The sequence below is a fragment of the Vidua macroura genome, chromosome 1 (genome assembly GCF_024509145.1).
Source record: "Vidua macroura isolate BioBank_ID:100142 chromosome 1, ASM2450914v1, whole genome shotgun sequence".
NCBI lineage: Eukaryota > Metazoa > Chordata > Aves > Passeriformes > Viduidae > Vidua > Vidua macroura.
In genome coordinates, this window is record NC_071571.1 from 96,431,163 (window position 1) to 96,502,924 (window position 71,762).

The following is a 71,762-nucleotide window of genomic DNA, read 5'->3' on the forward strand; positions in this document are numbered from 1 at the left end:
AAAAATACGTGGTTTTTGTAGCAAGAATGAGTTGCCTTTAATACTGGTACCTAATTTTCATACACATAAAGCATTTTTGTAAACTTTTTATTAGAAGTTGATATCCTAGATGAAATCAAGGCAAACAGTGAGGTTGCTGACATTTGCAGAAGACAGATTCTGATGTCTGTTCCACATTGTGTATGTCCTAGAGAAGGTACAGAACAGCACTGTTGCTGTGCAGTTCCCTTCAGGTTTCTGCAGGAAATCTCTCTTGCAGCCTTGGAAAGTAGTTATTTTACAGCATTGCCATGGCCTTTGCTATTGCAGCTTATGATCTACTGATTAATTTTAAATTAGTGGAATTTTAAAGCAAGAAGCTCTTTCCCTGTTAAACGTGGCAGTTAATAATATGGTATGTGATGACAAATTTTGTAAGGGTAATTTTGGGTGAAAGATAATTTGCTTGCATTCAGAGGTTGTTTAACAACTTTCCCTCTGATGATAAAAAATATTTTTTTCTTTACATTCTAATTAAATAATTTCCAGTGACTTTCTACTGTATCTTGTGCATAAGAATCCTCCAGTGTTTCTCTGCCCTTGTTTATTAGTTTCTTCAGGAAAAAGGTGATCCTGTTTTACATCTCTGGAAAGTCCCTAACTGTTGTTTACAAACAATCTGCAAATATTTCATTTACAACATACTTCCCTTTCATTTATTTTCATTTACCATTTGTTTGATATTGGCAGTGCTGGCTGTGAGTGTGGGATGTGTTAGCTTCAGATTACTTTCATAAGAGTAGTCTGTCTCTCCCATGACTTCTCAGGTCCAAAAGCAGTTTCCAATATCAGGATACAGTGGAAGCTGAAAGGGTGGGGGTGTACACACTGGATTTCCATAACAAACCTTCTGTAGTGCAAGCATAGCAAAAGGTCTCTGGGTTTAAAATTCTTGGCAACCTGTGCAGCTAAATACACACTGAGAACAGCTGCTCAGGAGAGACTGAGTAATTGCTGTGGCTGGTGCCTGCAAAGCAGAGAAGTGGGGTATGGAGATGAGTATGATAAGTGGTGTGTGCGTGGGCAAGTCCCACGCATTTCCAGATTTTGTTGTGGGGCTACGTATCCCGGTGAGTGCAAAGATGTGCTGGGTAGCTTTGTGTCAGATATGTTTATCTGACACAGTTCTGTTGCACTGCCCTTGTGCTGCCCTGTGGGTGCTTTACCTATAAATATGAGTTTAGCAAATGGAGGTCTAGGCACTGAGGTCAAAGGCAGTATGAACAAGAGAGCAAAAGTCAGCAATGAAGCTATGACAGGTTGTAGCAGTGGCGATTTGAATCATGGACATTCAGGCAGTCTGGCCCATGAATTTACGAAACATTGTAGGTTGTCCTCCCTGCACTGTGCAAAAGTGACAGGTCCCATACAGAGTCAGCATGGGCTTTTGGGCAAAGCTGGAGCAAAGCTGTTGAGCACAGTTTCTGTGCATGCTGATTACTTCTTGAACAGAGCTTTTGTCTATACAGTATGAAGTGTTTGTGGGCTGAGGGAGCATGATAGCTGGCCTGAGCCAGAACATGCTGCTTCAAATATCTCAGCTAGTGAAGACACCTCCCCAGTACCATGCTGTAAAGATACATCCTTAGTTTTTCATGCTGCCACAATAATCCTGGAGGTATATGCTTTCAGCACATATGTGTCTTGTCTTCTTTCTAACCCCATTTGAGTGTACAGAAGTGGGGCTGACTAGTTTCAGTACCTGTTTGTTGCAACTTTCTGCACACACGTGTTTCAGTGAAACAGCAATTTACATTTGCCAAACACTCTGCTCCTGTGCTCTAGTAGCAAAGCTAAGCAATTCTTACAAGTGTTTAGTCATAAAGGGGTAGGGTATTCCCAGGTACTACTTTGGAAAATAGACATAAGACATCAGCCACAATTGCAAATAAAATATTGAAATGTATGGTATAAAACTAATCAGATGCCTGTTCAGTAATTGGTAGTGCAGAGTTTTAATTTTTCATAACTGCCAGGCAGAAGTTGAGGTGAAAAAGTTAATCTGAGTGAGCCCCTTAGTAATGAACCCCATTATAATTTTCTTTTTTATAATGCTGTCACCTAATAAGCTTCAATCTCTGTGTACTTATACAATGCCTATCTAGATACTCAGAGGGTGAGAGGAGATTGAATTTAATCTTTTTCTGGTAGCCTCCAAGGATCCTGGAGCCAGCAGCAGAACAGGAGCAGCAGGAGACCAAAACCTTCACTTTCCTTCACACTCCCTTTTCCCTCTGCCTTGCAGAGGTACACAGCATCACAAATAAGGGCAAGTGATTGCTGGCTGTGTGTCTTCATTGTGAAAACAATAGCAGTAAAATTTTTGGGTGAAAAAAAGAATTGTGAAAAAAAGAAAATACTCCAGATTAAGTAAATATTTACTAATTGAAAAGATGGATGAGTATTTCAGGAAATTAGCAGGGGACTGTACAAGAGCTAAAAGCTACTGTGATTTCCTTTAACAGTCTTAATATTTTCTCCTTACTGGCTAAGAATTGCATTAAGAACTATTGCATAGCTTGTGTATATTCAGTATATGGTCATTTAAACTAGTATACACTTTCTCTTGAATTTTGTGATGATACACTAAAATATTTTGCAGCTACACTAGAAAAAAAGTGCGTGTCTTGAACTAATAGGCTACTCCTGCATTACTGGCACAATGGAGAAAGATTAAAAGTTGTTAATTCTCAATAGTTACTATGGTTTCATGTGTATGTTCTTTATGGTTATTGTGCAATGTAACACAATTTTATTATTATGCTTGCGGTACACAACATGCACTGCATAGCCAATGTAGCTATCGTAAATTCTGCGTTATTCAGGATCAGTGCCTGCAGGCTGACCTGTCAGGATGAATTCCAGGCAAGTCAGCAGTTAAATATCTGGGAACATCCATCCAGTCAGCAGTAGTTCAGTTAAGTCAGTAGGACTTTTGCCATGACCTACTGATTCTGTGGTAATGACCATAGGCTCTGAAAGACAGTTTGTCAGTTCTCAGAAACCACGAGGCATATCCAACCCAACAGCTCATTCCTCTGCCTGCTGTAGCCCATTCATTGCTATATTAATCTAACAAAAATTTGTGTTGAATCTGTTTCCTGCTCACACACAAAGACTTTGAGTTATTTGGCTTCAGCCAGAGTTAATATTATCCTCTTAGGGGCTATGTGAGTTTGGTATGAGTCATAGTTTGTTGACATATGACACTGGAAAGAAAATCACTAAATGTCTAGCCAAATTTGCTGGTTATCAGGGAAAGCTGGTAAACTTGTGAGCATTGTTTGGAAGTTGTCTTCCCATTTTATAGTATGTCACTGTAGCTATGTAAAAAGTGATGCATGTTGTACACAAAAGCACTATAAAAACTTATACCTGCTTTTTGTAAAGATCAGCTGAACAAGTTAGGTTATGAATAGAGAAAATAAATTGATATTGTTTTGGAAAAAAAAAAAAACAAAAACCAAAGAAACTGCATTTCCAGCTACTTTTCATCTATTTTTCATTCAGGGTAAAATGTCTGTCATTGCAACACTGCAATGTAGTGGGAAGCATTAGATAACCACAAAACAGTTTTGAAGCAAAGTCATAATTCACAGGACTGATTTTTATGTGGTGATCAATCCCCCTCAAAATGGAGCATCAGCAGATCTGAGGCAGCAGACATCACTGTGTAGGGTTGATATGATCCCTTCTGCTGTCATTAAATTCAAGCCTTCTTCTGAATGTTATAAATTCTAAAAAAAAAAAAAAAAACAAAGGGAAGAGCTTTTTCCATTTCCAGAGAAGTGAGCTTAGGTTTTCTGTACTTCTACATGAAGTAAGAAGCCTTGCTTTACTTTTTTTAAGAATTACTATACAATTTCTATTGTCCTACTGGTCCTTCAAGACACCCATGTTCCATGGCCAACACAAGTGACTAGGAACTCTCAGTGGAACTACAATAGGGAAGATTAAACAATTAAATTATACTTTCAGTTATAAATAAGCCTCATCTTGTCTACCAAGTGTTCTTAAAGAAAAAAGAAAGACTTAAAGTATCTAATATAGTTTTCCCACTTTATTTTCTTGTCTACTCCTTGAATTTGATTAGAAATAGGTAATAAACTTTTCTTTCCCTTTAGTTTATAGGCTTTTCCTTGCAGTGCTACTTTTTTTTAAACAGACGCACATAAATCTTCAATTTCTAGAGTCAAGTGATTTATACAAGATTCTCAGTTTATGAGTTTGTAGGCTTTGTGACTGTGATGAAAATCAGAACATATTGGCATGTAATTCAAAGCCTAAATAGATCAATAAGGGAAAGGATTAGAAATGTTTTTAAAGAGCCTTACACTATGATTAGTGAATAGGCAGTGTTTGGTTGTGATATAACAAAACAACCACTTCATAAAATATGTGGTTGATAAAGCTCCATTTTCTTAAAAGTATAACGTTTTTTCAAAGTCTTAAATTCTGGGGTTGTAAAATCTACAAATGTCCTTTGAAATGTAACATTTATTCCTTATGAAGAATCTTCCTTTTTGGAGTTTTCATTGAAAATGAAGACAAGAAGAGTTCTTATATGCATCATGTCTCAAAGAGTCATCAGGGACCCAAGGAAGACAGAAAGACATATAGGGACACAAGGGTTTTTGGAATAGGTAGGGTTGGACCTAAGAATTCTAACACTTTCAAAGTCTCAGGAGAGCAGATAATGAGAGATCCATTTGCATTTATTAAAAAAGTTACTGAATTGCTGGTCTTCTAGAGTAGATGGAAAATAGAAACGTTAAGAAGTTTTATATTTCACAGTTCTTCACTAAGTTCTGAAGTGGTAATCAGAGGTAATAACTTTAAAAATAATAATAATGTAAATATTAATAATTTTAATAGCTACTAAGAATATTATTTACAGAAGCCTGAAAATAAGTTTCACAGGCCATGGAAGTTCAGGTAGTAGCAGAAACACAAATAGTTGTTATCACTGAAATAATTAATAAATATATATTTTTACATATGAGTGATCACATCAGGTGCTGAGTATTGCCAATGGTTACCCAGGCAGGGAAGGCTGGCTCTTACCAGTTCTGTATGGAAGTAGTAACAGGGCAAGTAGTAACAGAGCAGAAGACAGAGAAAAGTGGGAAAACCAGTTACTCAGGGTGAGTGTTAGTCTATTTCAAATTTACACTGAGAATGTTCACAGCCTTCAGCATTGGTGGATGAAGAATTCATTAAGACATACAGCACACAACTGCTGCTGCTCATGAAGGATGAATGCTGAATATGGCAGGACCTGTTTCTAGTAAAGCAATTAATTGTATTTTTTGTTGACCACTCAATTGCAGACTGGCATCAGGAGGACCAAAAAGACAGAACCTGGCAAATATATATAACTCTAATTCTTTACTCTCAAGTAAATTCTCTCTAATATCTGTATTAGTACATCTTGACCTAGCTTGAGTGGGGACCTTGGACATGGTGACCTCCAGAGGTCCCTTCCAACCTTAACTGTCATCTCAGAGCCTTTCCCTTCAGTGACAAGGGTCAGGAACTTCTACTCCCAGTGAAGCCCTTGGAAGAGCTGAGCTGCTCCATTGGTATTCAGGAGCTCATCAGAGCTCCCCCACTGTAGTGTGGGGCTGCCTATTTTCCAGTCTCCATCTTTAGTAGACTGGCCCCATATCACACATGGACCCTGAGGTTCAAACCCACTTCCAGCACTTCTAGCTCCTCTACTCAGCTGTGCAGGGCTGTGTAGAATCCTTGGTGCCTACCCTGGGACCACCACGAAGAGTGCCAGGGATTTCAGTAGCACCAGATTTTCAGTTGCCCAGATTTTCTGACCACCTCCTGAAAGCATGTGCCCTGTGCTAATCCAGACGGTGTCTGGGGAAGAGCACGGTGCTTTGGGGGCTTGGAGGCTCCATCTCTCCTCTCAGGTCCCTCCCGACAACTCACCACAGTTTTCCCCAGGCATCTAGCCCCAGGCAGCTTGAAAGCTGGGGAGTTGCTGAGGAGAACCATGCGGGCTTCCCCCACAGCTCTCTGGACTTTTCTCTGCTCCTCTTTTCTCAGCGCCAAAAAAGCTCCAGCAATCTGCATGATTCTCTTGGCAGGACTTGGCATTGGGCACCATTGAGCCAGACCTGCAGGAGCAAGGAAGAGCAAGCGGCATGAGCCGGCTGCCACAGGCAGGCCTGGAGGAGCCCATCCATGCCCCCTCTCCCTGGAAGATGTCAAGGACTCAGCCTGTGGGCCCTTCTGCTTCCATGGGTTCTGCACTGCCTGCATCCAGCACTGGGCCAGAGAGAGTGCGATGTGCCCTCTCTGCAGGCAGCTGTTCCAGCTGCTCCTGTGCTCGGTGCCAGCAGACAGCCACTATAAAGTGGTCCTGATAGGACCACTGCCACAGCACCAGGCACAGAGGGGAGGCCCAGTGCCCAGCTGAAAGCTGCATTGGCAGAGTGCTGCGGTCAGCTTGGTGTTTTGCTGGCTCTTGCCCTTAATAAACATTCAGATGCTTTCCAAGGGTTGGTTTTTTTTTTTGATTTTCGACACCAGAGACCCACCCACTCTAGGCAATGCTTTCCAACACTGTGTGGCAGTGAGCTGCCCCAGGCTGGGTGTTTTGCAAACTGAGAACAAGCATTAGGTGCAGGGAGGTTGCTCTTCTGTCCACCACCAGTAGACACATACTGGGGGAGAACACAGTGCATAGCTCTGTCTGAACTTACCTGGCTCCTTGAATTCCTTAAAGGTGTCATTTCCATAACTGCACCCAAAAAGATATAACATTCCATTGGGTTCTTCACATCTTTGCTCAACTCCACTTCAGGGAATGGACTATTTTGTATCTTGCAGTATTTTTATGTTGTGTCTAATAGCTGTGGACACAGAATGCCACAGAGCTAAAACAGACACTAAGACAAGAATCAGGTTTACTCAGATATCCTAGAAATACTATGCCATTTTAATTCTATCCCTAGAATCACTCTGAAATGAATGTGTAGTCCAAACCAGTCACAGTATAGCCCCTCTTTCTGCCACTGCTTACCATAAGTCATAAGATGACTATAATGCTTTTTACAGCTTGAAGGAATGACCCAAAGCCACATTTAATAATTTTGTTGGGACAGACCAGGAGAGACAAAGAGCATGTCTCCAGCATCTTACTGCAACTGGCTCTTCTCTGATGTCATTTCCTGACACTTGTTTTATAGCTGTTCAGCACTTTTATTGCCTTCCAATTCACAGAAAAGCTGTGAATGCAACCCTGTTGCTTGCTATAAATGCTGTAGGAAAGGGTGAGATGCTGGAGAAAGGCTATTTACAAAGCTCCAGGGAATCTCCTGCTGCCCAGCAGGACATCCTCATGGGTATGACCCAGCAGCATGGGGCATGGTCACCCTGGGGTGCTTGGGCTTGAGTGCCCCAAGGCATTTGGTGGCTTCCCTGTCCCAGGTGCTGGGGAATAACCACAGGCAGGAGGCTTTGACCTTGGTCTGTGCAAAGCAGACAAGTGCAATCATAACTTTTTTATTTATTGGAAAGGTTTGCCTGGATTTTCATGGGAATAAAAATGCAGATTTCTGCTCCACAAACTGTCTGCAGGAAAATTCAAATCCCTACTTCAAATCTGAGGCTGCTGGAGCTGGTAGAAGGTCTTGGTACTTTACATCAGGCAGAAGAAAAGCAGTGACACATTTTTTCTTCAGCTTTGACCACAGAAATGGCAAACTATCTTGACTGAAGCTTTTGGAGTGTGGGGGAAAATCAACTGATAACAGATGCTCATTGTGTAAAATTTATTTCCAAGTTGTTAAAGAACTGTAAGCACAACTTTTTCAGCTTTTATAGCTGGTGCAATCATTTTGTATTCATCAAACAATAATTGCTAATTCTGTGTGCCTTCTGTTCTCTCTGTTTGCTTTTTGTTCTGTTCAAATTTCTGACAACACACAATGCCATCGAATTTGAAGTGCAGCAGCTGGAGACAAAGAGAGTGTCATTAATGGAATAATTTTCATGCAAATACCATGTTCAGAAGTGAATTGGGAAGTTCACTTACCTGAAAGATGGAAAACTGCTTGGCAAACAAATGTCTTCAGCAGGCCAGTACATTTGAGGTAGACATATCTCACTGCTCACAATAGTTTGACTTCCTCATCTGTCATTCATGAGAAGAGATGGACTACACTGAAGAAAACATTAAATCAAAGTGACTGAAGTCCATAACTCCTACTCATGGGCAGCCCACAGATTCTTCTCCAGGCTCCTCTTTCACGATACTCCAGTCCCCAGGGGCTGCTGTTGTATTGCTTCTGGCACTGCCAGCAATGCTATGTGTGAAGGAAGATGGGAAGAAAGAAGAAGTAGTTTCTACCAGCCCAGGGTGGCTGCCTACTTGGCTGGCTGTGCTTGCCAGGACTGTGACTTTTGATGGACCACAGCTGTAAAGGGCTTTTTCATCCAGTGCCAACATCTCTGAGATACCTGCTGGCTCACTTACAGAGCTAATGTTTTACACAGAGAAGCCAGAGCCTACCAAAATCAACTTCATGGACTGGGGATATAAATATTATGACTGGAAAATGCCATGATGCTTGAGTCCTCCCCATGGCTTTTTTGACTAAGCTACCTGTCCTACACTGTGGCTGGTCTGGATCTGATACTGGAGGATCTCAGAGGGGTTTTAGAGATAATGATTGGTGTCTGAGAAGGTCTGGACAGCCAGGGAATTACAGACAACTAAAAACAGTTCCTCTGCTGAATAGGAGCTAATCTGTTTACACTGGGCAAGTTTGCATAGAAATGAGTAGCTCCTGAAAAGGTAAATATCATATACAGTTACTCTTATATAACATATTTTCCATGCAAACTCCAGGTGCAATTATTGTAAAATTCAAATTTTAACAGAAGCATCAAAAATATGGGCCATATGAGCACACAGTTGCATGTGTTCATGCAGTTGCCTCTACTGAGTAGCAATGTCTGTGGAAATATTTGTAGAATCCATTAACTGGGACAAAAATTAATATATATTTGTTTAGCATTGCAGACTATCATGACATCCTTCTCAGTAATGCATTTGGAGTTTGGCTTCTCAGGGCTGCACTGGAAATGCAGCCCAAACAAATTAAAGATGTGAATCAAAAAGTCAATAATTAAACTACATTAAAAAGTATTACATGGACATTCCTAGACAGAATTTCAGTTTCCTTAATTCAATTTGCTTTAGTTCTCCTTGAAAATTAAATAAATTAAATTAAGGTCACTTTAGGACTTTTTTTTTTTTTTTTTTTTAAATTCTGAATGAGAATATCCAGATAAAAGTGTAAATAAATTAAACTAATGCACCTTAAAAGACTAATTCATATGCATTTTCATGAGGTAGCCTCCAGAAACCTTACCTGATTCACATGTGGAGTTCAGGGAAAATTTTTAAAGGCTGACACCTGTGGCTCCTTTCTTATCATTTACTTTTCTCTCTGTGTTGTTGCCCGCAGTCAGCAGATATTAAATGAGTGTCCATTTCTCCAGTCACTGCCTTAATTAAAACTGCCATCATTTTCCACTGAGGTACCAATTTTGGGAAAGTAAGTGTGTGATAGAAGGGTGGATACCTAGAAGGGTGTGATAGAAGGGTGGATACCTAGAAGGGACAATATGAAATATCATGGGTTTTTGCTTCCCTCAAAGACAAAAAAATTAGGGGTTATTTTATATTTGCAGCCAAATTACACTAGAGTTATTGCTTAGGCAAAGAAATGAAGGAACAAAATGCCAAAGAGGTCTCCCCAGCAATAAAAGTGTTTTCCAGTTGGTGAATAAAGTAGAGAGGGAAGCAAAGGCTTAAGAGGGGATGGAGCTTCAGTATCCAACATGGCATTGAGCAGCTTAGCCACTGGACTGTCCCAAGAAACATGGGGAAGATGGTGATGTGTCACCCAGAATTTTGTGACCACGTCTTAGGGAGCACCTCCTGGGTCTTCCTCATACAGTGCTGATGGGAAGCACCAAGCCAAGCACCAAGCACACAGAACTCTAGATTGTTTTCAGGGATCAATATGTGAGAATTTTGCAAAACAGGTCATGTCATGGTGGGATTTGCAGCTTCTGGGTCACAAGATAAAGAGATCAGCCTAGAAGAAGGTTTTGCAGGGGGTGACTGTAAGGTAATTTTGCGATTAAGCTTATTCTTGGGTAGCTGATCCTGGATACATCCCATGCAAGTGAGGGCATGCTGGGGAACACACAAAAAGGGAAAATTGAAAAATGAATTAAAAAAAAAAAAAATCTACATGCTTTGCATTCATTTTCTTTGACGTATGGGGGTATGGGTTTGTCTTTGACACCGGTGTACGTCAGTTACCCATAGTCACCTTACCCAAAAGTCTGTTACTTTTACCATTTTTCTTACCAAAAAATGGACTTCTTCTTGGATTATGGAAGAAAATATTTATATTTTGGACTATGAAGCTACAGACTACCATTGTCAATTCTGTTTGTTTTTCAGTGAGACATCAAAACTCTCTCTTTAACAGCTATTTATCATGAAGTGTAGAGAAGAGGTTGAAATTTGTTGACTATTAATGTGAAATGAAATCATCATGTTCATATCAAACACTCACAAGTTCATTTTTAAACATTAAAATACACTATATTCAGCATAAAATACAGTTAACATTAGAAACTTCAGATTTCATGACTTGGAAACAAAGGCGATGGCCCCTGAAATTGTGACAGCACAGAGCCATAGCTATAGGGCCATAAACGAAGTGCTACAGGGAGCACTAGTCTGTGGGATGATTTCTGAAAACTGATGGGCTGCAAAAATTGCTGAGGACAGAGAATGTTATCTTGTTGAAAAAGGTCTAGTAGTTAAAACAGATAGGGAAATAACCACCTTTCTTTGCACTTTCCTTTTTGTTCCAAGGCTTTCAAGCCAAATGTTCTGGCAGTGCAAAGCTGCCATTCTCTGGTGTCTAGGAAGGTGGTGCTAAACTACAAATTATGGAAAAAGCTGCGGGACCTGCACGCCCTGCAGCTAAAGGACTTACTGATGGTTGTTGCCGTTTCTTAAAATCCCAAAAGACTGTAGAAGGAATGCTGTAGGAAGTAAAAAAAAAAGGCGAATAGGCTTAGGATACTATTATTTATCATCTCCTGATGAAGTTCCCAGTTCAGTGTTAGGAAAGCTCAATCCTTTCTGCAGCATCTCCTACTTTTATTATGTGAAAATCAAGATCTGCTCTCAACTTTGTGACTTTTAGGCCGTTTATATTGTAGAGCAATGCATGTGCTCCCACTCACAGCACACGCTGTTTGCATCATAAGAAAGCTGCATCCAGCTCAGAGAAATATATTGTATTCTTCATATGCATAAAGAATTTCATACTGTCCCCAAGTAATGGGCTTTGTTCTGCTATGCATAAAATTCTTTGGTTTGCTGTTTTTCAACCTGAGTTTAAAAGTGAGCTTCTGCTTCTGGTCATGTTCTTTTTCAAGTCTGAAGACTTTTTCACTAAAACTAGAGATTAATTGCAGTGCCAGCATGTAGGATGTCCAGGAATACCAGGCTTGGGCTACTGGACACTTTGACCCTTCATTATCAGTGCTAATATTAGTTTCCTATGAAACTTTCTATACAGTAATGGACTTTTTTGAGGAGCAGACTGAGAGAAAGGTTAATAGTGTTTGTTTCCTTAATGTTGTGACATAGTATCAAACAATTTATTTACTCATCACCTTAATAGACAGAAGTGATGCGATCTTCTTCCTGGAAAAATGGTTTCAAGTACTGACTTGAAATGTGTTTAAAAATCAAGGATTTGTGAAAATAGTTTTCTGGTTTCCTCAAACTCATTGCTTTGTTCTGAGGGCTCCTGCTTACCTGCCAAGGCTGTCTGCAATTTCAGTTCCTTACCTGATTCTCACAACATTTGGAACAGGTGATTATTATAGCAGAGAAAAGACAAAAATACTCACTCCTGGTCCACAGAAGAGAAGGGTGATAGAATCTATCATAGAATCAGTATTTTTTGAGTGCCAGCTCTGTACTCATTACCTATTTGTGTGATGAAAAAAATATCTATATCATTACTAACATGTTCTTCTTTCTACTAAGTAAATTATTTCAGCGTGAAAGTGTGATTTGCATATAACCCTCTATGAAGCTGTGGTAATGTAATGTACAGGCAGTTCCAAAAATGACTTATTTCTCGTCTTTAAAATCTTAGTGAGATCTGCACAGAGTTGCTGCAGAAAGCATGGCCTGAGGGACATGTGTGGTACGCAGAGGTCTAAAAGACCAGCCTGCAGTTGGCCTCCAGCAAAGAGCCTCCTATTCCCTGAGAAGAGATGAATTAGAGACAAGAACCATCCCTGAGGCTCCAAGACTGAGAAGAATGTATTTTTAGAAAGTCATCAGATGTCTGCCACTTGAAAGCTGGAGACTCCCACAAGCAGGACACCAGCTGGCACAGCAGCAGAACCCTTTATAAAAGTCATCACAATGACCTCAACAGGGATATGTATGTGCTGGCTGCTCCTGAACTCTGTGGCAAGGGATAGCAATGTAACCACATCCAAATGGGCACACAGCAGAGTATTGAATGCTCTCACACAACAAGATTGCTCACTGGTTACAGCTTTGCCTGGTAATATTCACAGAAGTCTGCTAAATCTAAAAGCATTGATTTCAGTCCACTTCAATTTTCATAGAAGTCTGCTAAATCTAAAAGCATTGATTTCAGTCCATGGAATACATATTGTTTTCTTGATGTTTCATTTTTTAGAGTGTTAGTTTTCCCTTGATTTTGTGTATGCATTGATATTTATGTTGTGGTGGATAGTTATTTTGGAGACATTATGCAGGAACACCTTGTTTAGGAAGCATGGAGCTTGTCCTCCGTGAAAAGGAAGTCCCTATGTCACATCCCTTGTGTGAGTAGCACAGCATGATGGCTATACCCTGTGGGTAGATGGGGCTGACTGTGACATTGATGGTTGCTTTAGGATTAATACTTTCCACATGAAAAATGGATGTTTTCACAAAAGCACAAAAGCCATGTTCACATACTTCCACTTCTAATTCCATCCCAAATGCTGACAACCACCAGCAAAGCAGGACTATTTTACTGGCCTTTACCATTATAATGCAGGATAGCTTATCAAGAAGGAACTGCCATCATGATTGACTCAGTACAGAAGAGATTAGAATTGACTGGTTCTAATCCTGGCACAAGTCACATCCTTTTGCTTATCTGATTTCTTCATAATTCACCTTGAAGTACTTGCCAATGAGAGATGTCTGGAGCTTTCTTAGTTGTCAGTCATGGAAGGTTTGGATGGAGTGCTGGGTATCAGTTAAAAATGAAGGTGTCAATCAGACTCACCACCCAGAATTCAAGACTTGTTTGTTCCATGTGGCTTACAAGGGTCACAGTGCTCTCAGGAACATCCCTGGAGACCAGCTCTGCAACATGACTTGGACAGTAATGGGAGGTGTCTGTTTTGGAATGGCCCTAGAAGCTGGTTTATTTTGATATTACCTGAAAAGCTTTCAAGATGAAGTCAAGAACACAAATATATACATATATGTAGATAGGCATTATTTTGTCTACATGATATATATTCTATAACATATATGCTCCACATTATGTATTTATAGTGGTTTTTAGGGCTATATATGTATAAGGACAATGAAGCTGGTGAAGGGTCTAGAAAATGTCTTATGATGAGAAGCTGAGAGAGATTAGCTTTTATTCTGCTAAATTAAGCATAGGTAAAGAAAAGACATGCATTCACAGAAGTTAAGCACAGTATTTTAAAGGAAAAGAGAAATATATGCAAAGGCTGGCAGGACTCCCCACAAAAAAAGGTGTTAAAAAAGAAATTCAAGGAAAATAAGGTGAAAAAAAAATTAGCACAGCAGGACATTTTTCATGGATGTTTTCAGGGAAAAATAGTTGTGGCTTATTATTAGGCTTTTATGCCCAAGGCAGTTGATAGAAAGCTGCTGTTTTAAATCTTGAGAAGTCTCGGTTATTTCCTTTCCACCACCATTATCCCTACACCAGTGTCAGACCCCTGAATGTAGTGGCTTTGCAGCCACAGAGAGGAGGGGAGGGCATCTGTACCTCACCAGGTATCACACCAAAAAGCAACTGCTGACATTTTGCAAACCTGCACTCCAACACTGGGATTTGTCTCCATTTTATTGAAACACAGGATAATACATGGCCCCACACAGTGTACAAAATAGCAAGTCACTTCCAGCTCCTCTATGGAGGTTGTAGCACTAATGAAGCAAATCACATCTCAGGGAATATAGCCATGATTTAGTATGTGTATAACTGTAATAAAATGTTGTTATGGCTGAGATTATGTTTTTAATGGAAAAAAAGAATTAGGATTGAAATTGAAAAACAACTCAGTTCCCATAAAAGGTAAAAATGTACATGGATAAAAGGTTAAAAGATTTAATTGTGGGCAGTAATAGAAGACAGCAACTCATGCTGGAGAAGATAATTGTGATTCTGATAAAGGGGAATTGTAATTAAATAGAGGTTGGCTAAACACGATTATCCTGCAAAGGTTTCCCAGCACAGTACTGGGAGGTTTTAAGATGTGGAGGCAGATGCCTGTACGTGATCTGGAATTAGAGACACCACTGCTGCCAGCCTTGCTGGGTGCTCACCACTGCGGCACGCTGCCCACGCTGCTGCTCTGGTCAGCAAAAGGCAGTAAATTGAGCTCATTTTGAAGTTTAGTTCACCTGCAACACTAACTGGCAAGTGATCTTCCTGTCTTGCTCACAACCCCCAAGATTTCTCATTTCTGCTGGTCCTCATTCCCACCCCCATCCTGCTGTGGGGGGAGCAGCTCTGGGTGCTGGCCAAGGTTGATCTGCCGCAGGATGGCTGTGGGCTGGAGCAGGTGAGGGCAGCCCTCCCATACTATGCTTTTTGCAGAACTGATAGAATTTGTTTACATGGATATTAAAATGAAATGCAGTAGATTGATACTGAACCCTGAGAGGCAAACAGAGGCTTTCCACACTGAACTGTTTTACTGAAATGGGTATCTGTGCTCAATATTTTTATTTGCTGAGTTACAAATGTTCCACAATAACCTATACGAAATGAAGGGAATCAAATATTCCTCCCAGGACAACCAGAAGAATTCCAAAAAGATTTTTTGTTTTTGCTTCCTTTAAATTGTGAAACATTTTTCTATATTTTCAACTTTTAACTATATATCATTAAAAATATAAATATACTGAATTTGAATACGGGATGGTATTAAGTCACATTTTTCTATAATTCCTATAGATTATTTTACATAACACATACAGAATAAAAAACCCTGAGAATTTACTAAGAAAAACTATCAAATACTTCTGCTATTCAATTATTTATAGCACTGTTTGGAATCACTGTATATCATAATGATATACATTCCCAGATGCCTAAGGAAAATTTCCACCAGAGCTCTATTATTCCGTATTAAGAGCAAGTGAACATCTCTCTAGGAACTAAACAATTTTTTTTCTCTCAATAAAAGAGAGGGAAGATCTTTTTGCTTTCAAATTTTTGTTTTTCCAGTGCCAACTGTATTCCAGATCTTCAAGCATACTTTACAATCCCATATACAGAGACCTGTTATGATCCCTTACTGACACCTTTAAGCTTGCTCCTTCAAACTTTTTTCCCCTTAAATTTTCTCCCCAATCTCTACACTTGCCTCATGTACTTCTGTCAGTTTAAAAGCTGCAGGGAATCCTAAAAGCGGGCTTGGAGTCAAAACGTGTCGTCAATGTTTTTTGGGCATATCTACAACACTTTTAGGTTGCTGACTATATACATTTTGGAATAATCCCACAAGTATTAGGGTGGATAGCATCCATTGTGATAATGAATGAGACTGAGAGCAAAGTGAATTGAAATCACTTGTGGAAAGTCCCAGCACATTTTCTTTGGCTTTTTATCTCTGCAGCTGGCATGTGATACAGTAATTATCTTACTCACATTACTGTCTTCTGTGGTTGTTAAGTGAGTTTATTAAAGTTTCTTGTACCAGATGTGCATTTATTTGCAACCATTTCTAAGATCATGACTCTATTGCCTAAATCAGTTGTTGTAACTTGAATTCCGTGCAGAAAATATTTAGGTAAGGTTATTTTTAAACTCAGTCATGTACAACACCTTTGCTTCCCTGCATACAACTAGTTCTTTGCAAGAGCTTCTGTTTATTGAAGCTTATTGAAAGAGTAATCGTTTCTCTTTTGTTATAAAGTTTCCACTGAGTTAATTTCCTGGAGGGATATTTCTGTCACTGTACAGCAAGTATACAAAGGACCTAGAATCAAACACAGGTCATAGAGATGACACAGTAATATTCCCACAAAACACCTCTAAGGATATTGGCTGCCTATGGTGCATATACAGGTTTTGGCATCCACAAAAATTAATGTAGATATGGGAAAGTTAAGACCAAGTTGTACACCTACCTAAAACACGTTTGGAATACTCTGCCACACAGTGTTTCTGGAAAAACCACCTTTCACTGGTGAGTGGCATATTTTCATTTCCTAAAGGAGGGGTTTTGAGAACATGTATTTTTATTAATTCTGCAACAATCAAGACTGAACTCTGGAAAATGTGTTTGATTTCTATGAAAATGTCATTCCTTTGGTTCTGGTTTGCTAGCAGTGATTTTTTTCCTAATGTTTTATTAACATGACACTTTTACTTGAGAAAGTAACTGGCACATGCTGTAAATTTTGTGTTCACCCAAGAGAAAATGAAGCAAGATCTTTAAAAAGGAAACAGTGAAATGGTTACTGCTTGTGTTTGCTGACAACTGAAGGTGAACCTTTCAGTTACTCTGCTGTCTCCCCAGCCTAACATCCTCCAGTGAGAGGATGGAACACTAAGCATCCTGACATTGAGAAGGATATCTAAATGACTTACTGGTAGTGCAATGATCCAGTGAAACATGGACAGCTTCATAAGGAAAATAGAGGATAACACACTTCAAAATTACAAAAAGGGAGTTCTAAAATATTATGTTTAAACTCAGTGAATGCAGCTGTTTCCCTCCAGTGCAAACTACCACCAGGAAAGGTGATACTGCACAAGAGATCAATATTCTCTATTCCAGATGTCTTATTCAACTAATCTTCACCTAATTTTGATTAAGGTGTCTCCATATGCATTTGCATAAAACAGAATTTAAGAAAATTTTGTAAGCATGGGTGCCAGCCCAGTCCATAAAGACCAAGAGAACTTCAGCGTCAGGAATATGGAAAGTTCCCAAAGCTTAAATACTCCTGAAGTTTCAAGGGGATTAAAGAATCTTGCTGGTGATAGGTATCTAGCTAGTACAAAGTTGATAAATCAAGCTATGAAGTTATTTTTTTTCTTCACAGATGAGATGTTCCTAGAAAAAGAATTCCAAAAAGCTTTCCTCCAGTGAGATTGGAAAGCATTTGAGCCTTGTATTTGTCATTTGTTCAAATTAAGAACACTAATACATCTAAGGTCAGATAAAGGTGGATTTCTTCTGCTACTTTTTGTCTTCATTTTATCAAGCATATTCTCAGCTTTTTCACAACACAGGAGAAGTGATGTCCTTTGCAGCTGTGCCTCCCATTCATGAAATAAACAGAAGCATCCTGGTAAATCTGCTTAGCTTGGTGATGCAGGCAGTGAAAGAAAATAATGTGGAACACTTTACGGACCAAAGACATGCCCTGATAAACACCATGTGTGTGTTTATCATGTGTAGATGCAGACAAGGTGGGAAAGAGAGACATTTAAATGGAATATTGTGGTTTTCAAAATATTTTGAAGGTAATGTCCAATCCAAATCCCCCCTGACACAGCTTGAGGCCATGACCTCTTGTCCTGTCACTAGCTGCCTGGGAGAAAAGGCCAACCCCTACATTGCCACAACCATATGGAGCAGATTGGCAAACACCGGAAAGAGCAGATGGTAGTGATGTTCTGCTTGCTGGTAATTTATTTAGAAGACACCAATACTGAAGTCTTTTTCTTCAGTTGCTTGTCACGGGTGTCTGCCTCCACCATTCCTACCCTTACATCCCTACATCTCTTTTGCATCACTAACATTTTACCTTCTTACTTACACAGGTATCCAAAATGAAAACAGTAGAGTTCTGTCTACACTTGAACTACCCCTTTCTTTATTGCAGTGGTAGTGGGAAATCCAAGCCAAGGAAGACAAAAAAACTCCCCATCCAAACCTAAAACCTTGGAAAACTTGGGTTTTGGGTGTGCAGAAGTATTATCCAGCATTAAACTGTTTATTAGGAGGCATTATTTTCCTATGTCAAGAATATCTGCCATGATAGTTCTGCTATATTTAATTGGTTTCACTTTAAATCAGATATCTGTTATTATCAGAAGTCTTTAGTGGAGGCTCTGAGAGGCTACTTCCCTTAACACAGCTGTGAGACACAATTGGCAACACCACACAATCCATATGTAGACTGGCTACAACGACATTTTCCAATGTGAGATAAGGCAGCAGCTTTGATCGTTGGCTATCTGTTGTCCTCTATGACAATGGTTCTTCTCGGATAGGTCTCAACATCCACAAATATGTAGCGAACCTCAAATCTTCCTGTTTCAAGATTCTGGAAAGAAAAAAAATTCAGAATGTTTTTTTCTCTTTGGTAGTTTAAATTCAAGACTAAGCTTGTCACGTGTATCAAGCAATTGTACATACCTCTTTGACTTCCACATGGACTGTTCCCTGTTTCCCTGATTCAGTGCCCTCAATATAGAACTTCAAACGCATATGTTTCAGTCCATCCTTTACGTATTCAATGTGACTAAAAACAGCAACACAAAAAAAAACCCCAACCACCCAGCAAGAATACAGATTATATGCTAGTTAAGTCTTCAAATTTAAACTTACTTAGAGGAGTTGCTTACTTATTTTGTAAGAAAGTGTACTCCGGTGGTGTCCTTATGCTACCTTGGGTTCCTTCTCTACTGCTCCTCTCAAGCTTTACTGTGAGTGCCTAAGGACTAGTGGAGTTAGAAGAGCTAATTAGCTGCTGAGGATTAAGAGATTAAATGCTTAAATGTCCTCACCCCAGTCCTCCCCTCAAAACTGAAAAGCAATCCATTGCTGAAGACTATGGAAATTCCTTGTATTTATTCTAAAAAAACCCCAGATTTGGAGCCCGATATCTAGAAAGGGACCCCATGTCACCAAGACTTCTGGAGTCTTTTTAGGCACTTTAAAGTGACATGGTGGGGTAGAGAGAACAAATAGGAACGAAGAGCCTTACTCCAGTAAATTTACATTCAAGGTGTTCATACACAAAAAAACCCTGCAGATTTTTGAGACAAATATTTAAGATCATTTTTATACTGCAGATACAAACTCTACAATCTTACATAGTTCTCAGCTCAAAAATTTATTGAAAACACAAGGCATTCAAAATTACGGAAATTAAATACTAGAAAATCTGATTCACAGTACATTTACTTATTTACAGACGTGCTCAGAATGTTTGCGCACATCAATTTCATTTAGCAGCTTCACTTTAAACATTTCATAGAGTCTGGTGAAGAGATAAAGCTTCAACCAGTAGAAGTCACTTTCCTCACACAAAATAAAAAATCTCAATTTCATGGTTCAACCTGTGTCTGGGCTTATGTGTCTCATCCTATATGATACCTCATTGAATATATTCCTGCCAAATAACCCAATTAAGCATGGAGGACTTATGTTTTGTAAGAAATAATTTTGTTGGTTCTTTCAAAAGGAAAGTAACAGACACACTCATGAAAGGTTTAGGTGATAGATGTTCTGTTAAATACACAGTAGAGGTGTTGCCTCAAGTACCAAAAAGCATCAGCTCAGTATAGTTTCAGACTGTAAACTTCTGTCAGATTACTGCTCCCCCCATGCAAGCCTAGGCCTCTGTACTATTCTTTTCAGACTCATCCTATTTTTTGGAGAGCTCTATGTCTACTATGATGACCACTGCTTGTTTTGAGGCACTCAGAATTGGAATTTTATATTTATGTACACAGTACTTAGTGGTATACAACACACAAGAGGTACTGCAAAAAACTTCTATGTTCAGTCAAAAGTGACAGGATTTGTCACATACAGTTCATCATTCTAGAACTAACTTCTGATCCAAAGATATCTTTGCTGTGCAAAAACTAATGTCTTTATGGGGCAAACACCAAGGGGTACCTGACATGCTGTCGTCTTCCTCTTCTTGTTGCCTCTCCGTAACCTTTGATAGAGTCACCAAAAACACCAATTATCTACAAGAGAAAAGAGGTTTGAGCTGTCAGAAGGGATCACATACAAACAGGTATTCCAGTATCAGCTCATACCTCTGCTGTGAATGCATCTTCTTTTAAAAAAATGCCCCTGCAGAATTTAACGTGTCAAGAGAAGAAGTGTTTATGGAAAAAAAAAACAGTTTAAGGAAAACTCCTTTGTATTCCAGTCCTTTTTATTTTCTACAGTCTTTTATTAAATGTCTAAAATAAATCCTATTGATATCTTCCATTTGTATTGTTCTCTGAGATGAAGTCATGTAAACTGACATTTTGTATAGAAAGAAAAAAAAAAAAGCACAAAATATTTGCTCATGTCTCCTCCAAGAGAATATATTTCAAAGTTTAAAATGCAAATGCATTCCCTTTCATATTATCCAAAAAAACACTACGGAATAAGAAATTCAGTAATTTTTTTTCAGATCTATAAAGTCAGAGTAGATCAACTTAGTCTTAAACTTACTTTAAATTTGGTTAGAAGGGGAGGTTAAGTTTTACTGTGCAAGTACTGGAAAGGAGTTTTAATTCTACAAACTTGTTCCAAAGCAGTCTTCATATTTATTTGAGCAACAACTTGTCACTTCATTTCTAGGTTATCCTCAAAGGCATCTGTGGCAACCTTGTTTGAAGGATGTTTTTTTCAAAACCTTGTTTGAAGTAGTTTTTTTCAAAATCTAGTTTCACATTGATTTTTGTTTATATCTAGCTATGATGACTGTGGGATCCCATGACTGTTCTCCGCCTGTTTTCCAGTTAGCCAAAGGAATGCTAACTGTGCTCCAAACAAAGAATTTAAATTCCTGGGTATCAGTGCAGTGCTTCACAGAATGACAGAACCATAGTGAAGTGTCACAACAGAGTAAGTGTGCTGAGAAAAGGCATCAGGTAAGATCAACAGAGCTTAGTGGGACCAGTTGCCTCTCTGACCCGCAGAATTCAAGTGCTACATTCAGCAGGCACTCAGAAAAGTCCCTAAGACTTTCTGTATCTGACACAAGCAATGCTCTGAAGGGCAGACTGTATTTCCATCAGTTTTTGTGCTGTGGCACACTCACTTGGCTTCTAGCAGGCTAGTTCACACAGCTCAATGCTTGCACTGACTTGGACTAATGGTCAGCTCTGGAGCTGACCCACCCCATACCAACTAAAAGCACTGGCAGAACTGCTAAAGCACCAGGTGGGTCTTCACATAGCTTGTGAGATTCTTTGCACAGAGTTTTGACTTGAAGAGAGACAGTAACTACCAAGAGACACAAACTTATGACTAAAGCTCAAAAACCAACCTCAGGGTGAGATCTGCATTTCTCCAAGGCATCTCCATAGATCTTACTTGGACTAGAAGAAGAGAATAGTTCTTTAAAAATCACATAGAACAAACCACCTGTAACAGAAACAACATCAGATGGAATGAAAACTTATCAAACCAGATGGAATTAATGAAAAGTGTCTTCTGATAAAGAACATAATTTTAAAAAATAACCTGTAACACCAATTCCAACAAGCACCACAATAAAATAGGTAAAGTCTCTTCCAGCTTCTTTCACTGAAATGAAACAGAAAACAACACATAAGTTACAACCTTGGATAATAACACGTGACTTTCTTACATAATGCTCTTCTGTTAGTCTGTAGCTCAAATAACATTTTAGCAGAAGAAAAAATTCCAGTAACAGTTTCCATAATGCTTCATTGCTGTAAAAAAGACCATGGAACATCTCTTATATTTTACAGGGCATGTTTACATCTCTGTGTTAAACCTTATTATTTCTGTTTGCCAAATGTTTTCAAGATCCAAAGTAGCAATTACTGCTACTTTTTTGGGTGCATGAGAGCTAGATTTTTTAGGAACTAATGAGGTATTTAGCACTGCAGTATTCACACTACTACCTAAACCCATAATCACTACAATCCTTATGCAAAGAAAAGAAGTAAAAAAAAAAAAAAGTGAAAGCTTTTAAGTTGCACACATTGAAAATAACTGGTTTTATGAATTAGCAATCAATAGAACAATAAAAAGGGGAATATTAGACCAAAATAATTTAAAAACAAACATAATTAACTGCTGTTTGTCTGATTAGTTTTTATCTTCCAATTTTGATCTAAAGTTCAAGTGTCAGTATATACTACAAAATAAGTCATATAAGATTCTGTTTCAATATATTTGAGTACTTGGAAAGGGACCACTATCTTTTAGTGATAAAGTGTGCATTTCAGTGGAGTACAAGTTATGGAGGAAATGTTAAAGAACGATTTCTCCTGCGGTCTTCTAATCAGTTGAAGGTGTTTTTTATAAGTTATTTCAAAGTACTCAAAGTGAGTGAGACCAACTAAAGTGAAGGCAATCCATAAAGAAACTACCACCACATGTAGAGCTTTGACAATTTTGTTGGAGGTAAACTTATTTCAACAGCCGTACAGACAGGCTGCATGTGATAGGCTTTCCTTCTGAACAGGAAAATGAGAGGCTATTACATCTTGTGCCTGACAATTTAGATGAACAGGCTGTTTAGAGGAAGTCATATAACTTGTTCTGACTGTGCAATGCATACACAGAAATATAACATCTGCTCCAAACAACACGATGGGAAAAGAAACGGGTTTGATGTGTTGAGATTTTTTTTTCCTAGATACTTGATGTTTGAAACTACAAAACTTCAGCTGCAGAAGGAACCGTCTCCAGCCCTTCTGAGCAGCACACAGCATCCTCCGCCTTACCTTTCTGAGCCGCCGACACCAGCGTTTCCTCGTTCAGCACCCTCTGCACGGACACATCTTTGTTACTACCGCCAGGTTTTGCAGCTTTCAGCCCTCCCGCCTGCGTCCCGAAGCTCTGACGGGCGGCCCTGAGCAGCAGCGGGGGCTGGTGCCGCCGCCTCAGGCAGGAGCAGGACCCGGTGCCGAGCCCCAGGAGCGCCCAGCCGCGAGTGGCGAGCAGCCAGCGGCCCAGGCAGCCCCGTGCGAGGGAGGCGGGCAGTGTCCGGGGCAGCACGCCGGGCATGGCTCCCGCCGCCCCACAGGGGCACGGCTGGGGCAGTCGAGCCGAACGGAGTTTGTGCCGCTCGCCACCGCTCTCCCGGGGAGCCCTCGGGGAAGTGCCCGGGCAGCCTCCCGCCCCGAGCGGCCGCTGCTCCAGCTCAGGAGCCCACCTGAACCTTTACCGCCGGCGGCCGCCGCTGGCCGCTGCCCCGGCGGAAATGTTTGGGACGGCGGAGCAGCGAGCGGCGGCGGCGGGTCCTGGGAGCGGTAGTTTGAGCGGGCTCCCTCTCCCGCCCGCCGCCGGGAGCGGCTCCCAGCGAGGTCACTACAGCGCCCGCCATGCCCAGCGCCGCCACTGCCACCGCCACAGCCCGCCCTCCGCGGGCGGGGACCCCCGACTCGTTTCAGGAGGTGGGCAGGTGGCGGGGGGGGGCTGCTCGCCGCCCTGCGGTGCCGGTCACCCTTTTGAAGCTGTGTTTTCATACATGTTTTTCTTGGTCTTGCACACATATATGTATTAAAGCGATGCAGTTGACGTTTCCACGGATGGAGACGGCTAGAGGGGTCTGGGCAGGCTAAAACGATGGGCCGAGATCGACGGCATGAGGTTCAACAAGGCCAAGTGTCGGGTCCTGCTCACAACAACCTCAGGCAGGGCTGGGGACAGAGTGGCTGGAAAGGTGCTGGTGGAGAAAGAGCTGCGGGGGGGGGCTGGTGACAGCTGCTGAACGTGAGCCAGGTGGCCAAAGCCAATGGCTTCCTGGCCTGTATCAAAACCAGTGTTGTGAGCAGGACTAGGGAGCTGATTGTCCCACTGTACTTGGCACCGTTGAGGCCACAGCTTGAGTAATGTGTTCAGTTTTGAATCCTTCGATTTAAGAAAGATACTGAGCTGCTAGAGCTGGTCCAGAGAAGGGCAACAGAGCTGGTGAAGGGTCTGGAGCACAAGTCTGAGGAGGAGCAGCTGAGGGAGGTGGGGATGTTTAGCTTGGAGAAAAGGAGGCTCAGGGGACTTTTATCACTCTGTATAAATCCCTGAAAGCAAGCTGTGGCTAGGTGGGAGTCAGCCTCTTTTCCAACAAGAGGAAATGGCCTCAGGTTGTTCCAGGGAAGGTTTAAGTTGGACATTAAGAAGAATTTCTTCACAGAAAAGACGATTGGACATTGGAATGGGCTGCTCAGGGAGGTGGTGGAGCCACCGACCCTGGGGATATTTAAGGAAAGACTGGAATTAGCCTTTAGTGCTGTGGTCTAATTGACATGGTGGTCTTTGGTCATAGGTTGGACTAAGTAATCTCAGAGCTATTTTCCAACCTAATTAATTCTGTGTTTCTGAGACACGAGAGCACAGTGCCCGAGAGCTCTGAGCTCACTGTGCGGTGGGGGGAAGGCGCCAGGATGCTCATGGAGGCAGCACTACCGCTCCCCGCGGCGTTAACGCTTCCCGAGTGCCCCGCACGCACGGGCGTGCTCCAGCCCCACCTTCCCCGAGCCCGCCCTCCCGGGCACCGCCTCCCTCGGGCTGCCGCCGTCCCACCCTGCCTCAGGGCGTACCACGGGAGGTGGCGGCCCTCGTTCCTTCCCTTCCCTCCCCGCTGGCGGTGCGAGGCCGCCGCTGTAGCGGCCATGGCGACGGGCCGTGGCAGGTAACCGTGGGCGCGCCGAGCGGGGCTCTGCCGGCCCGGGGCTGCCTGCTCGGCCTTCACCTTTTCCGGGGAGGGTGCTTTGTTGTTTTCCCTCAGCTCCCATTGCTTCTCTGGGAAACTTATTTCACCTGCTTCACGGCTCTGGTTTCTAGCTCTCGACTCTTCACGGCGAGGGCTGTGACCATGGCACCATCTTCCTCTCCCTAGCCCTGGCCCTGTGGGCACCTTGCCGTGGGAAAACGCTGCTGTTGCCAGGTGCACGGAGGCCTGGGTTTAACATTTTTTTTTTTTTCTGCCTGGAAAAGAGAGCTTAAACTTTGGTTATGTCCTTCAGATTGGAGGAGGTGCTGTAATGAGTATCCACAAAGTTAGTTTAATGGCTACTTTATGTGTGTTCGGGGTGGTTAGGCCTTTGTAATAATTTGGAGGGCTTCACTGTGGAAGGTGTGATTACCTTAATCCTTACAGTACAGGTTCAGCTTTCAAAATTTTAAAGCATCAGTCTGAGAGGCAAAGTTGAAAAAGCAGATTTTTCTGCTAACCCATTTCTTCAACCTTGGGTTTCAGAGCATTATCATTCCCCTGCTGTTTTTTTCTTTTTCTTTTTTTTAACCTGCAAATGGATTGGGGTAATACCCAGCTTTTAAAAAGACTGAAATTGTTAGCTGAGGGAACAAAACCCAACCAACCCATGTCAAAACATTATTGTTAATTTTGCTTGTCCCCCGATGTGCTTTAACAAGTGGAGGAGACAGGTTTTATCGCTACTTAAAGCTTTTTGTACATTATTTGCAATTTACCTGAAAGACAATTGTTTGCTGACCATCAAAAAAACCAAGGCACGTTGCAAGTATTATAGGGCGTGAAAGTGAAAATACTGGTACAAAACTGAGCCACACAGGTTGAAAGCTAATGAAAAAGCAACTGAAATCTCAGTGGTTCTAGAAGTCTCTAAAGAGGGGGTGTAACAGCTGTCATTGATTTTTATCTTGGGCTTATCTGCCCAAGCTGTGTCAATGCAATATAAAAGCATTCTGTTAATGCTAATTTAAAATCTTAGCACACACAGTACTTGAAAAGTAATTTATGGATTGGGTTTGCTGTTTGTTTCTTCACACCTTGAAAATATTTTTGTTTTGGAAGATGCAAAAGTTCTGCAGGTTTTTTTTTAATTGAAGCTTACAAAAACAATAGCTGTTATATTAAAGTTTTCAAGGCATGTGTGGGCAAAATATTTCTTTCCTCAGATATTTCTCCCTGGGGTGAAGAAGAAGGGAGGAGGGTGGTTTAAATGATCAAGAAGGACTGAATACAGGCTATGCAGGTTATGCTTGTCCAAGGTAGTGTGTTTTAAAATCCAGAATCCAGCTTCTTATCTGAATTAGTCCTGTGACTGGAGTCTGTGAAGTTGTGTCCCTATAGAGTATGCCCAAACTCTGCTTTCAGCAAGGATTCAGGGGAGAATAGCCTGGGATGTGCTGCCCTGGAACGTACAGAAGTGATAGCTCTGCTGCTGTTGAACACAACTTGTGTCTCTAAATCCCTTTAATGGCAGTTTGTTAGTGCCTCAGCATCTAAGAGTTCATGGTAATGGTACATGAATAAAACCCTTGTTTGATGCCCAGGTTGTATTTATTATAAGACTACTTTTTGGTAGTTGTTAACTTAGTTGGTCTATCAGTGATTGACACCCAAGCTGAAATGTGCTTGTCTTTTTGTTAAGCTTATTTTCAGTAAAATGTCTTTTTTTTTTTTTTTTTTTTTTTTTACATAGCACCGTTGACAGTGTAGACCAGAGCTGTTAATTTATTTTGATTTTATTTTTCTTTGAGCATAAATCAACCTTAAATCAAAATCAGTAGGCATTAAATGTATATGGTATATATGGTACCCATATAGTTTAAAATTAGCTATTCTCTCCCCCCCCCCCCCCCCCCCCCCAATATGGATTGATTGCCTAGAAACCCAGGTGTTGGAAATGTGCTGGCAATTTAAACTATCAATAATGCAGTGAATGGGGAACTCTGCCTGCTTGGTGGCATCAGTGGGTATGAAGTGTAAGGATTTGGTTTAAGGTTGAAACTGTGTCTCCATATTTCTCTGTGGATTAATTGTAGTATTTGTTTGCAATTGCAGCTTACAAAGTCCTTCCTGTCAGAAAACTTGAAAAAATGTGTGAGTGGTTGGATTGTAAGAATTTTTGTTAGAAATATGCAAAATTTCTTTCTTTTCTATTCAAATTGTAATGTGGAATTGTTGCCAAAATAGGTTTTTTCACTGTGGTGTGCAAGAGGCCAATCCAGACACAGGGTTGAGGTATTTGATATCTTTACAGTTCTGCACAGAAGGGGATGTTGGGTGGCAAATCCGCAAAGCCAGCACACCAACTATTAAAACGTTTTACTATTTTATACATTTTAGCTAAGGAAGGAATTAGTTCTTATTGACTACAAGTTACATAATTCTCTTATTAATTAGTTTTCTATCTTCTATTGGATAATGATTCTCTTGCTTCTCATGCTAATAACTTTGCATGAGAAGCAAGAGAATGAGTCATTATCAGTCTTTATCTTTTTTGAGTCAGTGAGTTTCTTGGGTCAGTGATCACAGTCTCATACTTCTGGAAGCTGGAGCTGATTTCAGCACAATTGCTGAGTTGGCTTTAATAGTTTCTTCCTTATCTTGGGAGTTGTTCCAGGTATCCTTGTGGCCTGTAAATTCTGCATTCTTTATGTCCACTAGTAGTGGCCATCCTTCTTCCCAAGCTTTGTTAACCTCCCCCTAGGTCTGAAATCAGTGAAGCATGTCAAGCGCTAAACCTTAATAAAGCAATTCTACCAACAAGTAATTTGTCTGACTAAAATCTGGACATCCCTTAGAGCTTGTTAGCTGCCTTCTGTTTCATGGATTAAATCTCCTTTGCTGCTGTTTATGCAAGTAAACAGCATAGTATAGTATGAAAGTACACAAATACTTTTTGAACCGCAACAGTTTCTGAGGAAGTTTCAAGGTATTGTTTTAATCTGATGTCTTTTCATAGCTTAGCAGATTTAGGTGGCTCAAAAATGTCTCTGTAGTAATGTTGTGAAACAGAAGATTAATCAGTGAGTTTGACTTGCTGCAGGGGCCTCAGTGGAACTTGGTTGTGGTGGCCAAGCAGTGGTGCTGCTGTCTGAGGGTAATAGATCTCTACTGGATTCAAACTAATTTGGGGGAACACTATTCCCTTTGCCTGCTGTGAGAGATCAATCGTAGGATTGACAGCTGTGAGTTTAAATCTGAATCTTCCTGATGCCAGGTATTTTAACTTAGGTGAAATTGTTCAAGTAATAATGATTGGCATGTGATGTGTTCCCTGCATCGGTTGAAATGTTGTGTCTAGGTGTGCACAGTATGTGTATTTCTTCATTTTGTGAGTACATGACTCTTAACAGCTTTTCCTTCTTACAAGTAGGTTAAGGACCTTTGCTGCCGGGCCAGGGGAATGTTCTGAAACTGTAAATGCTGGAATTAAAAGTCTGTACTTGACACCTCCCATAAAACTGAAACCAAATGTGTGGATTGAGAGGTGAGTATGTCTTTACATTAGGAGTAAGAGTGGAAGTCCCCCTGTAAGCTGTCTTTTGACTGCTTGCAGTAATTATATTCATATCTTGGAGATTTCTATGTCAGATACTCTGAGTTGAAAAGATTTGCTTTCCTGGCCTACTTTCGGATCCTGTGTTCACCTTCTAATGTTTTCTGGCGTGGTTCTCCTTTGTGTTCTTTTCTAAGCTCACAAGGAATATGTACATTTTCTGAGCCATGTGAAGCCTTCAGCAACTTCTGTGCAAGTCATGGGCAATGTTGGTCCTTGAGAATAAAAATTGTTATTTCATTCCTTCAATGAAAGCCAGTTTGGAATTAAACTTCTGTTTCTCTTGGTTATTGGTTGTCATCAAATGGATCTTAGTGTATAGAGAGGCTGAGAATGCTGGATTGGGATGAGGGGGGAGGAATAAGTGGCTGCTGCATATTTGCTACAAGTAAATGTTTCTCTTCCTGTTTGACGGTGAAAAGGCACTTTCAATATAATGGTGAGTTGTTTTCTCTTTGAAAATTAGTTACATTTTCACACACAAAAAAATCTAAGACTATGTTACCTGAAGAAGTAAATAGTTTTCCTTGTTTTATACATTTGATAGCTTCCTGTGTAGTGATTTCTCTGTTTTGCATTGGATGGCTACTTTAGTAGCTCAGTGCTGTCAGACTGATGTAATGGTGAAAAAAAAAAATCCTTTCAGCTTCCTTTAAAGGAAAAAGAATACAGTTGAAAATTCTGGATCAAGCGTATTATTTTAGCTAATCTGCATCTTTTTAATGTATCACTTCTAAATTATCTCTGAAATGAGTGTACTAACTGATTTGGGCTTACAATGTATGAGTTATTTCACATAATAACATGTCAGTTTTGGCATGTTGCTTCTATGTCAATGCAGCTAAGATTCTGAGTTTAATACAAACATTGAGGTATTGGCATTATCATGCTACCCTTTAAAGCTCTCTGGTTCTGAAATAGTGTTATAAATCAGTAAGTGTTACAAATAACCCAGTAGTAAAAGGACAAGAGGCACAGCTGGGGTGTTGACTTTCAAAGCACTTTTTATTTGCAGCGGTGATTTTGTTGTGACCATACTCAATGCCCAAGAAAATTAGAGTATAAAATGCACGTATCTTAAACTCTGTGCAGTTATGAGGTACTGCTCAAATGGTACAAGGTTCCTGTCTGTTAATGCAGAAATCACATTGGCTGATCTCCAGGGTATGTTCTGCTTGCTGTGCTTAGACTGGCACCTGCATTTCAAGCAGCCTTCCAGATGCACAGAGACACTGACATTTTTAAGATATCACTTAGCTCTTACTTTGAAGTTCACATCTTTCTGTTGACATAAATGAAAACTGAGCCTGTACAGGACATGACCCCTGAGCATGTACAGTTTGAAGATTCTGATGAGGTAGAGCATGATCTTGCTGTTAGACTAGGACATTTCTGTCCTGGTGCATCCTGAGACCTGACACCGCAGTCAAAAGGGAGAGTGAATATATCTGCAGTTTTGCAAATGCTGGTGGTTATGGTTAAAATCATGGTACAAGCAGTAAGAAACTGAAGCAAAATGAGGTAGTTTCATGTCAAACATAGTTAACAAAGTTTAATGAAAATGCAAACCCATAACTTTTCATGTAATTGTCCTGTGCCACTTGAATAAGTTGTGATGAATTACTTTAAGCAAATACCACATACCAGAGGGTGAAATTAGAACCCAAACTCCACAGTTTAACTCTTCACATGATTTTTGATTCATCCATTTACAACCTGCTGGTTTCCACCTCTTCTGTTTTTGTCTGGTTTTAAATTAAAATTCTCTGCCACTGTCTTTTCTGTGTTTGCAGGCAAGTCTAACAGTGTTCATTTTTCTTTTCTTTTCCAGCATGCCATCAGAAATGCTGCTGAAGATATTTTCCTATTTGGATGCTGTGTCCCTATTGGCTGTTGGTTGTGTGAATAAGCGCTTCTATGAACTGGCCAATGACAAGTAAGGAAGAGGGAAGGTCTCAGTTGTGTCGTAATTGTGTTTGCCTTAATTATGGGTCCTTCTAATATAGTTTCTCTGATGCCAGAGCACTAATGTGTGCACCTATGGGCATTTACTCTGTGGAATTTCCCTGCATAGCCCACAGTATGTGTTACATGGAGTTCTATCTGTTCAGGGCCTCTTGTTTAATGGGAGTTATGAGGCAAAAAAGAAATCCAGTGCTTTGAAATGTTGCTGTTAGCACTTTTTTTTTGTTTTAAAATTTGCAAATATTTGTTTGTATTCACATGGACCTGCACAAACTTTTCAGTTCAGGTGATCCTTAATGGTGTGTCTCCAGTAGCTTTATGGAATTGTCATAGCTTTCACAATTTTGAAGTCCTCCTTACTTAATTCTTTCATCAAGTTTTTGCAGAGGGATTGATTCAATCAAACGATCCACTAGTGTTTTTTAACTGTTGCTCTGTTTGTGAAGTTTGGTGATTTCTAATTGAGAACAAAAGAGATGAAGATAAATACTGACACTTTTTTTATAAGGATTGCTTATATGGAGTTCATAAATCGCTCCTACCAGTACGATGATAATTTTGTCAAAGGGTAAAGAGGAGAGACCTGGGTTGGTATGCAATAATCTGGGCATCCTTTTCTTTCTAGGATTCTACTGCATTAGTGTTGTTTGAATGAGAAAATGTCTTCCTCTATAGGAAGTTGATGTACCTGGTATGAATCTATTCCTCCCATATTTACTGAAACTTGTATGGTGAATTAATTGGTTTACCTTGGCATTGATACCTTTATAACTGATGAATTTAAAGGGAAGATCTGTAATCCAGATTTAGGTTTTGAGGCTGTCAGCAGGTAAGGGTAGATAAAAATTGCATAGTTGTACCAATCTTGGCATGTGTTTTCCACTTCAGGGTGGTAAGGCAGGATAAAATCACTGTGGCTGTCCAGGGGAAGATGATTAATCTGTCTCCATCTCAACAATCTCTGTTTCCGTTTTCTAATCTCAACAGAGATTAGTGTATGTGCACAAATGGGATTTGGGGGAGAGTTACTTTCCCTTATCTAGGAGCCTGACTGGTTCAGTGGGACCAAGTAATTTCTTCCTGATGGATTTTAATGGACCTTCTCAAGACCCTGAGTCTTGCAGTGTATGAACAGAAGTTTTAATTAAAATCTCTGCATATTTCTATGACAAATCTGACCTTGGTTTTTAGACTGAGTATTTTTTTTAGGGTATTTCTGCTATCCTTGATGTACAAGGTGCTGTCCTTGATGCAACAGGACTATCAGTCTTTCATTGTGGTATGTCTGTGCTGCCTAATGCAGTGATTTGTCTTGACTGTTCATATAATGCCTGCAAGTGAGCAGTTCTTGGCACTGATGTCTCCAATATAACTGTTAAAGAGAAAAGGAAATGTTTATGACCCTCCCCCTCCACTTCTGCATCCTCCATGCCCCAGCATGGGGTATTCCAGCCTTCCTATCATGCAGTGTGTGAAGTTCACAGATATGGTCTGCCTGCGAAAACTTGAGGATTCTGATCACCAGCAGAATGTGCTTGTGTAAGAGGAAGTGAGAGCACAGGGACTTTTTGGCATTGTGGTCAAGTGATGGCTGATGGTGATGTGTCTGATTCTGACATTTGAGTTAGCAGTAAAAGGTTTGTTTGGCTTGTTGTAGTAATGTCTGGTAAGAGGCCTTGAGTATTAACAATTTGAGGAAAAAAGGGCATATATTCTGTTGTGAAAGAGGCAAACGTGTGCTTCTCTGTTGGATGTCTTTCTGATCTATCTGTCCTGAATTCTTTGGAAGTTGAGGATTAAAGGGCAGTGATACATTCCTAAACACTTGTGATTCCAAGTCCTCCTTCATCTTCTTCTCTGTCTCCCTGCCCTAGCTGAATTTTTGAGGTTCTTGAACTGATTTCTTTGCTTGCACATCACTGTTTTGGGAAAAGAAGAAGCAATATGTTACTAAGAGTGAGGATGAGGATGGTAGGTATTTGTCATTAGTCTGTGTTCAGTCAACTAAATTGCTTGAATCTGCAACTTCAAAATGCAGGAAATGCCTACTACTAAGCCCTGTCTTTTCAGCATCATACAGTAAGATGCAGATTATCTCTCTCCATCAAAGGATGTCTCTCTTGGGAAGGGGTTTCTAGTTAACAGGAGAATTTTTAGGAGGTTATTTTACTGGACTTCTTAGGCTGATGAACACCAGCTGGATGATACACCGCTCAAATTCCCCTGGTGATGTTATGTTAAGGACATCTCTCCTTTTTTTCATCACTGGACAATTCTAAACTGCTTTGGAGTTACAAAAGAATTTCCCTTCTCCATCAGAAATGCTTTATACTATCTGGTAACTTGACTGCCTTTTATGGTCTTAAAATAGAAGTATCTTAAAACTTTGTTTCAGTTATGGGGTTGCTCTTTTTGTTACCCTTCCTACCTGGCTTTTGGTGAAAGGAAGGTTGAAAACTCATGTTGACTGTGAACCCACCTTTACCAGGCACAGCAGCTTATTGGTCTGTTTTAGATACTTTATCTCAAAAAATGGCAGTGGGGAATTCTGTATATATCTGCAGAGTAGTGGGCAGGAAGGTTTGTGCAAAATTCCTGAGTAGGTTTGCATCAATAACCAGACCCTGGCTCTCGGCATGTGGGGGCTTATTCTCAGCAGCTGATGAATTGAGAATGGTTTTGATGGGTAGAAGGCAGTGTGGGATGGATCTAGTCCTTGAATGCTTTGAGGAGAGGGGAAGATGCCATACAATACTCACTAGAGTAAGTTTGCCTGAGGATAAGTGATAATTGGTAATCTTGCTAATAAGTGGTAGAAAATGTCTTTTAAGAATTTGTTGCCCTTGCTATTAATTTTCCTCACTGCAGTTATGTACACTATATGTCTAGCACTTCAGAATGAGAAAATTTATTGGCAACCTGTATTCACCGATTATTGTTTGAATTCTTGTAGGTTCCTGTACTCCATATTCTGTGAACTGTCCTAGACATACTGGGGTATGAGGGGCTGAAATGTGACCTCATAGTTTTCCTGGCATGAAAGAGATGAATCCATCATTAGAGTTACATACTTCTTTGACTTCAGAAAGTCATGTGTTCTCTGGGCTTTTCCAAAGAGAGTGCAGAAGGGATTGACATGACATTGGTACCACCAAACAAAGGTGTTCTAAATTGTCTTCCTCCACCCCACTTTCAGCTGCATCTGAGAAACTTGAAGTATACAGATTATCTTTGTTGAATAGGAGGTATTAAACCACTTTTTCCGCTAGCTGATTTTCTATGAGGAGGATGCATCATTTTGCATCGTTTTGGGGTGGAATTTTCAAAATTTTCTGCTTAACCTTTATCAGTTTTCACTTACTTTGCTGACTATGACGGTGCTATCACAGAGTTTCATCCTGGCTCTCATATCTTTGGGAAGACAGACAAGACTGTTTTTGTGCTAAAATTATGCTCAGTGGTAGCTGAGATGTGCATATAAAAAATGAAGTGACTATTTTTGAAATTTATTCCTCTTTATTCTGTTTTTATTTTCAGCGGAATTTGGCTGAAACTCTATTCCAGCTCTTTGCACCCAAAATGGACAATTCGGAAAATGAAGTCTAAACAAACAGAAACTCCTTCTTTGGGCTGTACTGCTTTACATGATAAAAAGCCTGGGTACTGGAAGAAAGAATACATTTCCAAACAAACATCTGCCTTCAAAACTAGAGTAATGCGGCTTGCTAAATTTCTAGATCCTTATACAGGTCTTCCATGTAAAAACAAAGAAGCTATGAAGTAAGCAATACCTTGTCACAAAAATTTACTTTAGAACAATGTACAAAATATTAATGGCTTGGGGCGTTATAGAATTAGAACTATAAAATGTATATCATAATGGGAAGATACAATGATAATCTATAAATGACTGAAACTGAGGAACATAAGTAGCAGCTAGTAGAAATTTTAAAATTCTGTTGAAAGCATAGTTTAAGTTTTATCACTTTGGGAATTTGTTTTTAAACACCCCTCTTCCCTCTCAATTCCTAAATAACAGAGTCTCTGGATTGAATTGGATAATTGTTCTAAAGGACAAAAATGGAAAAGAACATGTAGTAGAGAAGCCAAACCTATCATTTAAGGACACATCTGTTACTGTACTTTGGCATGGTACAGACTGGCCATGCTTAGACATCCTGTCAACCCTAAAACTGTTTGGAGTTACACCATTGCTTCCTGACCAAAGCATACCTCCCAGCAAGAATGGGTGAGTTTTAACATAGGATTTTTGAGGATTTTTTGGGTGCAACTGGTTGATAACGTGTCTGTATGACCTATCTGACATTTGTGTGACTCAGTAAGTTAACTCTTCATTAGAAAGCCTCCCTGCAGTATTTCTTTCTATGTTTTTCTCTTCTTTGGTAGAGCTTTTTAGCAAGAAATAGAATAATCTAGAAGCTATGAAATTAATTCATAGGTTAATGTAGCTATTGGCATGTGATATGCTGACTGATAAGTCCTGACTTGGAAAGCTGAATCTAAGGTATTTTCACAAATGAGCATGAAAAAAAATTGTAAATCTAGGAGAATTTATTGTGAGAAATTTAGCTTGAAAAAGTTCATCAGTATTTATGTGGCTACAATCAAGTAATTTATGTTGTTAAAATTTATTTTCTGTCTGGTAGCTGTGTGTGTGAATTTAGAGAACTTGGTGTTTAACTATGCGTGCAGTCTTCAGTATATGCATATAAAGTCACACAGTCCACAGCATGTCCCTTGTTTTTTAACTTAAATGTGTACAATGTTTTTTGTCATTATATTCTAAAAATATATTTAAATGAAAATTGTCTATTTGAGGTATTTGTTTGCTGTCAAGGAGTTTAGCACACATCTGGGCCTCCTTGTATAGTAGGTGCAGTGTCAGCTACATGCTTCTTAAACAAAGCCCCTAGCCACAGAGTTCTGAAAAGAGAAAATTCTTCACCTACAAAACACCATGTTCCTCAAACAGAAGAAAAGCATTTACTTAAAAAAGAAATAAATCAAGAGAAGCTTTTGTATAAAGTTAGCTGAACAAGTCTTGCAGTCAAATTATGTAGGAAATGTAGTTGTTTTACCAAGATGATGATTCATGTGTAGAAAACAAAAAAAGAAAGCTTGCAGGCAGTTGATGTACTTATTTCACAGTTACAGGTTTTTACAAATTATGACTATAGAATGTTTTCACCAATTTCAGTATGTCATTGTAGAGACTGTAAGTGCAGGGACAGGCCTGATTGGCTTAAAGATGGAAAAGGCTGATGTTGATTAGGATGAAATTTTTTATTGTGAGGGTGGTGGGACACTGGAACAGGTTGTCCAGGGAGGTTGTGGGTGCCCCATCCGAGGCAGTGTTCAGTGTATAGTTGTAGGTGATACTACAGTGATACCATGTGGAAATCTAGGAACTGTTTTGAGTATAATAAGAACCTGAGTCTCAAAAGGATTCTAGAAAGACTTCTTTCTTCATTCTGAATAGGTAATGTAAACTCTACTGTCTGCTCTTTTTTTTAATGTGTCATTAGTTAATAAGAGTGTCCATGAGCTTATATTTAAGAGTGTTTTGGACCTAAATGGCTTTAATGATAGGTAAAATATAGAAAAAAAATTGAAAAAAGGAAAGCTTCCCATAACACAAACTTTTAATTCATTATATGTACAATTTGATCCTTTCCTTTGAATTTTGCTTCACAGTGATAAAGGTTCAGTGATTCCATTTAGTATCAAAAACAAATTATAAAGTAATTCTGTATTTTGAAAAATTGGGCAAGCACATAAGTTCTTCTTTTGTAAAGAGCGCTTTAGAAGATCATATAGTGTTTTTTGTTTCTTATCTTGTTAGGGATTGAGATCCTGCTAGTACACTGTAGTTGTTCAGAGGTATAGTTTATAACTCTGCATGCCAAATGCTTTCAAAACCATTTTCATCATGTGCTGTTGGTCAGACTTCAGAGTTAAAAATGTAATCAGGCTGAACTTTTACATGAATAAGGAGACATAACCTTTTTGCTCTGTTCTGTATGTTCTTTTCAAAGTCCTCGTCGATTTTCCTTGATTGCTGAGTACTCTCTTGCTAACCTGACTGAAAATAGTGTAGTGGTGGGTGCTGATGAGCTTGTCCAACTCTTCAGTCTGAGTCCAGGACTGTTAGTAGGAATTTGGAAGGTAAGATAACATTTTGTTTCAGTATTTTATTGTTATTTGAAGGAAATTTTTTTTTTGACTTGTAGTTTGCGTTTGGGGAGGGTTTTTTTTTTTTTTTAATCTTCCTTTTTTTTCCCCCCTTTAGATTTTGAAAGATCTTGTCTAAACTAGTAACCACAAAACACATGTAGGAACAGTAAGTGGATGATTTATTGTATCCTAAAGAGCTATCACAGGATATTTATTTTAATATACATTAAAAAATCCACTTCTAATTAAAAGATCAGTTATGTATCATTCCATGTTAGATACTGTGTTCAGTTTTACTTATTTTCCAGTCTTCACATGCTCAATTTTGATATCCTAGAGTAATTTTCAAAGGAATGGTTTGAGAAGTGCTTCTTCCTGTGATTCATGCCATTACCTGTCCATATCACTCAAAGTGATGAGTTCCTACATAGCAACTTGGCTTTAATCTACATTGCCATGTAGCCATATCCTGCTCCAGCAGTAGGAATGCTGTAAATCATGCCCTTTTGGGGGTATTAAATTCTTGGTATTAAGAGTCTAAGTTAAGCAGTTAGCCTCTCTAAGGTGAGTGTAGAGATGGTAAAGATTAATGTCTTTAGAGGGCAGTGCAGAACATCTGAAGTAGACTTCTACGCAAAAAGAATCTGCATCTTTGTACGGAATCTGCGTCTTTGCACTGGGGCCTCTGTCTGCCTGTAGCTATGCAGGGCTGGGTGCTGTGGAAGCCTATCTTAGGTGTTCTGCTCTTGATCTGAATTCAGCGGTGGCAGCACTTTTTTCCTCCCTTCAGCCATGCTATTGACATTGACTTAGGTTATTTGGCACTGGCAAGGAACTTTCCTCAGAGAGGCTGTGATCAGTTGCTTGAAGTTGTGTCTGATTTCCAGCTGCAAACATGCTGCCTCAAATGTGCACAATCACCAGAGGCAATGTTTAAAACTGCAGAAGGACTATTTCTTTCACTCTTACTTAAAGGTAAGAAAGTCTGTTTCCTAGAAAACTTGAGACTACCTGACCGGGATAAAACCGCTACAGGTTGTTTCAATCTGTGAAAAGCTCTGCTAAATGAACAGCCATTTCTCTTGTATCTTCAGAAGTTTTGTAGACTGATGTCCCTGTATTGTTGGCTCTGTGGTCTTGCATATGTATTGGCCCCATTCATGCTGGGAAAGACAACTCTTTCAGCACCTGGAAATGGTTCAGTCATAACCAAGTTCCACATTGTTGTTAAGAATCGAGTGTGTCACTCTAGTATATTTTCCCTGTTTGCGTTTCTGAACAGCAGTTCTTATTCTCTGTGTAGGCAGAGTAATACAAGGTAGTTAAGTGTCAGTGGGTGTAATAATTGTAAATGCCACACGTTTTGTTTTTTTGCACATAGCTGCATAACAGAAACTAAGGGCAGGTTACATGGGCCTCCTGGTATTTGGATAGAGAAAGACGAGAAATTTTGTGATTGATAGATCCCCCTAGTTAAATCCCTTATAGCAGTAATTTTGCACTATGAAAATAGAAGAGTCGTTAAAAAGCCAAAAAGTTGAATAGAGGTTGTCACTTTCTGGTAACCCATAGAGATGAAAACAGTAGTTGCCCATATTTCAGGAGAGTAATAGACTTCTGGCAGTGAATAATTTTCCTATTGAGTTAGGTGTTTGTAAATGTAGGATTTAAAAAATGCATTTAAAGGAAAAAGAACCCTGACATCCTAGCATTCTATGTTCTTAAAGTAAATATGTACCTCTGTCTCTATTTAGTTTTCACATTGATGTTTTCTTTGACTATAGAAGGTTATGTTCTTAATGTTTTCCCAGGAGTAAATAATCTGGTGAAGACACAATTTTTACTTTGAAATTCACAATTTCTATGGAATAATTCTGTATTCCTCACTGATGTTAGCCCTCTTTGGAAATGTTCCTTACACATGAAAATAAATTTGATGCTTCAGTAGTAGGGAGTGAGTGCCGTTTGATTCTTTTTAGGTATATTTTTTAAAGTGGTAAGTGGAAGCTAGGGAAGTACAGTTCTTGGATTGCTCTCATATTTTTTGTCTTGGCATAGCTAGCTTCCTTCTCTTTCCCCATAATACAAAAACTCTGCAACCTTTTATATATATTCTGTACTCTTGTGAAAAGAAAGTAAAGGTTTTAGGAGTCCAAGTGTTAAAGCAAGTCATTACTAACATTATTACAGCAATTGGCAGAATAAAAAGCAGCAGCATTTATCTATGAATTTTTATGCTCAGAAAGACCTTATGAAAAAAAGAATTTCCAGATGAAAATATATCTACTTTAATTAACTTTTCAGGAGAAAAATGCAATGGCTTTTGTTATGGCGAATCTTCATTATAATCAACTTCTTGAGAGAAGCATTTTGGGTTCTGCTACTGCGTAAGTTTGGTTTTCCTTTGTGGGTAATAAAGATAACCTTTTGAATAAAGCTTTGAGTTTTACAGTTAAAATTGGCTGCGGGTAAGAGGTTTATATTTAGGCAGTAATTAACTGTTCTTGTTTAATATAAGCAACAGTTACAGTAACTAAATACAGAACTGCAGAAGCATTTTCATACTAAAATATTGCCATTGTTATACTCTTAAGGAGATAATTTAGTTGTACAAGGGTACTAGTAGTTACCGTATTGAGAAAGTTAGAAATACACTACACACACTTTCTCCCTTTTCCCAAGCAGTCTTCTTGTTTCCTGTTTCTATCTGAAACAGAAGGAAAAGAGAGAGGTATTTCAGGAAGTAGGAAAGTAATCTTTCGCTGTGTTAGAGGTGGAGAAACTCTGATAAACTGGTGAGGTGCCTGCAGTAATCTTTTAGTCCTATTGAGAAAGTAGCTGGGTTCCTATGAAGTGTTCGTATATGTGTGTATTGCAGTATATAGTATAAAACATGTTTGTACATTGTAAACTGTTTAAAAATATGAATTTTTTTAGCTTTAGAATAGTATTTGGGGAATTTATTTCCCACTCAGCTTTCTTGTCAGATATTGTTGTATCTACCAGTAGTCTTAAATGCCCACTATAACTTAGTGTGGCTCTTCCCACACATGATGTAAGATTTAACACCATCTCCCTTAATACCAAATTGAATCCTATCTAGAAATTGCTCAGTTGCCTCTGGCATGTGGTCTCTTTAGGTCACTTGTGTGCAGTAGTTATTTAGTTAGGCACAGGCAAAATTACTTCAATTATTTGCTGTTTCAGAGAAGTCTCTAGAGCTAGGGGACTTTTAGATTTGTAGTTAGGCTAATGCTTTTTTCTTTTTCCTAGACAAGTCCATGTTTTGAAGTTTAACAGATGTACCTTTTAAAGTTGACTGCCATATTTTCTGCCTTTGGCTAGGCTGAACAGCTGATCAGCAGTATTAGACACTGTATTATCTTAAAAGAAGCATGATGAACTAGAGATGTTTGATTTTAAAACTGTCTTAAGATGACAGTCTCAATGTAGGCCTATGTGTTATATCTTTACTAAGTCATCCTCCCTTGCTAAATTCTATCTTTTGTTTTTCAAGTCAATATGCTCCTCCACCTAATAAACCTGTACTGGATGATAGTGACTCAGAATATGGACTGCATGACTACAGCCTGCATCTTGATCTGCATGGCAGAAACTGCATGTACATGTGTGGATCATTCAAGTGCCTCTTCTGCAGAAAACGTAAAGTTGATGGAACAATAACGTCTGTTTTAAAAATGAACCCTGCTGTTACATCTTTCCTTCTTATATCTATTTTCTCTGTTTTAAGGGGTGAAACTTTAATGGATTTTTAGGAGTAAGCTATCTTTCTGTCTGTGGTGTGGTTTCTTTATATCTGCATGGTGCTTTCTGTGGCATCCTAAGCCTGCTCTGTAAGAAGTCTGCCCGCTGTTGCAGTGACACCGTGTCAGGCCTGGGACACAAATTCTGCAGATTTTCAGGGACTTTTCTTTTAGTTCTGTGCTACATTAATAATGCACCGGCACAGTTCTTGGTGCAGGTTGATGTTTCTTTCACTTGTATTTTATAAAGGAGAGACAGTTTGTCCTCATACATTTTGTAAGCTTGTTTCTGTAGAATTCTCTAGTATACTTTGGTTGCACAGACAGATTAAATATATAGATACATTTGTAGAAGTTACTGTGAACTTTTAAGATTTACAGTTTTTATTTCGCTGAGCTTAAGGTTGCCTTGTTATGACATCCTTTCATTGTGTGGAAAACTACTTCAGTCATTGTTTTTAACTGCTGCTTCATTCTGTTCTCAGCACTTCTTTCCATGAGACATGATTGAACGTCCCTGTTGTTCTCATACAGCACAAATTCATAATTGTACTGGGGTTTTCAAAAATACATGGGTGATCTCTCTTTTGACATAACTTCAGCATAACTTCCTAAACTACACAGCTATCTTTCTGTAAGCTGAGACAGATTAAAATATTAAAATAAAACACTGTCATTAATTTAATTTAGAATTAAGTACTGTAAATTAATTATTGCTCCCCAGTATTTTTTTTAATACCGGTGTTCCTGAGCAGTGTGGATTTCAGAGAATATTGTTTTTCTGTCAGTAGAGGGCGCTATTGTCAGGCGTGAGTTCTTTTACAGGGCTGCAAAATTTCCCCGTGATTTGGTTTGTTTTTTCTCATTTGTATTTGGTGATTCCAAGAGCTGTCATTTAGACTGCAGCCTTGTGCAGTGTGGAACGTTGTAGTCTTTGAACCTGAAATATACATGTTTTCAGATTCTAGAAAAGCATCAAGCTTGAATTAAAGGAATACTTCTAAGGATAAAACTTCAGTGAAAGTCTATGCATGTAGCAAGAAATCTTACCTGAAATGTTCTGTAGTACAAGAGTCCTCTTTACGTTCTTAAAATAAATCTTCTCAAAATTGGCCAGAGGGTTGGGTTTTTGGAATTGTGTTGGTTTTTCTCATTTAGCTGAATATCAAGTTTGTCTTCTAAAATGAAAATGTTATGCTCCTAGCGATATAGTTGCACAAGAAAAAGTATTATGTGGCATACTTCCGTTCTTGGTATCACTTTCTTGCTGCTTAGAAGCCACTTCCGCAAAAGATTAAGCTGATATTTATGCATATTGAAACAAATGTCCATGAGCTACAGCTGTGATGCCATCTTGCTTTGCAAGTTACAGAATCTGTTTTAAGTTCACAAGTGTTTTCTGAATTGCTTTGGTTTTGTGACCTTCAGTAGTGTGACAGCCACTTTGATCTCAAAGGGCATCAGACAGCTGAAGCCATGGTTCTGCAGACAATAAGCTCATTTGTCATCTAGTCCCTTCCATGTGCTTGCACAATAATTCCTTTTAGAAAATGCTTGATTTCCTCCAAAAATGGTGTAGTGAGGCAGCATATGGCTGTCTGCTGTCACATTTTTCATTGTGATTTTTTATTCATTTTTCTCATTCTGGTGAGCAAGGTGTTGCTGAATGTGGCCAGGTTTATCCAAACTGGTTGTGTTTGATGGGTTAGTGTTTTGTTTTTAGGGTCCATTCTAATAATACACTTTGTCCCATCCTCTGGGAGGACTCTGAAGCATGGAAGTCCTGCAACATACTGGGAAGTCTTGCTATTTCTGAAAATTCTCTACCCAGTCTAGTTTTATTTTAAATTATAGATGTGACACACCCATGGCAGTTTCCACAACTTGAGGCACATACATGAGGCACATGTCAGCTAGTACTGTTGTTTTACTTATTTATTGGTTTTCACTAGGAAGCTTTAGGCATTCCTCAGTTACCAGAGAATGCCCATTTGTGTTTTGCAGAATAACTGATTTATTTGTTCAAGATTAATTTTTGTCTGCTTTTTGTTAGTATCTATTAATATTGTGCTTCATTTTGCTACTCCATTTTCAATTCGTTTTGCAGAATTCTTAAATTAAAAAAGTTTGTCACACTTCATTAAACCAAGCAGATATAATGTATATGGCTACAGATTTTTTTTCTGTTATTATACTTGCATTGCAGTAACTACCTGTTTCGCCACTGTTTTGGTTGGGGTTTAGCATTTTATTTTATGCTCCCTTTCATGTGAACAGGATTAATAATATGGTCTCATTGACAGGTACTGTAGGGTGAATATGTTAAATACTTTGTAACTGAATTGAAAATATTTAGAAAACTTTCCTTGTTTTCAGGAAGCTATGACAGGCTTTCCATATGACTCCCAGAAGCCATGAATCCAGCTTCTTAATAAATATTTTTGAAATGTATTTACCTAGATTTTCAACTTTTTAAGTACAGTTTTTTAGCCACATGGTAGTTTAAGCTTTTCAGTGTCATTTCTTGTAGATGTAAACTGATGTGTTGTGCTTGCAAAATGTAAGGGTTGATTTTTGTGTATTTAGAGAACTTCTAAGATTTGTTTGTAAAAATTCATATTGGGCATTTGAAATGTTTTGCTTGACCTTGAAGATTGATTTGCAAATTTAAATAACCATTTCAGTGTGGTAAGGCTGGTTGTTGGCACCAGAATTAGTGTTAAGCACAGCTTTTCATCTGAAAATACCAATCAAATGACAACTTGCAACAAAGGCTTGGTTAGCAAAAGAAACTTCCTTAGCTTTTAGCTAAAATAAGTGTTTTGGAACTATTGGTCTATTTGTTTCTTTCTCCTGAGGTTTGTCTACATGGTATATGTTCTCTTTTGTGGTATTACCTTTATTTGGAAATATTTGTTCACTATAACTTACTCTGCTGCTTTGCTGCTGTGCGTGCCTTGCATAAATCAAGGGCTAGAGATATTATAAGGGGACAATGAAACAAAGTCTGGCTCAAGCTGAAGAAAGCCCTGTCCAATTTGCTTCCTCTATGTTTCTCTTCATGTGTTTAACAATGCTAGTCCTGCCCTTTAATTTCATTTTCTCATCTGACTGGGGTGAGGAAGAGGAGTTTCCAGTACTTAGCCATCAGTTTCTTGCTTGTTTCTAGGCAGACTTTTCCTTCTTCCTGAATGTGAGGACTGCAATGGAGCTTTTCTATTAAAAAAAACATATATGAAGTCTGGATTAACCAACCCATGAATAATTAGCCTTCAGATTCCTGATCTGTTCCTGATCTTATTTCCATTCTAGCTGAAGTTAAGAAGTAACTGCAACACATCATAGCCAGATGATCTATCTAGCAATGGCGTATTAATGCCATGCAATTGTAGTGATGTCCTGGGCGTCATTAATTTATTAGCAGAATGCTTTTTTCAATCCGTTTTTATTCCATTCAAACTTAATTTGATTTGAATGAGTAAGGGAAATACCCACTTCCATTCAGATTGGAATTGTGGATAACCAAGTAGTCCTTTTGGAAAAAATGCTTATTGACTGAGGTTTTCAAGCCTTTTGTATAAAAGCTCAACTTAGATGTGGACTTCCAGTGATTAGTCAGTAAACTATTTAAATAAGATATTTTTACCTTGAATGAAATTTTGTCATTGAATTTGATTTACTGAGGTTTTGGAACTGAACCATTTGGACAGGTGCCAATTTGTGGCCTTTTTCTACTTTGAGCTGGATCTTGGAAATTAATTCTGCTAACATTTTCCTCATTGATTTCTTTTGCACTTCACTGCAAGGACAGTGGGTATCACGGTCTGGAGGATTGCATTTCCTTCAACCATACAAAGTATTTCCTACAAAATATTTCCTGGGCATAGTAATGTTGGTTTCACTGTATTCATACTCCTATTCCAGTGTCTGTACTGAAAAACCTGCAGCTGTTTTTCTCTGTCATATGCTGGGCTGCTTCCTTTCCAGAATGAGTATTCTTTGGATTCCCCACTGGTGAGTGATGCCTTTCCAGCAATGGTTTGTGGCCAGCTGTATCTTGGGAGTTGCTTGGCTCTATTAAGTACCAATTCAGAGAAGTTTTTGGCCTCTGTGTTAAAAGTGTGGGCTTTCTTTCTCCATCACGGTCGCCAACTATCTGCTTCATGTAACCACCAAGCAGAGGTTTTGCTGTCACTGCATGCTGGATGCAGCCATTTAACTCACAGCCAGCCTTTCTGCTGTTGCTTCTTCTGTCTGTAGCCTCATGGTGCTACTTGGGCTTGATTGAAGGAGAATTACAGGCAAAACACTTCCGCCTTGCATCTTAAATCTCTGCAAGACCCTTCACTTGTTACCTTACCATCCAGGACCTGCTACTGGATCCTGACAAGCATTATGTTCCTGGGAATCCTTCTCTCCCATTGTATCTGCCTCCTGCAAGTGTTAGATAATTTCTTTTTCTTTGTACTGAGGTCTCTAGTACTTTTGTTTTGCTCTTTTGAGAGAGTAGCTCTTGTTCAAGGAAACTTGTTTAAGGGATGTCCTACCAAGAAATCTGCTTGTGTCATGATGTGATGCTTTTATTTTCACTTTTCTTTGTAGTCATGTTCACTATGATGTACCCCAAGTTATAATTAGACTGTTGGATTCCTTGGTTAACTCTTCTTCTCTGATAATAAAGGGAAAAAAATGTAAAAAAAAGGTCAATCTCTTTTGAGAAGAGAGGAAGAGATTCCAAAGAAATATGGTTATATGTAGTAATAAAAAAATCACAAATCATAGTAATTCTGCCAAGAAACCCCCAGGGGCCTTGGAAAACTACTTAAAAAATGAAAAAATCCATCATTTAAAAACTTGATTTAAATCAAATCATACTTCATGTCAATTTAAATCATGCATTATCCTTTCTAAGGAGGAATAGTTATCTGTATCTGCCCTTTGTATTGTGTTATTTGAGTTTCCAGTCAGAGCTGAGAGATTTAAATCACTTGAAAAAAAAAAGGTTGGGGAGGTATCTCATTGTTTTATTTTGTGTGTTAGTGTTGAGCTTGACTTCTGGGGAATGAGAAGTGGTGGAGGCACTGGTGGCATAAAATTGAAATGTTGAATGTGAAATTTACTCCTTGCATCCTTGTGTAAGTTCTTTAGGTGGCATTCCTGTTTTTATACTAAAAAATACAAAAGAATTTTTTATCTGCAGTTTCTACTGTGGATCATAGAATCAAAGCTCCAAATTGCAACTTAATTCCTCTCTAAAGTGATTGATATTTAGCTGTTGATGTATACAAGGGTTTCTTATCGCTGAGTGGGAAGAAAAAGACATAGAAAGAAGATAAGAGAACATTTACAGTGTACTTGGGCTGAATTTGATTTATGCTGTTGTAATGTTGTATATTGTTTATATTTTCAGGTGACATTGAAAATGGATACCTGAGTCTCAGAGTTGTAAACTTAAAGGATAATAGGAAGCACTTGCCTATTATTGGGACACTTGGCATATGCTGGGAAACAGATGTGTTTAAAGGCAATGTAAAGGTCAGAAATACTTTTTGTTCCTGGAAGTGCTTACCTCAAAATAGAATTGTTTGTGCTTCCTAAATATGCTATTTTTTAAACAATTTATTTTTGTAGGAGCTGTCTGTAACTGGATAAAACCTCTATTCCAATATTCAAAAAAAAAGTGAATTTTGAGGAAAAGAGTTCTCTCCTTTCTCTTATAGAGTCTGGATTGCATGATAGTCCCATTATCTGTGTGTAATTACTCCAGTGCTTTCCACTCAGCAGAGATGCTGTGACTGACCAGCCCGCTTGGAAATGCTGGACAAAAAAATGTACTGCAGATGTACTTTTTTTGAGGATTTTTTTTTTTTTTTTTGTTTGGTGTGAGAGTGATATTTTTTGTTTTGTGTTTTTTTTTTTCTTTTGGTTTGTTTGTTTTGGTTGGTTGGGGCTTTTTCACGAGCAATAAACCTTGAACCTCTGGGGAAGTACTCAGCAGTTCTGTGCTGAATATGCAGTGAAAGTTAGGAACTGCTTGGGAATGTTAAAAAGCCAGTGGACACAGGAAACTACAGTCCACATCCACACAGTCAGCACCTAGCTCCAGTCAGGTGCATCAGTCAGCTAGATGAACTCTTTATTTTTAGAGGAATGCTCATGCATTCTATTGGATAAAATTCCTAAAATAATTATTTCAAACAAAGTTTCAGAGTAGTTCTGTAGCTTTTGCAATAGTGGTGTAGGCACATATTTTTAAATGCACTTTATCAGCATGAATGTTTCAGAAGTCAGGAAAATTCTGATGAATATAATTTAAGCACTACTGAAAAATCATCTCGTTTAACATTTGATTTTAATTTTGGTACTTCTTTTGAAAAAAAGAATTAATAAAACTGTTGTTTCTGCCAATCCTTTATAAATGTGGAATGGAATACTGTTTGATGAGACTTTTTTTACCAAGGCATGTAGTGACAAAACAAGGGACAATGTTTTTAAACGGAAAGAGGGTAGATTTAAACTGGATGTTGGGGGAAAAAAAAAGCTAAAAATTCTTTCTCCATACTGAGCATAGTGAGGCAGGGGAGTTGGAATTAGATGACTTATAAAGGTTCCTTCTAACCCAAATCATTCTATGATTCTATAGGATGAACAGCTGCTTGGCAGAATCTTTTTTTTTTTTCCCATGAAAAAGATTCTGAGTAGTACATAAGAATTTAGGAAGTTATCTGTCAGGGGAAACAGAGAGCTATGGCTGTAGTCTTTAGTTTTTTCAGTTTTAGTCTTTCTCCTATGTGCTTACAGCATAAATTATATTGAATATTTGTTTCTAGGACAAAATAAAGAATACAGTATTTTTTTTTAAACCCCTCATTCTGTGATGACAAGGGAACATGTCATCATATAGCTGTGGGTTGAATTCAGTGTGGTTTTTACCATAAGTCTCTAAAATTCTTGAAGCACGTGAAGGCCAGACAACATCAGCCACAGAAGTAGGACATTCCATTACTTTGAATTTATTTGAATTTTGTTTAGTACCCTAAAGAAAACAAAAAAAACCAAAAACTTTCTTGGCACTTCTGGGTTTTTCAATAAAAAATTAATTGCTGAAGTACAGATAGTTGGAAATTATCATGGCTTTGGAATGGTATTCTCCAATTTAGTATTCTCGCTGTATCCACTCCAAATCACACTCCACTGGTTTGCTTTCCCTTTCCTCTCCCCTGTGTTGGGCTGGAAAGGAGAACTGGAGGCACAAAAGTTACAAGGTTGAGATAAGAGCAGTTTACTGGAAGCTGCAATGAGATAAGAAAATGGAGAGTAGCAGCAACACTATTAATAACAAGAATGTACATGAGAGTGGGGTGATTCACATGCAAATGCTCACCATGGAGCACAACCTGACCATGGCACAATACCCCTAAGGAGAAGAAAGCCCTTTCCTTGCCCCTGGAAATGAGGTGGTATAAAACAACCTCCCTGTCTTAGCCATGCTCCCTCCTGTCTACTGTAAAACTTAACCTGATACTGACCAGAACCAGGACAGAAATGCATGGGAAGACCCCACCACCCAACACCATCCCACTTTACTTTTCATAATTGGCCTTCTATATGCAAGTTATCAGACCAGAAAATAGTAATTCTTTCTTGTTTCCAGTGATTCTGTAGCACATATAAGTTTATTACACCATCATTAGGTTTGGTTTGAATTTTGTATTTTCAGCATAGTCTACAGTAAAAAGCTTAGGGAAACTGTGTGTATCATATTGCCTCATGTTTGTGCCATCTGCCATTGTGTTGTTTGATTGAAGTTAAGTAATAGTGAAAGCAGTGTTAGAGCAACAGAAGCACAACTATGTAGTACAGATGAATAAAGCATTCCAAATGAAATTTTTTGGCATGGAATATGTGGTGTTGGTTTGTTTATGCTTTTGGAGCATAGATACAACATAATTAAGATAATTTGACTCATTTAGTGATTCAGAACTCATGAGAATTAGGAACAGCTGATCCTAACAATGACATGACTCCTTTGCTTCCAAGGGATATGTGAAACCATCAGTTTGCAAAGACCAAGGAATTGGCATTAACATTTTAAAATTATCTAGTTGTGTAATCTTGTAAAGAAATATTTTCAAGAATTTGTAAGAGGAAGAATTACATCAAGATTTTTAATATTACCTTTTTGGGAACTGAAGCTGTGAGCCTTTCAAAAAGTACGGTTTACAGCTGGCTTGGAAGGGTAATTGTGTGTGCACTGCCTTGGGTGGTCCATGAGTATCTCTGCAAACATTGCTGCATTCACACAAGTTTAGTAGCTGACTTTAAACTTAGGTTGCTTTCTCATATTGAAAGGACTATCATTATTTGAATGATAAAGTAACTAATAATTGAGAAAAACAGATATTAAGGGCTTAAAAATGTTCAAGAAGTAATATCTGATTTGGTTTGGCAGTGGTACCTACTATAGCACAGCATTTGATGTGTGTAGGTTTCAATTTTGATTTCTCTAGGAAACCTCTAAGTAAGTATTTGTTGCAGTAGGTCAGTGAAGCACTATCAATTTTATTTTGAGGTTTTAGCCTTCATACAAAACTCCCTGAACCCTTGATAGGTCTTCTAAAATCAGGGACAGATGTATTTACTGTGCCATGACATAGGGAAATAATCTCTTCTGTTTGTGTTTGTAGGACTGCTTTGTGATGGATCTGACTCTCTTGGATGAAACTGGAAGGCCCTTCTGGTGTTTTAGTGCTCCAGTCCACATGGAATTGTCTACCAAGTCATCCGGCCTTTATGACTACATGGGTCATATCTATACTGCAGACTATGCAGATTCAGAGGGTAAAGTCTGTGTTGAGTTTGTATGGTTGGAAGAAACCAAGGAATATATTATAATCAGTTTGGTGCTTTATGTAAGCACCAAAAAGGTAAATAGCTGGTATGGAACAAACTACTGACCTAATTAGGTCACGAATTTCCTTGCTTTAAGAACCAAACAATCCTGCTACAACAAAAATCACAATAAACCGTTGATGCTTGACACCAACAAGTAAGACTGTTCTGTGAGTTTTCCAGTAACAAGTGCAATTGTCTAATTTTTTTCAATAGGCAATTGAGGAATCGAAGAGACATATTGATATAAGTGAGAGGTTTTTTTTCTCTGTTGAACACACTACATGGTTAGTTTGTTTCTCACTGGCTATATTGAAATTATTTTTAGGAGGATTTTTCTTTATAGACACTTGTTACTATAGTTAAGGAATTGCTTCTTTTGAGAGCCAAGCTGTGAAGATGCCTTACCTTACATAAGCTATGCTGGTTTTGAGAACATTGACTTTTATGCTTAGTAATAAAACAGCATGTGTGCTGTTCCCTCCAGGTTTGTTGGAGAGTAATTGGTAAATGGCAAGTTTTGTTAAACACATTTTGTTAAATGCTTTTTCCAGAAAAACTTAAATATATTTTAGTAAAAGACTGAAAGGCTGGATGGGAAGTCTGATCTGAAAAATGTGTCAGTCAAGGTATTTGTTAAGAAAGTTGTGTAAAATCTGTTTATGACATTTCTTTAAATTCCGATTTGTTCTGTTTTCCCATGTTCTAATGTTACCTGATTGAGACTAGATAATTGCCTTACATATTGGCCTATGAATAAGTGTCCCAATTATCAGCCAACCTGAGCTGATGTCCGTTCTTACTAAATGCACGTAACATTCAGTTGTTTTGGAAACAGTGCATATCTGATACTGTTTATCTAACAAAATGAATCTGTATAAAAATTGAATATATGTGCTCTGATCTTTCCAGTTCCTTGGAGTAACTTTAGAATGAAATTTTCTAATTCCTTTATTAAAAAAAAAATGTAAAAAAAATTCCATGGTATTGTGAGTCCAGTGTCATTACCTAGCAAGGACAGTTGTATTATTGACTGCTCTGACTTTATTATGGTAGTGATTTCCTTAAAAATAAATTCTCTTTATTTGTTTACGTACATTAATTGGTTTGTGCAAACAGTGTTCATAAGTAAGCACTTGTCTTCTATGCTACAGAGGTAGATAGATATTAAAGCCAGAGAATTGCTTCTTAATTTAACTTTCAAGGACCATAAGCTGAGGTTGATACAGTTCTAGTTCACTTTGTTAACCTTACCTAAAGAAGCAGCGGAAATGTTTCTGCATTTGGTCGTTAGCCAGACTAACAAGAGTGATCAGCTGCATTTTGTCTTCTTTCTTACTGGCTGCTGATGGGGACAGGGATCCCTTGGAGTGATATAAAGGTTTTAACATGTGGACTGGGTGTGATGAATGCTAGGACGACAGACACTAAAAGTGATCTGCGCAGACAAGTGGCCAGTCTAGATTTTTGGTTTTGCCCAAATTTAGTATTTGAGATACCAGCTTTAGCAAGGAAATAGTAGCTCAGTCCCAAAGTTTTCTTAGTCATTTGCCTTACTGCTAAGCTTGTAAACAAAAATGTAGAATTATTCTGGATACATTGTTCCTTTGAAATGTGCAAGTATGTTCTCTTCCCTGCTGTGAAGCTACCAAAGACAATGGGCACCTAGCAGCCATCAAATCGTAAAAGGTCTGTCACTATTCATTCTAGCTGAAGTTTTGTTGTATTTCCAATGTTTCTGGGTCAAGAGTTTTTTTTAATAAAAGCAAAGTACTTCCTTTAATAAGCATTTTCAGTTTCTAATTAATTTGATTTATATATTTATTTGATTAATTTGATTATTTTATATAACTGAATGTTTTATAGAAAATTCTGGCATCATTGTTGGAAGTGGAACAAGAGACTATGCTGTCCCTACCTCTGACAAGCTAATCTAGTAGTCTGAAAGTTTACTAACTGAATTGATAAGGATGAGAGTAAGTCTTTAGCAGCACTGTCAACCTAAAAGGTGGTACAAGGCAGAGCAGTTTTGTCAGGTTATTGCTGGCTTCTGCTGTGCATAAACATGTATATTCAGCAAACCCAAGCAAACTGTTCCAAGATCTTAAAAAATGGACCCAACTGTTGCAGAGCTCTTCTTCACTGGCTATAATTATGTCCTTTCTGAAGATGTGGAGGATGTGTCCTGAAACAGGCCTCAGATGGACCTAAACTTGATTTCATATTTATGCCACTCCTTTGATTTCAGCTGACAGTTGCTTTTAACTTGCACAACAGAAGTAAATTCAGTAGTTACCACCTGTATGATCAAACCTGGTAAGTTACATATGCCTTAACTCAAGCTTCCATTTCTTCAATTTGCATCTTCTTTTCTTTATATAAGTAAGCACATAGACTGAATTTCCAAGAAGGAAAGTGTTTACATTAGGTAAACTGCACTGGCCCATTACATGAAAAAATGCATCTATTCCAAAACCTGATGCTTTGATAAAATCATCGTCTAGTCTTCTAAGTACCCTTTTATATACCTGGTGCGCAAAAGGTGGTAGAGTGAGTTGCATGTACCCCTCTACAGTAAAAGACTCTTATTGTATAAAAGACAACTGTTAGAACAAACAGGAAAGATGGAGGCACCAGTTGAAATCTTGTCATGTCACAATTGGTTGTGACAATTAGCCTTACAGCACATTTTTCCTTTAATGCCTCAAGATTTTTCTTGCAGCTGCTTTTAATAATTTTGTGTTACATACTGAAAACAGAACAATATGTGTGTTGTAATTTTATGCTTTATACAAATAGTAAGACAATTTCTGTGAGAGGAAGTATAAACACTTGTAAGGTAAAGATTTTACTTGTATTTGTGCACTTCAGGTACCAACTCATCCAATTAAAAATAGAGCAGCCCCTACCAATTTCTAAATGTATATGTTTAAGTACTCTGTAACAGACAGAACTGTGATGTTTTTAGATGGTGATTTACATGGTAGGCAAGCATAAAAACAGTACTTATGTTTATTTTAGTGCAGATATAATAGTGCTCATTTAACATAATGAGTTTAAATTGCATTGAAAAGGAATCAGTATGAAAGAATGATTTAGTGAAAGGGCTTTCATGAGGTTATTGTAACAGTAGAGGAGTTGTCATCTAATGGAACTATATCTAAGTGTTAATCCTGCCATCCTTGTTTTGCTAGATATCTGCTGTGTACCTAAATGTTTCTGTATTCTGTGTTCTTTATTTTTAAAAAAAAATATTTTTAGGAGGTATTTCTAAAGGTAAAATGTCTTCAATGAGCAATTTATTAATATTTTTGGGCATTTAATCTGATTTTTCTATTGATACAAGCTGGAACTGTTGGTTTATATAATCTGAACAATTGTCTTTAATTTTAACAGTACCACTGTGGAATCATTGCTCTTTACTGCAGTTGGCTTACTATAGTGGGAAGCTAATAGCAGCTATAGATTCTGCAGTCTTTGTAGCATAGGCAAGAAATCACAGTATTTTTCTTCAGACTGGCCCCTCAGTTTCTTTGGTTTTTCTTCCCTTCTTTTTGCAATTGCTTTTATAATACATTTCAGTCCTATGTGCTTTTTGGTATCTCTGATTTAATATGGAAAGCAATTGTATGCTTTCCATATATATGTGAATGACTCATTGACTTTGCTCTTCTCTGTTTGGCCTCTTTCCCTGTTTAGCAAGTATGTTTTAATTTGTATTCATCCACTAGGTGTTTAGGTATGGTCTTGATTTTTTGAAACTGTTCTCATTGTCATGTGCTTGCTTTTTGAGACAAGGACTATCTTCTTTTTATTTTTTTTTCCCAGGTACATGGCTACCTGATACTAGGGATTCAGGGTTTAGCAGAAGTATATGAATAGGATGCCGTCAGCTGAGATGGATTAATCCTGTTTCAGATTAAGAATCTAGGCAAGTGGTCAAGTTTCATATGTTAGGTATATCTGAATGATTTACTGCCTGGCAAGAGTAGCCTATCTTGTATTTACCAGACCGTTCAATGTATTCAAACAATTAGAAGGAGATTTAGGTAAAATCATTTGCTCTTCTGCCTTTGTTGCATATTACTATGGCTCAGCTGATCTGCTGTGTCTAAGTAAGTTGTGCTAACTGAACTTGAGCTCAAACATAATTGCATTAGAAACTGTACAGAAAAAAAAGGTGTTTCATGAAGTCCAAATGAGAACAAGTGATGGGTTTTAATCTCTGTGTGTAGTGAGTCGGAAGGCCATCAGTATGAAAAGTTAAAGCCTGTCTCTTGCAAGCATCATAAATCAGAGGGGGGAATGGTGGCAACAAGGATAACTAGGGAGTTGAGTGTGGTGAGAAATTCATTATTCTGAATGTGAAAGCAGTGCTTATTCTATTCTTTCTCAGACTCTTAAATGGCTTAAATTTTTTTCTCATACTGTGCCTCTAAAATATTAGTGAAAAAGGAGTATTGAAACTTTGTGTTAATGCCACTTCAGTTGTAGAAGGGTTTATAATGAAGTTGAAAACTATAAAGCTTTTAAATGTATTGAAAAAAACTGAAATGGGAGTTATTCTTTCTGGGTTTAAGTTATTGATCTCCTTTTGAAGAGAGATTAACCTTTTGAAGGGAAATGCACTTCTGAGTCAGACACTGATCATCTGTTGGTAGGTAGAATTACTTCGGTTCTGCATATAAGCAACTTAGAATATGTCTTAACAATTATTTCCATCCTGAATCAGTCATAAAGTTAAATTCAGCTGTCTTGATGAGATGTTACTCAAAAAATGCAAGGTAGAGAAAAATGTGTAATAGCTCTGTTATGCCCTGTTTATTCACTGAAATACTATAAAGCAGTTTAATCTGCAGGGGTTAGAAAATTTTTAACCAGTGAACAAACCCCTCAAGCTAATGCAAATGCTTAGCATATCAGAGCTGAGAATCATCAATATCTCTTCTGTACCAAACAAACAACATACTTAGAAATAGGGCAGAAAAACCCTTGTTTAGAAGAATCTGAAAATAAAGATTATATATTAAAAAAACCCAAACAAAACCCTAAAACTGTAGAAAGTATACTGAAAACTCTCGTGTTTGGAAAAATCTGGAAATAATGAATAAAGTTATTTTTACTTGTGATTATTAGTGGTTCTTTTTAATTGTTTTCTATTTTGTTTTTAACACCTTGATTTGCAACTTCGCCTTTTTCTGATAAAAATATGCAAAGACAAGTACACTTGTTTACCTAGTGAAAACACTTAACAAAAACCTTGAAAGAGAAGTAAAGTACTATGTAACTAAATTTTATTCTGGGTTTGCTACCTGGATGAGATAATAAATAAAACAATATTTTTGAGAAAAAAAACCTCATCATAATAACTATACCACATGTCCACCATGTTTTGTTTTAATGACACATGTATATAAGGATCTTAAAATTTCAGTTTTAATTCTACTGTAGAGTAATTAATGGAATATTTGTGTGTGAGAAAGACAAAACTTTCTAAGACTAGTGTTCATCCATCTTGAAAAGACATTTAATGAACAAGTAATGGTGTAATAGAATTAATTAGTAATTTTTTAATTTCAAGTTTTGCACCTGCTTTCACGTATTGTAGGACACATTGTAAAGACGGAATTGGAAATAACACTGTCTTTAGGAAGTAGTAGAAGTAGTTGATAGCATGATCTTTTTTAGAAACTCAGCATTTCATGTTTATAACTTATATATTCAAAGCATGAGCAGAAGGTACTTATTTTGGCCTTCAATTTTCACTGTTTTTTGTAACTATATAGGAATTTGTGGAGCACAAGTATTCTTGCCCATAATCTTCAGTGTTTCTGAAGGATCATAACTGAAGTCCCAGTCATAAGGATTGGGACTCCAGTTTCATGTGGCTAGAGACCTCTGTCTGTGGTTGGTTTAGGGTTTTCTTTTGGATTGAAGTGGTAGTTAAACTGTTGATTGTTGAACAGTATATTAAAAAGTTTGCATTGTTTTATGCAGCTCTGTTTTGTTAAGAGCCAGCCTGCAGTGAATTCTTTCTAAAAACCAGGAATTCCGAATTTATCCATTACTGATCGTAATGTACGTTGCCTAATTCCCCTTAGCCAGCAAGCAGAACTGGAAAAAAACTGCCACAAAGTTTATTACTTTCAAGAGACAGAGGCTTTTTTTCTGGCATCTCCCCACAATCACAAATTGCAAGTACAGCATAATTGCTAATGTACATGGGGCCTTCAATTTCAGCTACTCAGTGCACTTATATGTAGAATTTAAATTTACTGTCACAGAGCTCTCCTTTATTTCTTCTGCTATGCCTTGGTCCCTCATTTTGCACCTGCAGTAATTTTGTGGAAATTGTGTTTTGTAATATTACACTGCAAAGAGGGAAATGTCTGCAAATTTTGAAATCCAAAGAGAGCCCCATCTGCAAATCAGACTGCACATCCATATTTGTGTTACATGGGACATTTATTCCAGGATTTATTAAAACTGAAGTTTTGGTTGGAGCCTTAGCTCAGCACTTTATGTTTATTCCTACTAATCCAGCAGTAAGGATTTCCAGTGTAGATGTCCTTTATAATGGCCTATCTCTGTGAGAGCTCAAATAAATTGTCTTGCAGTGAAACTGGACAGAATTACATTCAGTAAAAAGAAGAAGCTTTAAATTTTTGATTTGTGTTGATAGTTTTGTCTTGACTGTTGAAAATTCTATTTAAGCAAATGGCTTCTTTCCAACTAATACTTGGATAGTCACATAAAAACAGTCTTGATTCTTGCTTTTCTTAGCCAAAATCTCTATAGAAACTTACCAGACTACCTCAAATTTATGACTTAGTATACTGAAAGCATTGCATACCATCCAAATGTTGTAGCAGCTACTATGGCTTTCTCTGACATTCCTCTTCAAAAAACTAATTTATTCTGTTTTAAAGAAAAGAATAAAAGAAGTTGATTTACCCCCAATTAATAATTATAAAATATTTTTATCAAGCTCTTGTTAAACTTAAATTCTCATAATGTAGACATTCTTACCTAGGTAGAGCATGTGTATGTATCTGTGAAAACTGATAAACAGGTAATTACAACATTTTCTGTCTGTAAATAATTTTCTGCCTCCTTTAAATCTGCAATTCAAATCTTTTTCCAAGGACTGAGTTTTTGGAAGTTGTTTTTCTTCAAGACCCCAATGTGATTTTAAACTACAAGGTGTCTATGTCTCCTAACTACCCTCCCCCCCTTTTTTTTAATCTTTTTTTTGTTGTTGTTGGGTTTTTTTCTGTTTGTTTGTTCGGGTGTTTTTTTTTTTTTTTTTTGGTTTTGTTTTGTTCAGTCTCTAGAGGCTCATGACACATCATTGTAGCAAATAATTCTTGTTTTATTCTCTTAATGATTTTTTTCTTCTAGTGGAAGCACCAAGCATTAGACATTCCCAGCATGTCTCATGTAGAGCAGTCTAATCTTTTCATTCCCTTTTTCTTGTTTCAGTGTGATGTGTAACATACACTAATGTGCACACTAAGCCTTGCTCATAGAGAATGGCCCATGACATTCACTGTTTCTGTCACAGGCAGCAGCTGGCACCTGTGCAAGGTCACCTGTAGTTTAAGCATTCATTTTTTCTACTGTTATGGTGCTTTGTAAGACTCCCAAATAAGTGGTCTAAGATAAGATGGTCTGGCCATGTTTGTAATCTCTTTCCATTGAATAACTTTGTCATGCAGATGCTTGCCTGTTACTTTAATTTCCTGCTATTTCCTGTTAAGATTTTGGTATGAAAAAGCAAAGGCCTTTGTTATTACTGAGGGGTTATAGCGTAGGCAAAACCTAGTAACTTTTAGGTATAGGTCGCTACCAATGTTTTCCATGTGGCATGTTAAGACTTCATCTGAAGAGTTCAAGTTCCAAAATTCTGCTCTCTTGGAGGAAAATGAATGCTTCCCCCTCCTTGGCTTCCTTCAGGTACCTCTTTCTTTCCCATGAAGGTAGCAAACAACTGTAGTAACAGGGAATTCACTAAGGTTCATGGAAACAGGTGTGATAAATCTAAGGCCTTTGAACCTTAGACATGAACTTTCTTGGACCAAGGTAGAGTAAAGAGCTTGTCATGGGACAAGTACCAAAAGAGTGCTGGAGTTCCGGTAGAAGCAGAAAGCCATTTGGGATAGCCCATGGAACCCACTGGTCTGCTGTAAACCTTCTGGAGACGTGAATTTCTTTTATTTCCAGCATATCTCTCAGAATGCAAAGTTTGCCCATGAGTAGTTTACTGAGCAGTAACTTGCTGGAGTTTTTTGACAAGCCTTTCTGTGATTTAAATGTGTTTCTACCAACCTGTCTCCTTTGCTGTGGGCCACTGTTAAGGATTCAGGGAATGTGGTGTAGGACTGGTACAACAAATGTAGCCAATACATGTTACTCTTTGCAGCTTGGAGACTGCTTCAGGAATCTGCAAGATACGGGTCACTGTGTGTAACAATATGGATAAGGGCTGCAGCTGAAAGTGGAAAAACGTTTTGTATTTCAATCTTTACCTATTTTATTTTGTTCTAATGCTTTTGCTTCTTTACCTGTTTCTTCCCACACATCAATTTCTGCTTTGGTCATATGATATCATAATCCTATTGGTATTCATAGAGGGGATCATAGAGGGATTCATTTATCTGCCGAGTTATTTGGCAGGTTTGTTGCTGGGAGCTGCCTTATCTTTTTTAGCCTCATCAGTGTCAGGCAAATTGTCGTGCCACATAGTGACTACCATAAATCTTGTTTGATCTCTTCCCACAAGCATGGAAGGATCTTAAGCATCTTAAACAGTCATGGGGGCAATTCCTGATGTCCTTGGTGAAAACAATGGTAGCTGCCCAGTGGATTTCAGCAACTGAGAGACAGAAGATTGCAGTGTAATATAAACTTATAAAACAATAAAGTTTATACAGAGTATGTCACTTGAGTAGCATATTTTTATTAGTGGCAGAATTGGACAGGTTATAGAACAGAATTCAGCCATTTGTAAGGAATATGTGAACTGAAGCATTAATATGTAGCTGCAATCTGGCAACAGGGACATAGTGAACTTTCTAGTCATCTATTCTCTAAAGAACATAAATCATAAATCAGAACTTTCCCCCTGAAACTTTCACTAATGCTCATTTTCACATCATACTCCCTAACTTTGAGAGACAGCAAGAGAAGTCACACAGGCATGTGAGATTTATCTCATCTAGAAGAACAGGGTATAAAATAGGGAGCAGAGAAAAGATGGGGTGCTTTTGTGAAGAAGTTCAATTTAACTTCTGTGGCACTGACTGCCATGGACGTACACAAAAGCAACCACGCTCCCTCTTCACCAAGCCCCTGTGGCTTGGGGGTGCCTGGCTTGGCTTTGCCTAAAGGGTCACTAAAGGGTATCCAGTAGAAAAATCACTCCTTTGAGAGAAGTGTTGAAGGCACTCAGTCCCAGAAAGTGTCCTTGCCTGACATCCCAGCGCCACGGGAAGGGCTTTCCCTCTCAGACCCGCTACTCCCAGGAAAACCCCACTGTAGGAGAATTTCTGACAGGGTGTGTATAACCTGGTCAGGCTGGGGCTTGTGGTCATGCATGGTAACAGTCAAGAAACTTCTCTGAGCCTCAGTGTGTCTGTGTGTGTGTGTTCCTGTCACTAAAGAACGTTAGCATTAAGGGGGATTTAATGAGAGCAAGTAAATGAGTTTAATGACTTAGCTTAAAAGGAATTTTGTAATTGACACTAAAATTGGTTAATTTTATGCATTAGATTTAGAAAACTCCTGTTGATGTTATAGGTGATGCTTTTCCTAGTTTGCATTTTAAGAGAATGTAAGGTTGTGGGAAGTACTCCCTTTAGGCAGAGATACTCTAAGTGGGTCAAGAATGGTGCAGGCTGCATCAGCAACTTCACTCTGGGAATGTCACTTTCAGACATAGGCAAGTAGCTTCCCAGTCATGTCCTTTCAGCTTTGCTTCTAGAGATAGTAAGGATGATGCAGCAAGTTGGCATCATCATCATCATCCACAAATTCCACCCCACAGTAGTAGAAACCTGCAGTTTCATTACTTTCTCATTTCTTCAGGTAACTGTGGGGAGAAATAGGTTTTGACATGCAAGCAGTTCATGCCTGTGTTGCCTACTTTTCAGTTATGTGGCCTGTCTTATTCTGCTGCCTTGATGTTTATAAGGTAGCATATCTTACTGATAATGAAAGAAATCTGTGTTGAATTTCTTTGACTGAATTTTAACCAGTGACTTGAAAGGTGCTTTATACAAAATATCATTGAATATCTATGCATATGCCTCGTTTAGATTTTTGTGACTGAATTCACCATCTGCTTTTCTCCAGGTCCCAGGGTTTTTTTCAGTGAGAATATTGACAGAAGAATATCTGTGGAAAAGGGTTTGAGCCCAGCAGGACTTAAGTGATAAGCATAGTTAAACATGTGAGCCTACATTGAAATGTCTGAAGTTCAGTCAATATAATTTACGTTCTGTGTTCACATTTCCCTCACTGACTTTTTGAGAAGGTGTATCCTTGTGTTCATTGGGAAATTTCTTTATCTTTGTAGCATTACATAGGAAGCACTGCAGTCATGTAATATAATGAATGGTAAAATACATCTCCTTGTAATGGTTCATAATTGGGTTATTGTGAGAGGGCAATTTTGTGAGGTCTCTCTGAAAAACACTTTTCTGAGAAGTGAAGTTTAATGATTGGAAATGGATGCTGAGAGGAATTCTAAAAGTAGCTGAACTGCTGCTCCAATTTTGCTGGGTTAGCTGAGCAAAGTGAAGCGTTCATGTCCTTTTCCATTTTCCTTTTTCCAGTCAATGTATCCTGAAACTGCAGCAGTAAACCCAGGGTTAGTCAGGCAAATGTCCTTTCTGGGTATCTGCTCTCCCCATGTGGTTACATAACTGCTCTCCCCCAGAGTTGCACTGATGAACAGTCTTTAGTTTGTAGGTCAGGATTATTTGGTGATACATGCTTGGCTATCACTGCCCTAGAGTCACTCATTGAAGAGCCAGTTACTGAGTGTGCAGTTCTAGTTCATAGTCATTGTTGACCCTGGGGATTCTGCATTTTTGTCTTGAATAATGTTTTCACAGATTTCACAGAATATACTGAGTTAGAAGGGATTCACATGGATCATCAAGTCCAACTTTTAAGTGAATGGCCTGTACAGGCATTGAAACTGTGTTCTTGGTGTCACTTAGCACCATGCTCTAAACAGCTTTTTCAACAGCAATCCATCTACCCTCTATCAGCTCCTATCTCCTTAGTGAATTCTATTCCAGGCTCCTTATTTTCATTATACCTGAGTCAATTCCAGCGTTTCTATATCCTGCTGCATTAATTTTTTTTCAGGATATATGAAGAAACTTTCTTTGGGTGGAAAAATCAGGGTGGTTCCACTGTAAAATGTTTAAGTGGGGTCAGAGTTGGACTTTGCTTCTAAGGATTGCACAGAAAGTTATTTGTATTTCACTTCCTATTGTTTCCTTATTATGGTTGGAACAATGCTCAGCTAATTTGAAGCAAGAGATTGCTTTGAAATGTTTCTTTTGCCAGCAGATCATCATCAGCGAACCAACAATTTATATAGATTTTAAAACTCTTCATTGTCCCTGCTCTGCAAATGACTTAGATATTTGTCTTTGATATCATAACAATGCTTTTGTTCTCCCTTAGAACTGCTCCCTTTTCTGTACCACATGAAGCTGGATAGATTCAGAAAATGTTCTTCTTCACTTAAAAATCTCAAAAAGGCAAAGTTTTGGGGGAGTAATCCCAAGTTTTAATTTTATTATAGGGTTTAGAAAATCTCATAATTTGTATTAAGCTTTTGGCAGTGCAACCTTTGGCAAAGTGGTTCTTTACTGTAGATTTGTAGAACTGTGTGTAGGCTCAAGGAAAAGTATAGCTATGGCAACACAGAGCTAATGTGTTTCTATAGGACTGCATTGATACAATTCGGGAACTGGAAGCAAAGTGTTAGCTTGGGTATGCTTCTGACTATTCTGCACAGCACACAATGAAATGTTAAATAATTTGATTAAAAAAACAGCCCCAAGGCTGAAAAATTGTAAGCATTCTGAGTTATTAGAAAGTCCTCCTCACTGATTCTGAAATTGATGTGCTGCATCTGAAGGTAGCCAAGGGACAGTCTATTATGTATGTAATGAGGTTAAATGAGGCACAACTGTAATATGACAGAATTACACAATATTTATTATACATGATGGACAAGAATAGTCCAGTTTATGTTGAAGCCCAATAAAGTGGCATAATGGATGTAACTTGCAGTAAGTAGATTAACCTTAAGTAGTATGCAATGCCAGTGATAGCTTAAAGATGATTCTAGCAGGTAGTAATAAATAAATGATTTTCTGAAATAAAAAGCAAGATGTACATTTCAGCAGCAGATTTCTGATAAGATGGAAACACGATAAATCATTATGGTGCTAGAGAAAATGCTCTGAAGAATAGATTATAAATATTATTGTAAATATTATTATTAGTAGTAATACTAAATTACAATAGTTGTTGGGCTGCACTGCTTCCAAAAAAATGACACACTCGGTGTTCTAGTGTTAGGGAGTCATTGCATGCTGTATACTTCACTCAATCAGGCATTTGCATGGCTTGATTTGTTTCAGATGTTCTCTGTTGTGCATACGAGAGTAATTTATTTTGGCAGCTGGAAAATACACTTAAATCTGTGGTATGCGTTGATTTGTAATTTTCTATTTTCTTGCATGCTGATAGCATTTAAAGACTTTGAATTGTTCACAGCAGTAGATGTTTATTCTAGGGGAGGTATAATAACATTCTTACACACTCAGTTGGATCTTGTTAGTGCACCCTACTGGTTTTGGTATGTGTTTGAATAAATGGATAAATATGGGCAACACAGACTCGTGCAAACTCATAATTATCTGCACTACATGAAACATTTTAAACAATATTGTCTCAAAACCCCATTGTCAGGCACTGCAGGGAATAAAGATAAAACTGCAGCACAAAACAGACTGCCTTTGGCCAGCGGGGAAGAGGTGTATTTGTAGAGAACAAAAAGCTGCATCAGAGTTAGGAGGATGACTCAATGAAAATACAGTCATCTGTCACCCAAAAATTACTGCTCTAAAGGAGATAATCAAATCATGTAAGTCTCTTATGTAGTCATCATGTTTTAGAATGTGACTGCATAGTGCATCTTTCTCAGTGTACTTTGTAGTCTTTTCCCTACCTGGGAAGATCTAGAGAGGGGGAGAAGAATTGTCTTCTCATTTCACACTAATGATATCCCGTTACCACTTTCTGGAAAGCTTTATTTGCATAGATAGCTGTGTTTAGTAATTTTTTACCTCTAAAAGCATAGTGAATATGCTGCTATCTTGGAGGACATTATGGTTTGACACTGGCATAATGCCAGCACCTCTATGAAAATACACTTTCTTAACAAAAATGTTGTGAGATGTTATTAGGAGCAGAGCAGAGAAGGCTCAAGCTTAATAACAAAGGAAAAAAAAACTTTATTAAACTACTACTACTATAAAAGACACACACACTAAATCTAGGATGAAGACTTTCTAAAACACTCTTTTTCTTACTTAATTTTTGAAACAACTACTATGAAATTACCCGGGATTACTGATTAAGTTGCTACTTTTTAGATAATCAATACTCAGTCCATCCAGGGAGAAACGAGTCTCTCTTGCACCATAGACCCCCTAGGAAACACAGTTGCTACTTCCTGGTTACCATGTGTAACATGGTAACCGCTTGCAGAAAATTTGCCAGTGTGACACTCTCTTTTCTATGTCACAGTGCTCTCACTACTCTGTATTGACAGACTGCTTATAGGGCTTCTTTAAGGATGCTTTGCCAAGGACTAAAAGAGACAATAGTTTAGTTTTCATTTTGGGACTACAGCCCCTCCCGATTTTCCCTCTGGGGCTGAGGGTACAAGAACAGAGATTATCTTTTTTTTTTGAAGACAGAGGGCATTACTACACTCTCTTCAGCTTTTTTCTGTTCTCTCTATTCTTGTGCTGGTAGTTGCTGAAGCAGGTCTCTTTGGTTCACGATTGTATCTCTTTAAAAATGCAGTCTCTGTTGCAGGAGAATTTGGTTTAGTCTATGGTTAACAAGAAAAGTTTAGCTAAAATCTACTCTATCATCTTTTCTCACTTAAAAATTTCTTCTTCTATCATCTTAGATTTTGGACTGTTTTTCTTCTACTTGAAATCGAGGAGTAATATTTTACAAAGTCTTCATTTCTTAGAAAAGGGTTAAAAGTCTCAGACTCCCTGGATGGCTGAAGTCTCTGCCTAGAACTCTTAACTGTCACACTGGGCATCTTCCCCTCCTTTTTCTTTCTTCTCTGCTGGCACATTTCTAGGTGCAGTCAGGCTCTCTGTCTCTTTCCCTTTGGTGGGCGGGGGGGGGGGGGGGGTGGAACTAAGGCATCTCCGTTTCTTTCTACTCTTCTGTCTGCAGGAGTTGGCCCGGTTCTAGTCACTTCACTCCTCGCTTACTTCGACTAGGCTGCATGGCTTCCCCTCCCCCACCCAGCCTGTGGCTGGGTAAGGGAGGTCTGCACTACACTCTCTGACAACTGGAACTAAAGAGAGAGTTTTCTTGGGAGTTCTTGCTTTTAACTCCCTGTGTTCTCAGAGGCGTGTCCATACTTTCAGTGGTCACTCTAGGTGCTAATATCTAAACTTGACTACTGATTGGTTTGACCCAACTTCTTGAAAAAATTCACTTCTGTGTCAAACCACGACAGAGGAGAAAAAAAAAGATATTGATGTCTAGTACAGTGTACATGACATTAGTGCAACTGATCTTTTCTTAGTGCTTGTATTTGTGACCCTCTATTTGCATTGCCAGCAGTTGTCTCCAATTAAAATGAGTATTTTAGCATGGGCAGGGAATAAAATCTTTGTATTAAGATTCTTATAATCTTGTAGATTTTCATAATGCTTCATACCTTGTGGTTTTAGAACTTAATTGCAGGAGTGGTGCGTTTACAGATGTATTCTTCTGTCTGTAATTCTGTGTTATAATAGCTGAGGAAAAAGAGTGAACTTGTGGAAATGCTCAATAAGACACACATATTTTAGTCCAGTATTTTGTGCGGAGCCTTTTAGAATGCAAATATATTAAAAGTAGTTACAATGATTGGTTGTGCCAATCTTCCTCTTTATGGCAATTACTCACATTTTCAGAGTGACTTCCATGACTTTCAACTCAGCATTAATACTTCAGCTGGGTGATATTTTATACTACATTTCCCAGAACACTTATGTGGCTCACATCTGAATATTCTCCAAATAAATCATAATCTCTCATTTTGATGCCAGATTGATGGTTTATGACTTTCTCATATAGTGTCATGATCAGTTCTTCTACAAAGTGCCTTATTGTACAAAGCTGCATAATAATGTATAAAACTGTGTATTATTTATTGTTTCCATTCTGAGGCCCTATTATTTCATTAACTCTCTGACCTTTCCTGTCAGATCTTATTGTTTCAGCAGTATTAGAATTTTGCCGAATTAGAATTTTGATCTCAATATTGATATGTGTTCCTGCATTGTCTTATTTATATGCAAATGGAGTTTCTTTAGTGTTTTTAGTAGGAACTACTTTTTTTGCAGTTGTTTCAATTTCTGATAGTATTCCCTTGCTCACACCACCAAGACTGACAGAAGCTTTGATGCTGAAAAAACAAAAGTTCTTGCTAAGTATGAGCAAGAAGTGAAGGTCTGCTTAAAGTTTGTCTTGAACAAGATAAGCATAATAATTTTTTTTAGTTTAGGACTCAAAATCTTCCAGTGCAAACCAGGGTTTTAGTCTCAAAAAATGCTGTGCTAATTCTAGAAGTTTTGATTTCTGAGCAGGTTCATCATTTAGGCATCATGACCTTTTCCTTCAATAATGCTTAGTTTATAGTGAAAATACAGTAATTAGTGTGTAAGTGTTTTAAAGTGGTGCTGATACATTAAATTAAAACTTTGAGTGTTGAAACCACTCCTGTTTCCCAATATCGCCTCCTTCCCTCCTCTCCTTCCCAATTAAAACACTGCAATAGAACAGAAGATTGCTGCCCTTTCTAATTTGGTGTTTATTACTTCTTCTAATCTGTGGTTATAGCACATTTCAAAGTGTCTCCTGTGGGGAGAGCTGCTGCTTCCATGTTCTTGCTTTTTCACTTGGTTGCTAATACAACATATTTGATCTCACTTGAAGGATGATTTTGCAGTTTACAGAAGAGCTGATGTGAAATCTCACAAATAAGACTTACCTGGGATTGAACAAAAAAAGCTGTACTGCAACCAGGCTCTGCAATGCCATAGTATTTGCAACATTCCTACTGAATCAGGTTCTATAAACAACAGTCCAGTCACAGTGATAATATAGAAGCTACAATTGCTTACTTTGGCCTTATTAGATATGGTTCATTAACAAAGTTGGGGTGGGAAATAAACACCAAGTATCCTCAGGAAAATAGTAAACTTTACTCTGAGGAAAGTGGAGAGAACTTTGATTTTTTAAATGAGAACATTAGTAGAGTTAGGCTTTCTTACAGACTTCCTGTTTTACATAAAGTTTTGCTCAAAACAATATACTGTAGCTGCCTTTTAACTATTTGTTACTTTGATTATAATCTCTCATAGTTTCTAATGAGAGCATGACAAGCTTTGTCTTTTTCTTGGCAATCACAGAATGAACTAGGTTGCAAAAGACCTTTGAGATCAAATTCAACTTATGACCTAACACCTCCTCATCAACTAAGCCATGGCACTGAGTGCCATGTCCAGTCTTGTTCTAAATATGTCCAGGGATGGTGACTCCACCATCTCCCTGGGTAGATGATTCCATTGCCCAATCACTCTTGCAGTAAGAATTTTTTTCCTGATGTCTAATCTAAACTTTCCCTGGCACAGCTTAACACTGTGTCCTCTCTTTCTGTCAGTGGTTGCGTGGGAGAAGAGACCAACCCCCATCTGACCACATCCATCTTTCAGGCAGTTGTGGAGAGTGGTAAGGTAATCTCTGAGTTGCCTTTTCTCCAGGCTAAACAACCCCAGCTCCCTCAGCCATTCTTCATAGGACTTGTGTTCCAAGCCCCTCACCAGCCTTGTTGCTGTCCTCAGGACGTGCTGAAGCGTCTCAAAGTCCTTCCTAAACTGAGGGGCCCAGAACTGGACACAGCACTCAAGGTGTGCCCTCACCAGTGCTGAGTACAGGGGAAGGATGACCTCTGTGCTCCTGCTGGCCACACCGTTCCTGATCCAGGCCAGGAGCCGTTGGCCTTCTTGGCCACCAGGGCACACTGCTGGCTCATGTTCAGCCGGCTGTTGATCAGCACCCCCAGGTCCCTTTCTGCCGGGGCACTGTCCAGCCACACCATCCCACTGTAGCACTGCAGGGGGTTGTTGTGGCCAAAGTGGAGGAATCGGCACTTGGACTTGATAACTTCATGTTGGCCCATCCATCCAACCATTCCAGATCCCTTTCCAGAGCCCTCCTACCTTCCAACAGATCAACACATGCTCCCATCTTGGTGTCATCTGCAAATTTACTGATGGTGGATTCAATCCTCTTATCCAGATCATCAATGAAGATATTAAACAGAACTGGCCCCAGCACAGACCCTGAGGGACACCACTGGTGACTGGCCTCCAACTGGATGCAGCACTGTTCACCACCACTCTCTGGGCCCAGCCATCCAGCCAGTTCTTAACCCAGTGAACCCCTGTCCAAGCTGTGGGCTGCCAGCTTTCACAGGAGTATGCTGTGGGAGACACTGTCAAAGGCTTTGCTGGAGTCCAGGTAGACAACATCTGCAGCATTTCCCACATCCACCCAAAGGATCACTTGATCATAAAAGGAGATGAGGTTGGTTCAAGCACAACCTGCCCCTCCTAAACCCATGCTGTCTGGGTCTGATTCCCTGGTGTAAGAGACTGAAATAGTTCATGCCTTAAACATTGATATAAAATTTTGCTCACTATAGCAAAAAACTGTATAAAGAAGCTACAACTACAGAAACCTCCTTGAAGAACTTTGGACCATAAGTCAAGCTGCTGAGATTAGATAAAGAGAAACCCATTCATCAATCATCTCAGGCCTGGGGAGAAACAAACAAGGCTGAGGGAAAGGAATGCATCCACAAGAGAGCCAAATGCTACAGAAACTCTCTCCTGTCTGGGTTTGGGGTGGGGGAGACCACAGCCCACAGAAGCCAGGTTTACATAAACTCCTCTCTGAAACATGGATCTAGGGAGGAGGTTTCAGGTGTAACCTCTGTTTAGAGGCAGTGACCCATCCTCCCTTACAGAAACTGGCCCAGCTCTGAAACCCCCAATCCCAGGAAAGCCACTTTCATGGAACATTCACATGAGAGGCAACTGAGGGGGTGTCATGATCTATCAAAGCCCCCCCAAAATTCCCCTCAGAATTCTTCCTGAAGCCTTGCACCACAGGTCTGCGTGTGATGCAATAAACCCAGAGTCTTTGTAAGAGACAATGGCAAACTCCCTCTGCCCAGGGAGGTGCGTGATTTTTCCTACCTAGCCTGAGCGTATATTAACCATTGGATTCCATACTTTCTGGGGGGACCTTCACCACCAAGAAGACCAGCTGGAGAGGATCAACAGAATATTGTTGGGATCCATGGAGTGGTGATATTTTCCTTGTTCTGTGTCACCCTATTTCTGTCCCCCCAATTTCTTTTCTGTTACTTCCTCTTGCTTTTTCTCTCTTCTCTCTTTCTCTCATATTTACTATCAAATAAAAACCCATACTGTTTTCACTGGCATATGGTCTTCTTTGCACTTTAATTCAGGCAGAGGCTCTTCTAATAACTTTAATAACTAGATCATGACACCCAGCCATCCTGTAGGTACCATGTGATAGCACTCAAGATGATGTGTTCCATCATCTTGCTGGGCACTGAAGTCAGGCTCACAGGCCTGTAGTTTCCTGGGTTCTCCTTCTGGCCCTTCTTATAGATGGGCGTGGCACTGGCCAGCTTCCAGTCATCTGGGACCTCCCCGCTGAGCCAGGACTGTTGGTAAATGATGGAGAGAGGCTTTGCAAGCTCATCTGCCAGCTCCCTCATCACACTAGGATGAATCCCATCTGGTCCCATAGATTTGTGAGCATCTAAGTGGCTCAGCAGATCTCTAACTGCTCCCTCCTGGATAATAGGGGGGCTATTCTGCTCCCTGACACTATCTACTGGCCCAGGAGGACAACCTGTCTTTCTGATGAAAATTGAGGCCAAGAAGGTGTTAAGTACCTCTGCCAGTTCCTCAGCTTTAGTTAGTAAATTTCCCTCTGTCTCTGATAGAGAATGGAGGCTGTCCTTGCCCTTTTGCTATTAATGTATTTATAAAAATATTTTTTATATTGTCCTTCACAGAAGTGGCCAGATTGAGTTCTAACTGGGCTTTTGCCTCTCTAATTTTTTTCCTACATGCCCTAGCAACTCCCTTAAGCATTTCCTGATATACCTGACCCTCCTTCCAAAGGTGATACATCCTCTTTCTTTTCCTTAGCTTCTTCAGAAGCACCTTTCCCATTCAGGCCAGTCATTTTCCCCATCAGCTCATCTTTTGGTACATAGGGACAGTCTCTTGCTGTGCCAAATGACTTCTGTTTTGAAGCATGCCCATCCTTCCTGCACTCCTTTGTTTTTGAGGGCTGCTTCCCAAGGTACTCTCCAAATAAGTCTCCTGAATAGGTCAAATTCTGTCCTCTGGAAGGCCAGATGACCTCCAACCACCACATTTCCCACCAGCCCAACTCTGTTTGCAAACAGCAAGTCTGGCATAGTGATTCCCCTGGTGGGCCTGTTCACTAGCTGTGACAAGAAGCTCTCTTCCATATACTCTAAGAACCTCTTAGACTGTCTCTTCTTTGCAGGAGATATTTGGCAGGTTAAAGTCACCTACAAGAACAAGGGCTGGTGATCCTGAAAGGAGATTTTAACCAGGACATCAGCCTTATTGGCCTTCTGCATGATTCTTACTCATAGGCACTCGACTTCATCATCATTAATCTCAATTTCCATGGCATTGAGACTCTCCTTAATATAAAGAGCAACGTCTCCACCTTTTCTCCCTTTCCTGTCTCTTCTGAAGAGCTTGTAGCCATCCATTTCCACATTCCAGTTATGTGAGTCATCCCACAACGTTTTCATGGTGGCGATTATGTCATAGTTTCTTGCTGTATCATGGCCTCCATCTCCTCTTTGTTACCCATGCTGTGTGCATTAGTGTACATGCACTTCAACTGGCCCTGACTCTGGCTTATCACCCTTAGGCTGGTTTCTGGAGAGCCTAGTTGCATCCCCCCACCCTTCAGCTACTCGGTCTCCTCCTTCTGCCTGATGGTAGGAGGTATGGGAGTCCTCTGGCTCCTGATAGGCTTCTCTCAGGAATTGGAAGGGTGAAACTTCACCAGTCTATTTGCCTTTAACTTTCCCTAATACCCCTTCATCTTTCTACTTCCTCCTTAAGCTCAGCCACCAGACAGAGGAGATCATTCACCTGTTTGCACCACAGGCAGGCATCCCTTGTACCATCCCACAGTACTACTGACAGGCTCAAACACTCCTTACAGGATGGGGTCTGGACAGATGTGTCCTTCTTGGGGGATTCTGTTTGGATTGGTACTTTTACTAGGTATAGCTTTTGATTGTTTGGTGACCATTGCTGTTAAAAAAAGAAACCTAAAAAGAAACAAACAAACAAAAAGCCCTAACACAAAATAAATACCCCAGTAGCAGGAGGATGACTGCCACCCTGCCTGCTTGCCCTGCCCATGCAAACTGCTGTGCCATGCCCCTATTTGCCTGCTTCTGTTTGTCTGTTCCCTAGAGCCTTCTTTAAATTGCACCTCCAATGGCTGGAGGAAGCCCCCCCCCAGCACCTGAATGGCTAACGAGAGGAGAAGATCCCCATTTTTCATCATTAGGACATGACAGAACTTTTAAGATCTCTCTCTGACAAAATTCCCTGGTTTATTTCCATTAAACATCTATATTCTGTTATTTTCTGTATTAGGTGGAAGCCCATGTTATAGGAGTTCATTTGAAATTTCTAAAACTCAGAAATATTCTACATGCCCATCAATATGGTGGCTATTTAGAAGTGCATATATTTTTCTTCTGTGAACTTGACCAGTTGAGTTTCTGTTGGCTTGGCTTGCTTTGTGACAGAGTAAAATTAATTAAAAGTGAAGGCATTCTGAGTAACAAGTTGGGCGTGCCAGAATGCTGCAGATGTAGAGGTGATGGAAATGTACTATTTATATCCGTTGTTAATTCCAAAGTCACAACATGCAAATTTCTCACCGGCTTTCATGAGAGGTCAGTTGTGGAATGCTTTGGCGAGATATTTCTAAAATTTTCAAGATTGGATTAAAAAATTAAGGTCAAAATAACAGCTTCCAGGATGTGGGATTTTTTGGACCAACACTTGGTCTATATCTACTAAGATTTTTATCATTGGAATTGAATATTACACTTTAGATAAGTTAAAAGGAATTAGAAAAATCATTGCCCACTGCAATGGGCCCTTATAGGGCTGCAAAGAGAAGGCTCTATTTCTACTTACATGCAAGGTGAGGTTTTTTCCATAGCACAAAATATCTGTCTTGTGAATTTGGTTTAGTTATGGGAAACAAGAGAGCAGGTAGTAAGTTGGAAGGTACCTACAGAGAAACTGGTAATAAATTTTCAAATAAGAATGGAAAGAATATATATGGGCTGGTTTATGTGCTATCGCTACCCTAGTGAATTATAGTTCATGACACATCCTCACAGCTGGAAGTAGTTTTTGAAAGAAGAAGCCACTTTTTCTTTTACGAGATTATTAAAAAAAGAGACTATTACTTTTGAAAGTGTAGGAATATTAAGAAAGTACTTGCTTGGAAAGTAACTGCTGTGACTCAGCATGTAGCTACAATGGCCTACTAGAGCTAAATGTAAAACATCAATTGATGGCCTTGCATATCCTAAATTGTTACCTCCTGCAGCCCTTGTAAAGTAGTCACTGTGGTGGCAGCATTTCTACTGAGTTTGAAGTCCTCCAGTGCTGCTCAAATGCAGGAGAACCATTGGAGTGAAAGGGGTATGTAAGCAGACACATAGATAGCTCTGAAGTTTCTTTAACAGAATGGCAAAACTGCCTTCTGAGGTGGAAAAGGATTACAGAATTGCCACTTAAAAAGTTTTAGGTGAGACTCTCAGCTGTTCTTACCAATAAATGTGGAAGTGCAGGACTTGCCTGCAAGA

The 71,762-nt window shown here is 38.9% G+C and overlaps 2 protein-coding genes across 7 annotated transcripts; one reads left to right on the forward strand and one right to left on the reverse strand.

The window, feature by feature from the left end:
* Positions 1–13,771: 13,771 nt before the first annotated feature.
* On the reverse strand, positions 13,772–23,635 carry TIMM21 (translocase of inner mitochondrial membrane 21). The gene is made up of 6 exons (XM_053979953.1): positions 23,079–23,635; positions 21,844–21,906; positions 21,647–21,744; positions 20,272–20,345; positions 18,781–18,886; positions 13,772–18,688 (listed from the first exon to the last, which is right to left on the reverse strand). The coding sequence occupies exons 1-6, from the start codon at positions 23,359–23,361 to the stop codon at positions 18,596–18,598; spliced, it is 717 nt and encodes a 238-aa protein (XP_053835928.1). The 5' UTR covers positions 23,362–23,635; the 3' UTR covers positions 13,772–18,595.
* Positions 23,636–23,835: 200 nt separating this feature from the next.
* FBXO15 (F-box protein 15) lies at positions 23,836–51,227 on the forward strand. Of its 6 annotated transcripts, none has more exons than XM_053979900.1 (10): positions 23,836–23,990; positions 28,440–28,553; positions 30,454–30,558; positions 34,125–34,367; positions 34,627–34,836; positions 36,644–36,773; positions 39,087–39,169; positions 40,300–40,445; positions 45,957–46,081; positions 49,234–51,227. In XM_053979900.1, exons 1-10 carry the CDS (start codon positions 23,923–23,925, stop codon positions 49,501–49,503), a joined length of 1,494 nt encoding a protein of 497 aa, XP_053835875.1. In that variant the 5' UTR covers positions 23,836–23,922; the 3' UTR covers positions 49,504–51,227. The 6 variants fall into 6 exon arrangements, with proteins under 6 accessions (XP_053835875.1, XP_053835916.1, XP_053835884.1 ...); XM_053979941.1 differs by lacking the exon at positions 23,836–23,990 and adding an exon at positions 24,002–24,019; XM_053979909.1 differs by lacking the exon at positions 23,836–23,990 and adding an exon at positions 24,791–24,985 and having other exon boundaries at positions 28,437–28,553.
* The last annotated feature ends 20,535 nt before the right edge of the window (positions 51,228–71,762 follow it).

Excerpts from the sequence above, each read along its gene's own strand:
- TIMM21 (XM_053979953.1), bottom strand. The coding sequence starts at position 23,361 with ATGCCCGGCGTGCTGCCCCGGACACTGCCCGCCTCCCTCGCACGGGGC. Across the intron at positions 21,907-23,078 it reads GGTGTCGGCGGCTCAGAAAG|TGAAAGAAGCTGGAAGAGAC; the intron begins GTAAGGCGGAGG and ends GTTTCATTTCAG. Across the intron at positions 18,689-18,780 it reads TCCATGTGGAAGTCAAAGAG|AATCTTGAAACAGGAAGATT; the intron begins GTATGTACAATT and ends TTTTCTTTCCAG.
- FBXO15 (XM_053979900.1), top strand. The coding sequence starts at position 23,923 with ATGGGCCGAGATCGACGGCATGAGGTTCAACAAGGCCAAGTGTCGGGT. Across the intron at positions 34,837-36,643 it reads ATACCTCCCAGCAAGAATGG|TCCTCGTCGATTTTCCTTGA; the intron begins GTGAGTTTTAAC and ends TTCTTTTCAAAG. Across the intron at positions 40,446-45,956 it reads GTGCCTCTTCTGCAGAAAAC|GTGACATTGAAAATGGATAC; the intron begins GTAAAGTTGATG and ends TTATATTTTCAG.